Below are 72,089 nucleotides of genomic sequence, written 5' to 3' on the forward strand. Positions count from 1 at the left end.
ACAACAGTAATGTTTTTTTTTTTTTTTTTACAATGACATTTGAGTTCATGATTTTAATGTTGTTGTTTCTTGTGGCAGACTAAAGAGTAATGACAGACAGTTGGTCTTTGAATAAAAATGTGTTTAGTTAAGGTTTAAAATTCATTATCTTTTATTATAGGCTATGAAGTCTAATATCATAAGCCCCCCATCCTGTCACCCAAGACCACATACACCCCCCTTACCCAAGACCCTAAGCCTAAGCCAATCTCATCTGGTCACCCTATTCTAAGGGTATTTTTTCAAAATTCTTTTGCACATTTTATTTATATTCAGTAGCTCTTTCTAGCTCAAGCAAATCCACAAACTAATAAAAGGATTTATTATTTTTTATAAGGTCGTCTGTTGACTGCTGTATATAAAACCCCTTCAATATAGTTATTGTTACCTCAGGCAGAGACGGATTATCCATAAGGGCAATTGGGCCAGTGCCAACCATTCACAACAACTAGGGGGGCACCCCATGACACAAGCTTTGAAAATATTTTTCGTAAATTGTTTTATTATTAACTTGAATTTCTTAAAAGACCATACATAACTCGTTTATGAACACTAACTTAACAACAATAATAGTAATAATAATAATAATACATTTTAAATAAATAAAGATTACATGACCTCTAGTCCCCCCCCCTTCCGTCCCCAATCTGTCAGAGTTGAGTTGGTCCACTAGCCTAGAAATCTAGACGCACCCTAGCGGCAGCAAAATGTATTTCGCAGCCTAGAGTACAGTCTAGCAACTCTCAATACACCTTCTAGCAGCAAAAACCCAGATTGGGTCAGGCCAATCATGTCGTGTATAGAGCAGGCGGGGCGGGCTTAACATATGACGACAGAGAGTTGCGACGGCTGCCACTTGAAAACAAAGAATGGCGGCGGCAGCTGTCGAACAACGATCTTTTGAATCGGCTTTGGCCGCAACTCTGGAGGACTTGGAGTTAAGTTTCTCTTTAAGAAAAGAGCAAAGAACGGCACTTAAGTCACTTTTAAAAAAGGAAGATGTGTTTGGAGTTTATTCGTTGCTCTTATTGGTTGTAGCGCTATCCTATTGCGTGCAGAGGGATTTTGAGAGACAGCCGTTTATCCCACCCCTCGGAGTAAGCCTCGTTTATGGAGAGTTTCCAGAATAAACATCTTGATGTAAGTCTGGCTGGCCAGGCTATTGGTCCACAACAAGTACGCGCAAATGCGTAATTTTTTTAACGGTTACAGAAAATGAATCAAAATGGACAGACATCAATTGACTGGTTTTGCAAAAAGAAAGACAAGGACGCTAGACGTTTAGCTACAATTCAAAATGTTCCAGGGTTTGAAAGTTTGTTTTAAAACGAGTGAAGAATGTGCTCAGGATGAAAATGACACAGAAGCGATTGACTGCACTCTCCCTGTTTACCATTGAAGTTAAAGTTAAAACATTACCGTCTACAGCCGCGAGAGGGCGCTTTATGCTGCTCAGTGCTCCTGTAGTCTACCACTGAAAACATAGCGCCCTCTCGTGGCTTTAAACAGTAATTTTTTCTCTTGGTTCTTGGTTCTAAATAAATGCGACTTATAGCCAAGTGCATATACGTTTTTTTCCTTGACATGACGTATTTTTGGACTGATGCGGCTTATACCTGGGTGCGACTTATAGTCCGAAAAATACAGTAGGTGGACAAGTTAGTAAATTACATTTGAGAAATCACCTTAATTATGTCTGAAATGGAGGGGGGGGGGCTTTTGAAGTATAGCCTCACCACACTGTCTTAATACGGCCCTGACCTCAGGGGATGAGGGGAGTCATCAAAAAAAAAAAAAAAACTATATATACAGTACAGACCAAAAGTTTGGACACGCCTTCTCATTCAAAGAGTTTTCTTTATTTTCATGACTATGAAAATTGTAGAGTCACACTGAAGGCATCAAGGGCTATTTGACCAAGAAGGAGAGTGATGGGGTGCTGCACCAGATGACCTGGCCTCCACAGTCACCGGACCTGAACCCAATCGAGATGGTTTAGGGGTGAGCTGGAGCGCAGACAGAAGGCAAAAGGGCCAACAAGTGCTAAGCATCTCTCGGGGAACTCCTTCAAGACTGTTGGAAGACCATTTCAGGTGACTACCTCTTGAAGCTCATCAAGAGAATGCCAAGAGTGTGCAAAGCAGTAATCAAAGCAAAAGGTGGCTACTTTGAAGAACCTAGAATATGACATATTTTCAGTTGTTTCACACTTTTTTGTTATGTATATAATTCCATATATAATTCAACATGTGTTAATTCATAGTTTTGATGCCTTCAGTGTGAATCTACAATTTTCATAGTCATGAAAACAAAGAAAACTCTTTGAATGAGAAGGTGTGTCCAAACTTTTGCTCTGTACTGTATATATAGGCTATAATAGAGTACCGGCACCTCTTTTGGGCCACTTAAAGCACTGGGATGACAGTTTTGTGAACCTATGAGAGGAGGTCATTCTGACTTTGCTATGACAATCTGGCGCTTCTGAATCAATTACTGTAAGTATGTTTTGTTATTATTTTAAGTATTTTCTATTGAATGTTCAAATGTGGAGTTTTGTGCATCGCATGTGTGTGTGTGCGCGCGCATGCATGTGAGAGAGAGAGAGAGAGAGAGAGACAGTCCCACTGTGGAGTCAGGTGTCTTAACTGTCAGTGGCTTGTGTACTTCAAACACATACAAGCTTCATCACTGTGTCTTTCACACAACCCTGTTCCTCTTTCAGGCTTAAACTGATGGTAAAAATTAATAACACCATTAACTGTCTTTTCATTTATTTTGAAAGAAGAAGCTTGCAATAATGGAAAGGGGTGTTACATTTCCGATGAGTGCTTGAGGTGTTCGCCCAATCACAATGCACCGTGTCAGTTGGCCAATCAGAGCAAATTGCGCTTTTTGGAAGGAGGGATTTTGTAGAAAACTACATGTTTGAGAGAGGCGGGGCATAGAGGACCTACAATAATGTACAGTAATTGATTAATAATGTGAAATTGGAACTAGAGCTGTACTCGGGCCATAAAAGTTAGGCCTGACAGGTTTCAGCCAGAGCTCGACAAGTACCTTTTGATTGACAGCTTTTTAAAAGCCTGAACCCGTTTACAGCCCGTCATTATTCAAATGTGCGCACACAAACAGTTATTTTGCCTTTTGTCAAGAATGAGTCATTTATATATGCTTTAACATAATTTATTCATAAGTAACGTAGACTAGACCAGCAGTCCCCAACCTTTTTAGCGCCAACGACCGGTTTAATGTCAGACAATATTTTCACGGACCGGGCTTTAAGGTGTGACGGATAAATACAACAAAATAAAATGATACGACTGGCATAAAACTGTGGTATATTGTAAATATAGTAATAAATATGAATCCACTGTGTATTCTTATGCAACTTTATTAGCAGCGTCCTCATAACTTCACGCCAACAACATAACATGAATAACATCCTCTCTGCCCGTAACGCTCACTGACTCTGTGATGTTTAAACATGCCTTAAAAATATAAGATACCGCAAAAATCCACCGTGCCCGGCTCTTCTGGTCCAATCAGCACAGGGTTGTGCCAGTGTTGTTTTGTGGTCGAAAAAGTAAAAAATATATATTATGAGCGAGTACATCATGAATCTATTTTCCCAAACCGTGTTTTGTCTTTTCCTGAATCACTACGGTACCCTTATAAAAATAAGTGTTTATATTCAGACTATTTTAGTCTGGTTGGGGTCGGCAACGCTGCAGAGTAGCACAGTACCTGCGTGACTCGCCATAGATGTAAACAGAGAGAAGTAGCTCCGGCTACAATGTTCTTCCGCCAGACGCGAGTGCCAAAATTTACCGACTGCAGCTTTAATGTAAGTTATTTATATTTTTTCTTGTGCGGCCTGGTACCAAATGACGCACGGACCGGTACCGGGTTCCGGGTTGGGGACTGCTGGACGAGACGACTTGGAAGTTGGAATAAAGAAATAAATAAGTCCTCTGTAACATCGTAACATCTCAGCACTCTAAATAGGCAAAGGCTCCTATAAATAGACCAACGCACCAATAAAAACAAGACTTTTTTAACTAATTAAATTAAGATAAATTTTTAATTAAGATGGGTATTTGTTAATAACAATATCAAGATAAAGGCTCTGCCGGATTTGCTTCGCCACTAGCAGCTGACATTTAATAAAAGAATAATGCCAACATTAGCATATATATTCTCTGTCCACATTATGCATTTAGGACTCAATTAATATTTAGTTATCATTTAAAAAAACCTTTACTCACAGAGATTAGGCTAAGCCTACATGTTTTTGTGTAGAAAAATGATTGAATCCACTCAAGATGTCTTCAGCGCGTTCCTGCGCTCCGCTCACTGATGGTGCGTCATTATTCACTCATTATTCTCATTATAAACATGGTCAAACTTTTCCACACCTAAGACTTTGCTTTAGTTGCTGATGCAACCAAAACATAATCGCCAGAGGCAAGCCTCCATTACACCTACTCAGCATCCATTTTCGCATCTTTCTTGTGTGAAACGAAACACATCACATGACCTAGCAAACTGGAGCGCAAGCCCGAGCCTGGCCCGAGCCTGTGTAAGATGATAAAAATTTAGCCCAAAGATCTTCAGCTCTATTTAGAACATTAAACATGCTGTATGTAAGTTTTTGACTCTACTAAAGCATAAAAATACCATAATATATTTGCAGATATTCAAGAAACAGGCAAAGTTAACATACTTCTTTATTTGAAAAACAATGCTACAGTCAGTTATTCTCCTTTGAAAATGTGCGTTCCGGGCCGGAATGTTGTCTCTGTTTTGGTTTGTGAAACCCACCAACTGCCAGTATACCCAAATGTATTTCGGCACCCGGGTTGCCAATTGGTAGAAAACCCAGCATATTTAAAGTCATTGTGTGTGCTCGTTCATGTTTGTGTTGTCAATCTGGCAACCTGCATGTGCAGCAAGTCCTAGGAGGAGGGCCAGGTAAAAAAAAAAACCTCTCCAATGTTTGAATTAAGACTGCAATACCTAGTTCAACCACTCAAGTCAATCAAACAAACAGCATCTTTAAAGCATGGCAACATAATAAGCCGCATTTCCACCGCAGGAACTTTACCCAGGAACTAGGGACTTTGGGCCGGTACTCGGTGTGTTTCCACCGCAGGAACCAGGAACTAAAAGTTCAGGGTTAAAAAAAAGGCCCTTCAGAAAGTCCCTGCTGGCGAGGTACTACTTTTTCAAAGTTCCGTAACTTTCGGGGGCTGGATTTGGGCGCTAAACATTCTAATTGGTAGAGTTAACGCAGCATTGTGATTTCGACAACCATTTACTCAGATCATTTTCAAAATATTACTGTTATTGTGTCATGAAATGTAATTTTAAAAGCATTTCAGGCGAGAATGTAGTTGTTTAAAACTCAGATCTGTGGTTTATTTATAAAGGCAGCGCCTATTTAAAGATGTGTTTCGCCGATGTCGGAGATGTGAGCTCCACGCGATCAGCGGAAACTCAGTAATCATGTATCCGCCGAGAGCATCCTCACTTCGACTAGACCTTCTGATGTGTGCTGCTGGCTCTGATGTCTCTTTAGTGTTAAAACATAAAATATAATTCATTTTGGGTAAATCTAAAAGGTCATCTTTGGTCTGTATTCAATTTATCTGTGTGTTAAAATGAAAATAAAAAATTTATATAATATTTTGTTTCATTGTAATTGCTGTATATATGCACATATCCCTGAACTAAGTACATTTCTGCTGCTGTTATTAAGTTTAAATGAAAAACGAAAGGAGGCAGTGGTATTTGATATCATAAATCATTTTATTGTAAATATACAGTGAGGAAAATGGCAGTAGCCAAGGTGAGTTGACTGATGTTATCAGGTACGCTGCTGTTTGCAGAATTACCGGATTTGCATCGTCGCAGATATCACACTCCTGAGTCGAACTCGTAAAGTCCTAATTACTGAGGATGCAAGTCCAAAATCAGCGTACTTTGTATTAGGAAACGCCTTAATACAGACCTACGTCACCAGACTATTTGCCTAATTCTCCCATAGACAGTAAAAGAAATATACAGAGCAATTAGAAACAAGTGAAGTCAATTAGAAGCACGCACTTCTTGGGGGTCAAGCATACTGCACAGACTCAAACTGAGCTTGATGACATATAAGTCACGTGAGCAACCTGTCTGACAATTGTAAGTCTTCTAATCGCTGTGCCAAGAGAAATCTGAATCACCCACCGAATCTTGCAGACGTTGTTGAATAATTTTGTCCCGTTGCTTTATTATGGGCTTCTCCCTTGACTTCATGCCTCCACGTCCCCCTGATAGCCTCATAGACAGTTAAAGATTGCCTGTGAGCTTCTGCTCCTGTCCATATGGTAATTTCTCTACTGTGGGACAGAGAGTCGCAGTTTATGACTTAATCGTTAGCCTATTTTTACAAAAACTGCTTCTATGGGGCCACAATGTAAGTTACAAGGTAATGGGGCCTTTTATACATTTTCGTGTTTCTTTAGAAATAATAAATGAACAAATGGAGTCTTTAAAAGCCTCAGATGTAAAGTTATTCGCTGTCAAAGTGACGCCAAAATGAATGGGAGTCAATGGAATGCTAATAGCAGGTGGGGGTCCGCTAGCCAATGGCGGCGCCAAGGGATGGTTCAATAAAATATGAAACCCTGCCCCCCTGAATCTTCCCGGTACTTTAGTACTTGGTACTTCCCGGTATGCGGTGGAAATGCAGAAAGCAACAGGTCTGGGGGGAAAAAAGTTCCTGGTACAAATGTTCCGGGTAATTTCGGTGGAACCGCGGCATATTCTGTTACACCAAATACACTAATTAATGATCTTTAAAAAAAGCATCATATGAGCCCTTTAAACTTTCCAGACTTTATATATTTATTTAGAATAGTAACACTATTTTCAAGGTGTCCTTGTTATATGTTGCACGTACTTACTATTATAATAATAAAATATGAATAACTACATGCACGTAACCCTAGGCCAAACCCCAATCCTAACCCCAACCATATAGTAAGTACATGTAGTTAATTAATATTACTCAGTACTTTAATGTGTAATTGCACTGTAGGAAGGACACCTTAAAATAAATTGTAATATATATAATATTTAATACTATATTATAATAAAGTATTATATATATATATCATATATACTGAAATATATATTTATTTCAGTCTATAAAATATCAGTATTTTCATATTGTTTAGCTTGCCAGTACCAGCCCTTCCTGTGTTTTTAATGTATATAATGTATTGAAATATATTGAAATATAGCATTAATCGTGTTATAAACCTATTGTATATCTATTATTTATGTCCACTTGTTAAGCCACATTTTAATATTAATATAACATATTGATAGATGCCTATGTCTAAATATTTCAAATACAGATTGTGATATATGAAGGCAATGTTGATCAGGTTATGTGGCGTCAAGTCTCATTTATTCTTATAGACAAATACAAAGATGTTTAAAAAACATTTATATATTGACATATATAATTTGACATTTATGTTTTGTAATCTAAAAGAGACTATTCTGGGTGTTTAGGAGTTAAAGCAAGTAATTTACAGTTGGGTTAAGTATTTGTCATCTTACGTAAGTTACGCTTCCAGTTAAAGTAGTAGTGGAAGAACATGTTTCAGTTCATTGTTCACATATGATAGATCAGTTTGATTAGATTTGCAACTGTTAAAAAGATCTGATTATATAAAAGCATAATCAGAAAAAATATGAATCAACAATTATTCAAGCTAGATCAACAACAGCTGAACACTATGTAATATTTTTTTGTACATTGTGTGTTACATATGTACGAATGTATTTAATGGTGAAAAAATATATAAAGAAAATTTTCTTCCTGTGAAATGGCATTCCTCAATGGAAGAGATCTTCAACAGTGGCAGTGTTCAGCGTTTTAATTCCTTTCCATGAGGCTGATGTTATGGCTGTGTCTTCTTGAATTTTCTTAACTTCAACTCAACTCTAATTGACAGTAAACAACTGACCAGCTCTTGTTTTATCTGAAACAAAGATAAACAGACGGATCAGAGCATTTTATTTCCATTCCATTCAACTGATTATATAGCTCTATAAAACATAAAATGCTCTGGTGACTTACTTGATGCAAAACAACCTCAGTGTTATCACTCTGTGTTAGCTCTGAAAATGACTGAAGTTTTATTTGAAGTTCTATGATTCCTAAAAGGACACACTAAGGACATAATAAGACATTTTGATTCCTACCCATTCCATTGTTCACAAGAAAGGCCCAACAACCTAGAATGCCTACATTGGTTATTGTATTAAAGGGATACTCCACGCCAAAACGAAAGTTTTGTCATTAATCACTTACCCCAATGTCATTCTTAACCCGTAAAAGCTTAGTTCTGATGATGTCTTTTGTACATTTCTGGGCTAGAGTTGTCAAAAGACCTGGTACTGCAGTACCAAGTCAGTGAAAAAAAAAGAAAACGTTACAGTACTAGTTTTTTTATTTATTTTAAGTACCAGTCTTGATGCGCTCTCCGAAAGGTGCGCAGATACACTCTCTTTATAAAAGCAATGAGAGATGGTGACATCAAATGGAGGAAATGCACCAAAATAAAAAATTTTTTTTTTTAAAAACAGACACACAGATCAAATTAAAGAGTTCAAGCGGGTAACTTTCATTGTTTTCCATACATTGATTTATTTGTGTCAGCCTGCCACAATATCAAAATTGACCGCTACAAATAGATTTTCCAAAAGGCTTTGACTTCATTGAATAGACATGAGCACTGCGTGTCAAAGCCGAAATCCTGTGCGGGTGTTTTTATATCACTGTTTCTGAAGGAAACCGGCTGTCTTCAGAAAATTATGATTGTCATTTTTATTTCATCTGCAGTGTTTGTGAGCTCAGGCTCAGCACTTATTTGATTACATCCGTTACCGGAGAAACCTCTCTCATCCACCTGCGCTTATAAATAAGCGTGTTTTTGTGTTTAGCTTTGGTACAGAAACTGGTAGCGAGAACTGTGGATTTTCACTGGTATTGGTACCGAATACTGAAATTTTGGTACTGTAACAGCACTATTCTGGACTTTGACAGTGTAATTTACTTGGCAGTCTCTGGTACAGTCACAAGCCTCCCAGTTTTCAACTAAAATATTTTAAATTGTGATCCGAAGACGAACAAAGCTTTTACTTTGAAGTGAAGTGATTAATGACAAAATTTTCATCTTGTGCAGGCTAGTAGACTTATACAGAGCGACAGAGAAACCTGATCTGTAAAATACGAATAATATGATCTTTAATTCATTCAAGCTTCATATTAACTGAGCAAAACAGCCTGTAAACACAAGATATTGGATTATTCAGTGTTTGTGTTACTGCTGCTCCACAAACCTTGCACGTGGATTTGTGTGATCTGCATGTTCTATGCATGTCACTGTGGTTCGCTGACTTCATTTTGATTGCGTGTACCTGTGAAAACAGAAAGGAATGGGCAGGCTGTTATTTCAAACACTCACTGCTGAGTTAAAGGGAGTTTGGAGCAACTTCTTTAAAAAAAAGTTTTTAATGCTGGTGTTATAGCTATTAGCTTTCTCAGATGATCGCCTTCTTTTCTCAGAGAGCGCCTTCTCTATTTTTATAGAAGGTCCCGAACAAAAATCATTATTATATTTTTGATGACATATGCTAAGTAGAGCTAAACTCTCGAGACGAGACTTATGACAGATAAAATATGTTACTAAATAAATACACAATTGTGATAGAGAATAAAAAGCTGACGTCTGATTTCTCCTGGTTGCATTTACCATGTTTACTATGGTAAAATTAATGTTTAGCGTGCAAATCGTCTTTTACATCGCTTATAAATATTTCTGCCTTGTTTGGTGATTGTTTAGTGATTATAGTCCACATCATTTCAAACACTCGCTTCTGAGTAAGAGTGATTTTTTAACTCTTATGAACTCTCCCCCTTAAGACTTATTTTAAAAAGACTTTAATGCTGTTATCTTTCTGAAATGATCCGCGCTGACGCTCTCCAGACACTGAGAAAATCCGTCTTTGTTCATAACCCCTCCTCTAGCCCCCGCTGGCCCGCTTTGGCCCAAGGTTTTCGTAGGGCCAAAAAACCCTGGCCGTTGACCCCGATGAAGAACCGAGAGGCACGATCAAGCCCCGGAAGTGACAGTGGAAACGCGACTGGCCCTGGCACGCACTAGCACGCCCGGTTTAAGCTCGACTATTGGAAACATGGCTAATAAATGATGATTATCTTGGAGATGTAGGTAGTGGCAAGTGACAATGAGTGAACATTTGAGTCATTAGTTCAACCAATTAATTCAGATGGGTTATTAATTAAAGAATGAATCAAGTGCCTGTTTTTATGAATAGGTCACTAAAACATTGACTTAAAATTGACATTAAATGATGAGTTCAAAATGCAGAGTCATTTAGTAAAAATACACTTATAGGTTTTGCTCAGAGATTGGGGACTGTTTTATATATATATATATATATATATATATATATATATATATATATATATTTATATATATATATATATATATATATATATAATATTGAAGTCATTTACTACTTACTATTCATTATTGAATGAATAAAATCAATGTCAGATCTGCAATCATGCTGATATTCGGGAAACAGCACTCTACAGGTTGTCTCATGTTGCTTAACTAGGCTATATCATAAGTTATACATTTAAAATCAATTTCACAGTATGTTTGTTTTATGAGTTTCATTGCCTGTGCTCATTTGTTTTGATTTCTTTATGAGATTCCTCACACAAGGCTTAACTTGTGCGACTGTTACGGTCAATATTCATTATCAATGATCACACTGAATGTAATAAAATCAGAATCATTCTTTCTGAAATTGCTCAATAGCACTTCCCAATTTCTTTATGAAAAAAATTACATGTACCAGCCCGCCGCTGTCCAAACATGTGATGTTATGGCAAATTTGCACTGGTCAAACTGGTTCCGCATGTGTATCATCACATCAATCTAAGTATTTTGCGACAACAAACTGAAAAGTTAGTAATTATGATGGTTATATTCAAAATAAACTGGTAATATTATTTTTTTAATGCCTGTAAAAATAAGATTTTTTTAATACTATTTAACGCCTTTTGTTTTTTCTTATTTTTATAAAACTGGTCTGGTTCTAATTCATGAGTACCTGTTGTTGGTGCAGATGTTGTTAATGGAGATGTTGTTTTTGCTCTGTCTGTTAAAGAAAGGGAGAGATAAACAAACCTTACTCACTGAAATACATAAATACATTTTGTTTGAATACTGGCAGTAATTCTTAAAAATAATGAATGCATAAATAAATAATTAATAATCTTATCAGATGTAATCTAATATGAGCAATATTAACACTTCATATAGGCCCGTTTATCTTTTACTTGTTATATGTACTTACAGATGAGTTTCAAAAACTATTATGGTACATGATTCATTACCTGCACCATACTTTATGAAAATGTGTGATGACCCTTTATAATTGTAACAACACTGTAATCTTTTCTGAGGGTTTGCTTTAAATGTTACACAACCTGAGAATGTCTGAGCAGACATTCCTTGAGGGAATTTAAAAAAGCACAATAATGTGCTCTTTACAAAAGGACGCCTTGAGGAAGTAACTGGTAATTTGACCTCTTTAACCTCTTCTGACAGATGTCATCCATTTTTTGTGTTTTTCCCCATGTGGAACTGACTGCTTTCACAAGAATGTACAGAATGAGGATCACAAAGGGATAAATATCAGCTGACACATGAACAGGTGAAAAACCACAATTGTTAATTTTGTATTCAGAACACTTTAGCAATTTTTAAAGATATCCATATCTGTCGTTGCAGGATCTGACTACTGTATATATCAAATGCCATCAGTTACTAAATAGATCTAAAATTATGTATCTGTTCTGACACCCTTTTAATCCAAGCTGGTAGGCTGGTTTTAGCTGGGCTTCCGATCTGATCAGCTAAAGATTGGTTATCATTATTAACAGTGTTAGAGGTAACGCAAAACAAGGTACATAATCAGATTACTTTTTTCAAGTACAGTAAAGTAACGCATCATTTTTTAATTTATAATAAAAGTAATAATTTATAATTAATTTATAATAAAAGTACAGTAAAGTAATGCATTTTTAATTTACAATAAAATATCTGAGTTTCTTTTTCAAATAAGCAATGCAAGTTACTTTGTTTACTGATTTAATGACTGACAGCTCAGAGAAATCGGGAGTAAGTGCAGAGGCGTTGTGTGCGCTGTGTAAACATGATGGTTACTGCAGCTCTATACTAAATATGAACATGCATTTAGTCATCGCACTTGCACAAAAACAGATTCAGTATTCCTCAAAATGAATGAAAACCAGCAATTAAATGTATTTAATAACACAAATATTTTTAATTTAACCCCTTTTTATTAATAATATATATGCTGCCGACCTTCAGTGATGAAATTCAACCATATTAATAAGCAAAAATGACTTAAGTTAATTAACTTGTATTGCTTTTCTTTTCTTCTTTTTTATTGCTCAACAGTGTTGAACTTTCTTCTCCTGCATTCTATGCTTCATGCGATCCAGAATGACTGAGGCTTATTCATTTCACTTTTGGTGTGAAAGGGCCTTTACATTTGACAAAAATATAAATGATTATATTAAAAACAAACAAACAAGCAAGCCCAGGCCAGATGAGAAAAATGTAACGAAAAAAAGTAACATAACACATTCCTTTCCATAGAAAAGTAACTAAGTAACACAGTCAGTGACTTTTTTAGGGAGTAACGCAATATTGTAATGCATTACTTAAAGTGTAACTAAACCCCTGCTCAGAGCCTGACTCCACCCACTGACAATATTTGAAAAATGCTGAAAAGTGGGCAGATCACAGCGGAGATAGAGGGGACGAACCTAGGGCAGGGCTGAGCGAGTGCGGCGTGATCCTGAGACTCGCAGTGACGAATTGATTGACAGCTGCTGTCAGAGACGCTAAAATGGAGAGTGACTGTAATGACGCAAGTAGCTTTGCAACAGAGCGATCATTTGAAGTAGAGGACTTTTCTCCCCCACTTTCACCTGAAGTGGAGGGTGTCGAGGTGTCTGTTCATATCAATTCGAGCCGCTGGCTCAAACTCCGGTCTTAACTCCCGCACCGCGTCGCTTTTCAGCGCGAGCTGTGTGGAGAAGCCCATTTCCACCTCCATTGCGTTGGAGAAGCAATCCCGTGTAAAACGCAGTTTGCACACTCGAGCTCTAGGCGGGAACTTGCGGTCTTCCAGGCCAAATGCATGCAACCACTGGCGCTTAATTTTAAAGTCTGCTGGTAAACTATGCAGTCCAGCAGTGCTGTCGCAACCAGCAACACACCTCCGTACCATCCTGACCACTGTACTAAATACAGGTAAATCTACGCTAACTTGAAGATCTAAATAACTATATAATTGCTATGCTAAATAGATGCTATAATAGTCTATCCTGGTCGTTACCAATACTCGCAATTCCAGCTCCTGACTCACTACAGTGATTTTGATGGTTTTATACTGCCAAGGGCGTGGTAGCTCGTACCAAGGGGCGTGGTGAGCTGGAAACTGCTTACGTCACCTGCCACCGCTTACGTCACTTGCCACCACAACATCCAATAGAAAAAATCAACTGCAGTAGGCACCGTTCAACCTGAAGAGGGCAGCACTCAGACGTTTTTACACCATATATTGTAGAATTAAAACATTTTATACTCAAATTTCAAAAAAGTTACTCGAATCAATGAACAGCACTAATAAAGCCCCATTCTTATAGATCATTAACTAAAAAAAGTTGGTTTAGGGTTTAGTTACTCTTTAAGAATAACTTCGCTCATCACTGATTATGAATGCATCAATTCAGATGCGGAATTAAAGTATGAATTATGAGATGGAACACACTGTTAAAAGGTCATAGATCATTATCTGAAGTAATGTTTTACTTTCACAATGAACAAGTTTTCAGATTTCAACAAACGATTTAGAAAACATCACTATCAACTTTGTTATAAGAGTTGAGATTGCCAAAAATATTGCTGATTTAGTTTCATTAGCGTTTCATTCACTCAGCTGCTTCTCCCGCTTGTGGTGAGCAAAAGGAACAAGAAAACACGCTCTTCTCACAGTTAATCAGCTTATGTGGTGTCAAATCTCATTTATTGTTAAAGACAACCTTTATTACAAAGTTTTTAGAAAAAATTTTACATTTATGTGTTTTTATTTAAAAGTTCTATTCAGGGTGTTTAAATGTGAAAGGAGGTCATTCACAACTGGGTCAAGTATTAATCATATTACGTAAGTAGTGGAAGATCGTGTTGAATTTCATTGTTTGCATACTACAGATCAGTTTGATTAGACTTAAACCTCTGAGACTCTTAAAGAGATCTGATAATACAAATTGTGATGAAAAAAGAGTGGATCAATGATTTTTCAAACTAAATCAACATAGAAAAGAGTTGGAACATATTGTATATGGTTCATGTAATTCTTTTTTGTTCATCATTGTGTGTTATAGTGTGTATATAAGAAAGCTGAAGAGTGGAAAAAATACTAAGGTTCCTTCTTGTGAAGTGACATTCCTCTTTATCAATGGCAAAAACATCCTCAACAGCAGGAATGTTCGGTGTTTTAATTTGCTTCCATGAGGCTGATGTTACGGCTATGTCTTCTTGACTTTTCTGATCTTCTGCACGACGCTTCTTGACAGTCCATGTTTCTCAAGCTGTTGTTTTATCTGAAGCAAAAATGAATATACAGATCAAAATATATGATATTTCTGTTCCATGAAACATAAAATGCTCTGGTGACTTACTTGCTGCAAAACAGTCTCAACGTCTTCCTTCTTTGTTAGGTCTGAAAATGACTGAAGTCTCACTTGAAGTCTTACAACATTTTCTAAAGCAATACACAAAAATATGAGACAGTACTACATAACATCAACAAAAAGACTTAATTGATGAAACTCCTACCTGATCCACCCATGAAGGCCCAACGACCAGGAACATTTACATTACTCGTGTACTTCAGGTTTGGGATGGAGTAGCCATCAGTTGAACCAGGAATTACAAAGTGGTTTATGGAGTTTATTGTGTCGTATCCAGCCTATTAAAACACAAGAAACAAATGTTATTTATGCATACAGAGATGGTACTGAATATATGATATTATTTAAACCTTGTCATGATTGCTTTACCTCCACTTGATCAGAAATTATAGCGCAGTCACCATAATTTATCAGAAAGAAAGAAAGATTGCCACCTGAAACTAAAACCGCTTGAAACGTGATTGCCTGAAAAGAAAACACATGAAACAGTTTTTTTTTACCTTGAGCCAGGATCTTAATTATTTTTTTTTCTTATTTTTATTTTTTACCTGGGCTGAGTGATGAATAAATGAATTCATATCTGACATTGCAAAAAAAAGTCCCAAGTGGCAACAAAGACCCAAGAAGCACTGAAGTCCATCTGAGGGAAATACTGGTTGATATCCTGAGTGTCGCGAGTGAGAACACTTCCACTGGTGTACTGCTGAATCCAGTACTTGCCCATCCAACCCATGTCATCAAGGTCACTCCAGAGTGGAGCAATGAAATCTTCGGCTCCTCTCGTGACATAGTAGTATGGTCCAGATGCTGGTTGTGGTTGGTTGAATGTAATGAGTCCGTTATAATGAACCTGTAACGCGAGAAATCAGTTCAAATCCAGCAGAAAATGATTGCAACATTTGCATTTATATTAACTGTAGACTGGCAATAGAACTGAATTCTCACATATAAGCTGTTGTAAGTGTGGCCAAAGAATTTATATGAAATTGAGAAGGGAATGAATATATGGTCTTCATCAGAAATAAGAGAATATTCAGTGTGTCCTGCTGCTAAGCCGAATAGATAGAATATCTCTGGTGCTGCCAGGAGAATGAAAACAAAAAAACACAAATGAAGATGTGAGCAGTTTTACAATTCAGAACACAGCATTTATTCAAAAATAGGCTACCTGTCCATGGCTGTGCAGTTGTTTTTGTTGTTGTACTGACTGTTAAAAAACAACACTTAATTAAACACTTTTATGATGCACATAAAACTATTGTACACAACATCATTCACAACATTATTACCTGATAGATCTGTGGTGGTTGTCGATGAAGGGTTAATCTTCTCTCTCTCTCTCTCTCTCTCTCTCTCTCTCTCTTGTTTTACTTGCCTATATTTATCCACTCCATGTCGGGGCTTTTGTGTTCATGTTTTATTGTTTTAAACTTTGACATTTTCTTTTCTTTCAGGGTATAGGCACCTGTATGATTTGACAGTGTAAATTAAATTTCATTTACTTACTGATAATACTGCATTCTGCTTGCATCCTCCCTCACTGTTGTAGACAACAATGACATCAGTTCAAATATGATTCTCTACAGATTTTCATACAGTAACTTTACCTGTCAAAAGTTTGGAAACATTGTGATTTTTAAATGTTTTTAATGAAGTATCATTAAAACAGAAATCTTATCAAAGATAAAAGAAAATAAGCCAATAGCCATTTCAAGCATGCGTGCAGACTTGCCATTTAGCAAGTCAGATGCAGGACCTATTAGTGAAGGGACATTCTCATTTTAAAAAGTGAGTTGGTCCCGCCACTGTGACCGTAGAGCAAGAAGACGACGACGTGAACGCACTCAGGACAGTTCAGACATTGCGGTGAAAATCAGAGGAGAAAACGATATAAATACGGATCAGTTTCTTGCACAGAACGATCGTTGTGTGTCTTTACACATCAGTGTATCTTCACAAGCCGCAGGGTTTAATTTAGTTTTGTTTGTGTATGTTTTATAACTCTCAAAGCCCTTATTCCCATCCACTGACATTATAGGACTAACAGACTTCAATGGTTTGAGTTAAAAATCTTAGTTTGTGTTCTACTGAAGAAACAAAGTCACCTACATCTTGGATGCCCTGGGGGTTAGCAGATAAATGAACAGGAAAATTGACACAAAAAAAAACACAAATGAAGATGTGAGCAGTTTTCAGAATCTTGTAATTACAGTTACTCTGGCGCTCATTAATTCAAAAATAGGCTACCTGTCCATGGCTGTGAAGTTGTTGTTGTTGTTGTTGATGATGATGTACTAAATGTTGAAAAAACAACATTAAATAAAACACTTCTGTGAAGTACATAAAACATCAGTACACACACAGCATCATTCACAACATTATTACCTGATGGATCTGTGGTGGTTGTAGATGAGGGGTTTGCTGAATGAATGAACAAACACAAAAATGACTGAATAGCTACATCAGAAACTCATTTAACACGTGTTCACATATAAATAAAAATTAATATTTCTCATGAAAACAGAAAGTTGGTATGGGACATATCAAAGATATTGTCCTTTTAAAAATAAATAGAGTCATCAATATTTTGTTGCTTTTTATGAGGGTTAATCTTCTCTCTCTTGTTTTACTTGCCTATATTTATCCACCCTATGTCGGGGCTTTTGTGTTCCTTACATACATTGGAAACAATTACTCATTTTTCATTGTCAATATTTTAAACACTTTAATAATTATTGCAAAGTCATCAAAACTGACTCGTGGCATCCAGACTAATTATTTTGTGACAAAAATAAGTCATAACCGCCGTGAATGGCATTCTATGTCACGTATATACAACCCGGTCACATGTGGAACTCATTCGCAAGATCACTACCAGGTGGTACACAGTTTTGGTCATTGCTCAGAAAGGCTGGAGTTGACATTTTCACTTTTTTATATTACACAGGTCTTTTAAAATCCCTTTGAAGTTACTGACTGCTCCTTTATTAGGCCCACTGCTTTCTGAGATATTATAAAATATGTTTTTCTGTCTTCCTGCTAAATCTGATGAACTAACCCTTTAAGTCTTACCTTTTTTTTTTTCACTGTCCTCATCTGTAAGTCGCTTTGGATAAAAGTGTCTGCTAAATGAATAAATATAAATGCAAGACAGATGATAAACAAAGCCTTACTGAGTGACAGGACAGATAAGAGCAGATGAAGATGTTGTGAAGCCGGAGACAGTCTCATGATGATGAAGTCAAAGATAAAACCACATGTAGGGGGTCCTTTTTCTGTGATCAGAGAAATAACTGAATTTATTATTTTAAAATGCAGTTAAACCAATCCTAATCTGTAAAACCAAACATTCAAAGTATTTAAAGTTTTTTAAGTTCTACTAACTTAGATATTTTGAGTTCCTGTAAAAGAATGCAGAGTGGTATTAAATGGGAATACTTAAAACATAAATTGAGAGAGTATTCAGTTACATTTAGCAAAAATCTGATAAAAAAGAAACGAGTAGAAAGATTTCAGTTGATTCAAGAGATTAATAAATGTTGTTGTAAACCTAATATGTCCAAAGAGGAGAGACAAAAACGTATTAAGATACATTTCGTTTTAGATTAATTATATATTAAAAAGTCAAAAGGGTGAATGTGAGGAGTTGAAAAATAGTTTATATTTTATTCATTTGGAAAAAAAAGAGGTCAGTAAAGAAATTTGTTTAATTGTGAATCAAGTAGAACATTTAGATCAAAATGCAATAGCTAATGGGGTTTATAAATTCTACTCTAAATTGTATTCTTCATTGTTTTCCCCTAGTAATTCTAATAATCTTTTCAGATAATATGATATAAACATGATATCCCATCAATTAATAGTCTATTTTAAGGAATTTGTGAATCAGACATAACCTTGCAAGAACTTGATGCAGCTACAACTCATAGGCACCGTAAATATTTGAGCAAACTTAATGAAAACATTTGAATTAAACAAACTGTATTCAAAAAACATGTTGCATTTAATACAAATATTGAACTTTTGAAAACTAAAATGTATTATTAACTCAAAAATTGGTTGCCTTAATTTTGAGTTCTGTTAACTTTCTGTTAATCAGGGTTTACAGTAATTCAAGAGAACTTAAGAGAAAGTAATCAGACATTTCTGCCTCTGAAGCCGGGTCCCACTTTGTTTTGGGAATCTTTAACTATTATGTGTTGTAAACAGTACCTGTGATTACATGCTACAGTACTGTACTTTGGAAACAAGGAAAAAAATGCAGCTAAAAATAGAGGTTCACGATATATCATCAGCATGGCTATTTTTAATTTAAATATACTGATCAACGTTGGATATTTATCAGCTCAATTATGTACTTTCTTTCGTCTATTTTTAGCTTTAGATTACAAAGTACATGATTTAATAGTTACAGATAATTATAGCATGTGCAGTATAAGCATTATTTACCAGTGAATAAATTAAAACTGCATATTTGTCCAACTCTTCTCAGAAATAAATTTGACCCATAGTTCTTTCACTTTCAGTATCATCCTGACATGCAGATTAAAAATACATTATACTTTCTCTATTCACCAACACAAAATTTACAAACATTTAAAATTATACATAGAATATAATTATATAAATTTAATTTAATTAATAATCACACATATAATTAAAATCCAACATTTATAACTATGTGCTCTATTGTCTAAGTGGAGTTTTTCAGTGTATTTACAAAATATGAATGTGACTTTGAGTGTTTACCCTGCCATTATATTGTTGAAGGTCAAGTTAATTTTATTAAATTTTATTTTCTATATAGCACCAGATCACAACAGTCAGTTGAGGTTACATTTCCTATAGAACAAGTCTATATTCTTTTATTAAAAAAACGAAATAGCCTTATGTTATTTATCTTATTTACACGACAGCATATCATTTCTGTCTCTAACATTCATGCACGTTTACAATTCTCTGCTCTCTGTATCACGCGCACACACACACTTAAACATCTAAACTTAGTAATCTAACATACTTATCGTCTAATTATTTCTTCAATTTATTATGGAAAAACACCAATGCAGTCTCATATTGTCATGGTGCTGCTGTGAGACGGTGAGGAATGTGGAGACAACAATAGGAAAAAAAGTAACAGTCTTTATTATGACACAGGTAGCACATTAATATGTTTAACAAAGCAAAGCAATCAAAGGGCAGACAACACTATAAATACAGGGCTTAATGAGGTCTAATGAACGTGACACAGGAGATTCAAATGAGACAATCAACAAGAGGGAGAAATTAGGTCACGGGAGCACATGGAGAAGAAAAACACACGCAGACAGTTCATGGGCGTGACATATCGCATATCGAGGCGGAGTCCTGGACTCTGAGGCTGGAGGCGTAGACAGGGGATCCTTTAGCCATGATGCAGATGGAGACTGGCAGACCCTCTCTGATCCCATCGAAAAAATGGTGGGCTGAGGGTGAGTGAATGGGCTGCCAGATGACAGCTGGACTTGGGGAGACAAGCCCTCTCGGGATATCAAAAGTCCCTTTACAGTTTCACATCGGTCATGTTTTGAAATTATCCTGGTAAAGTAAAAAAAAAATGGAGTAAAAACAAGATGCTGATTTCAAAGCATTTTGAAAAGACACACTTCCTGCTGCCAGTTGGTGGCGCTATATCTTTGACTCCTAATAGTCACATCTATGTGATCGACCTCACACAGTGAACAAACCACTGACGTTTCATCAAAATCAAACAATGTGTGCAAGAGTTATTAGACATGCCGTTTCTCATTTCTCACCATAATTTCATCCACTCACCATGGCCAAACCATTCGAGATAACAAATATTCTCAATTTAACATCCCTAATGTCTTGAGATCATGTTCATCGAGTTTGGTGGCAATCAGTTTGAAATCCTCAGAGGAATATATCAAATTCCAGAGCATGCTATAACACAGCCAACTTCCTGTTGAGCGGAGCCTATGACATGCAGTGCCACAGTTGTTCGGCCCAATGAGATCTATGTGTGTACTGAGTTTCATATAAATATGTGCAAGTATGTGTGAGATATACATCAAGTTTTCTGACTATGTTTCAGGGGATGCCATAGAGACCATGTGCCATGCCCAGGTCCCAGCCTCTGTGCAGATTCCAAAATGTATAAGTACGCAAAATAAAAGCAAAATACGCATTTGCATCTTAAGATTGCTTCCATAAATCAACATTCAAAGCAAAATAGCTGAGTTCCTGTTGGTCGTAGCTGATGAGTGTAAATTATAAAGTTGTCTCGCTTGATGAGACAAATATATGTACCGAGAATGGTATCTGTAGATAAAACTAACTCCCCAACTTTTGTCAAAAGGTGGCGCTATAATAACCTTCCTTCACACCCGACTATGAGCTTTTGCAAGTGTCTAACTATCATTAATTATAATGTGCGTGTCAGTTTTAAGCATGTTATCTGCCTTTGTGAGTCAGAGGGACTGAATAACGTCATTGTATGATGATTATCTATATCAGATGTCACAAAATGTTAAACACAATAATGTCTGTGACAGAGTTTACTAGGGTTTCCAGAAAAAATGTTGAGTTTATCATGGTCAACTAAAACATTTTGTGAGGAATGAAGACAACTTTAAACTATGAGCTGAAAAAGCATTAAAATCACTTTATTTTGCACGTTCTTAGGCTACATATTAATGGAAAATTATGACAACAACAATATCAGTTGTGTTTGTTGAACTGACCAAACTGTTTGGTAAGCTCTGTCCAAAATTACTCAATTTATTCCTGTAAATTGCACTAATTCAAAGGACAGAATTTGTAGAGGTTATTAAAGTGGATTTTATGGGTAGCACTCATTCAATTCCAAGATACACCACAATAACGACTGCACAAGCTCTCTCAGCAGCTAGAATATACCCATGATGCACTGGGCTCCACAGAGTAAATTCCCCCATCTCTGCAAAAGATGACGTCCACAGCGAAATCATACAGATGTACTGTAAGTGACTTTTAATTGTTTGATTAGGGTTTGGACTCTAGATTCTATGATAGATTTAAATAAAAAGTTATTAGAACTGGAGCTTGCCCGTTAGCTTAGCATCAAATGATTATTACACAGCAAGTTCAAACAACACAAAAGTTGTGATTTTGGATCCAGACACTGATTTAAATTAAAAGGTTCATCTGTATCATCTGTTACATTCTGCAGTCCCAAAACATAAGTTTGTGTGATTAAGTGTGCCTTCAGAATGATTTTGAAACTGATATTTCAGGGTAAAAACATATGCACAATTGTTACAGCAAAGTATCTCACTCAACCACCATTAAGCTGCCGTCTCCCTCTCGTGGTGAACAAGGAAAAAGACAATTTCTCATCCACCGTAGGCAACAATAAACTAAAATGCACTGTATATGTCAGAATTTAAATATTTTTGAGTACTCCTTTTTATATCATTTATTTTTGCCAATCAAAACGAAACAAGCTTGTTTTTTTACTCGCTAAAGTGTGAAATTAACAGACTAAAACAGAAACCACTGACACCAATCAAACTATAAAAGGCAAAACACATATTTTAAAACTTGGTTGTGTATTTGTCTTCTTATAGAAGATATATTTTAGTAAATAAACTTCTCGACTTTAATTTCTTAAGGGATTAAAAAGATGTGACAATGAAGCATGATGTGACGGAAAAACACAGAAAGACAGTTTTTTTGTATATAATCAAATATGTTTGTATGTATGTAGGCTATATGTATGAGAGAAACAGAAAGTAAGCGGAAAAAGTGAAGCATCAAACAAGATTCTCTGTCCTGTGCAGTGACATTCCTCTCTTGATCAGTTTCTACATCTTTAAAATGGCAATCATCATCAGAGATTTAGGGTTAGGCCCAATCCCAGTTCTACCCCTTAGCCCTTCCCCTTTCCCCTACCCCTCCATTTCGCGCGTTCATGTGAAGGGGTAGGGTTGTCTCGATTCTCTTTTGGTTGGAGGGGTAGGGGAAAGGGGAAGGGCCAGATAGCCCTTCAAACGAAGATTTTTCAGGACCACACTTCAAATTAGTGATGGGAAGTTCGGATCATTTTACTGACTCAGACTTTTGAGTATCATACAGCAAATTGAATGAATTTTTTTCGAGTCATTTCGTTTATTTCGTTCATTTTTAGAAATTGTAATTAAAATGTTACGTGTTACTTCCCCAACACATCTAGTACTTACGCGAACATTGATCATACTACAAACAATACAAAACTAAAATGCTATAAGATACCGAAAAGATTAATTCATTCTTTACTTGGGTCTTCAGTCTGTGATTAGCTCATCTCACTTCTTGTCTGAAAAGTCTTCGGGTTCAAGTCATTCCTTAATCACGTGACAGACCCATACACTAAACTAATGGAGTCCGAGCCGGAACGAGAATTGATTAGTTCATCTCATGAGTCTTTGGGTCGAGTCGTGACAGACCCATACGGTATTTCTGACACTTCTGTCACTGTGTTTTTGTTACTGTTTCTTCAGGATCTGTAGTGTGTTATTATTTTATTAATAAATAATAATAAATAAATAAAAACCCTGTTATAAATAAAATATTGATTAATTTGTCTTTTTGACGGTCTATCAGTAAATAAACACTAGGCTATATAATAAAATAATAATCCAAGCATACAATACAAAGTATTTATGGAGTTTTCTGGTATAATAATAGCTTTTCCTAGGCAAACTGTACAAGAAGATTGCTCAAAAAGAACATAATGACATAAATTAAAAGCAAATAACATTTTGAATTCTAAACAAGTAACACTACAGTTCTATAGTCTAATCTGAAGGGTGAACTCAAAAGACATAAATCATACAACAAAGTCATTTTTGAAGATTAGAATCCACTGTAAAAATAAAAAAACAAACAGAAAAAATCGAATCTCTTCTTTATCAAAGTGATTTCGCCATCATATGGACAAAATTTTAAGCATAACCAATAATTATATATATATATATATATATATATATATATATATATAAATAGTACTATGCAATAGTACTATATTTGTAAGGAAGGTTGTAAATTAACTAATTACTCCAATGTTGTCACGTCACGTGACAAAAGAACGAACAACCCGAAGACCCGAAAGATGAACTAATCAATTCTCTTTCCAGCATTGGTTTAACATATGGGACTGTCACGTGATTGTGGAACGAGTCAAAAACCCGATAGACCCGAACTATGAATTAATCAATTCTCTTTCCGGCTCGGACTTAGCGTATTGGGCTGTCACGTGATTAAGGAACGACTCGACGCGAAGACTCATGAGATGAACTAATCAATTCTCTTTCCGGCACAGATTGCATTTGGTTTAGCGTATGGGTCTGTCACATGATTAAGGAACGAGTCAAAAACCCGATTGACCCGAACTATGAATTAATCAATTCTCTTTCCGGCTCAGACTGCATAGGTTTAGCGTATGGATCTGTCAAGTGATTAAGGAACGAGTCAAAAACACGATAGACCCATAGACAGTAAAAGAAATGGACACAGCGACCCCATTGGATTCAACGGAGACAAGTGAAGTCAATTAGAAGCAAGCACTTCCTGGGGGTCGAGAGTATTGTGCAGACTCAAACTGAGCTTGATGACGTAGATGTCACGTGAGCAACCTGTAAGTCTTCTAATCGCTCTGCCAAGAGAAATCTGAATCACCCACCGAATCTTGCAGAGAAGGCGAGCGTGAACAGGAGCACATTTTGGTAAGTATTCTGATTGATTATCTCCCTTGACTTCATGCCTCCACGTCCCCCCGATAGCCTCATAGACAGTAAAAGATTGCCTGCGAGCTTCTCCTCCTGTCCATACGATAATTTCTCTAGTGTGCGACAGAGAGTCGCTGGTTATGACGCAATCGTTAGCCTATTTTTTACAAAAACTGCTTCTACGGGACCATAACGTAAGATACAAGGTAATGGAGCCTTTTATACATTTTCGTGTTTCTTTAGAAATAATTAATGGACAAATGGAGTCTTTAAACACCTCAGATGTAAAGTTATTCACTGTCAAAATGACGCCAAAATGAATGCGAGTCAATACAATGCTTACAGCAGGTGGGGGTCCGCTAGCCAATGGCGGCGCCCAGGGGTGTTTCAAAAAAATAGGAAACCCTGCCCCCCTGATTACTACTAGCAGAGCAGAACCTATAGAATATTGCGCATGCGCGACTGAACGAATCACTCCCCGAGACGACTCGTTCTTCCTGAGTCACATTAAAGATTCGTTCAAAATGAACCAATCGTTCAAGAACGACAAATCACTACTTCAAACGAAGGGGTATGAATTCTCTCAGCAACATGGCTGCTATAGCGAACAAAAAGACACATAAATGTAAGCTTTTTTGGCATAAATAAAGATTTTAATGAAAAGTAATCATTTGTTTTATGTTACATTCAATTTTGAGTTCATATTAACGGTCATGTTACTCAAAGAAATGTTTGCAAAAAATCGCTAATATTTGCTAACGTCATATCATTACAGACTGCATGATAGCGCCACAGCATATGTCTGATCAGTGCAATAACTGCCGTAGACATTAATGGGGGCTAATCCCCCAATAATTAGAAATCGCTAAACCATTTTCTCAAATATTGCCTATTCGAGAGAGAGAGAGAGAGAGAGAGAGAGAGAGAAAGAAAGAGAAATGGAAGTTGCGTGTATTCGTGTCTGTGCGTTTCGGCCCAGAACCGGCCCATATCTGGATTTCATGCGGGCCAAATGTGGGCCAGATCTGGGCAAAAACTGCTTGCTGTCTGGGTTTAGAGTGAGCTTACTTAAAACAAAAATTTTATCCTCTCGCTGCTGAAAAATATAATGTAGCGATTCAGTATTTAAACTGTATTTAATAAAAGTCGTGGGGCAGCGTTGACAAGTGTTCTTTCTCCTGGATGTGTGAGCTGCGCGATTTCCGATATGTGTGTGTGTGTCAGTAAGAAGCGCATTAATACAGAACGATAATTAAAGGCTCTAATGCACACCAGCAGACCAGCATATGTGTGTATTTTCAAAGCTAGACGATGAATGTTGACGTGTGACGGCATAGTAGTGGTGTCCATATCCTGAGGGGAATATTTTCTCCCCTCCCCCTTGAAACAGAGTGTCAAGGGGGAGGGGAGAAAAAATAGAGGGGTATAAAATAGAATTGGGATTGGGGCTTAGTCTCTGCTTTATAGACAATTGGCCGAGCTTTTGGGGCAGACCTGACCTGTTTAAAAGAGATGGTCTTCATCCCTCCTGGGGTGGCGCCACTCTTCTCTCTAGAAATATGGCAAATAGTCTTAGTGTTTATACTTGACTAACTGGGGCCCAGGTCAGGAAGCAGACAGACTGGCTAAACCGACCGTTTGCTAGCTGCCTCCCGTCACAGAGGTCAGTTAATTCTCAGCACATAGAGACTTTTTCACCTAGATATCACACTATAGAGACTGTGTCTGTTCCCCGAACTAGAAAAAACAAAAAACGTCCAAACCAGGTTAAGATTAACAATTTAATTGAGGTTCAACAAATAAAAAACAGAAGCAATATGGATAAACAAATGATAAAGCTTGGTTTATTGAATATCAGATCCCTTTCTACGAAAACACTTTTTGTAAATAATATGATCACTGATCATAATATAGATGTACTCTGTTTGACAGAAACCTGGCTAAAACCTGATGATTACATTATTTTAAATGAGTCCACCCCCCAAGATTACTGTTATAAACATGAGCCGCGTCTAAAAGGCAAATGTAACCCAGATGTTTTTCCTTATTCTCTTTATTTGCGGTTCCACCTTATGTTCGCGTTGTCGCGAGACTTCGTGAAGCATCGCGGGACTTGACAGAGTGTTGCGTCACTTCTTTTAAATACGGCCGCGCGCTGTTGTTTGGTATGTGTGTGCGCGAGCCGGTGTGTTGAACTGCTGCAGATTGCCTCTACCTTTTCAAATGACTGCTGTTGAGTGACTTAATGATAAAGGAACTGGCCAGGTTCTGTGTATTGATGGCGAGCCACTAGGCCCAACCTGATGCTTCGGAGTGCATGCATCTACCGGTGTGGTAGGAGGCACTGCAGCTGCGTACACACACACTCAGCTGCTAATTGACATTTACACACACTCTGAGACATTTACACACACTCTGAGACATTTGCACACACTCTGAGACATTTGCACAAACCTTGGACATTTTTCCCATCCACACATTGGTACTGATCTTATGAACTTGTGCTATCATGGACTCCTTGGACTCTGCCTGTCTCGAGGGTTGTGTTTTGTGAATCACTGCTGCTTCAAGCATCCTTTTATGGTTGAGAGAATTCTGAGATCGTTGTATGCTCATAAATAACTTTGAACTGAGTACTACCTATGTGCACATGTAAATATTGTAAATACTTGTTGTCCTATATGTAATACAACTCACAATTGCAATGCAACCTTGACTCTGTGTGTCATTGAACTGCACCTTTTCCTCCTTGAGCCAAACTAGACTCTTCTGATACTGATGTACTATTTTATCTATAATTGTAGCAAGTTATATATGCTACACAAAGGTGGAGGTGTTGCTTCAATTTATAACAACGTTTTCAGGATTTCTCAGAGGGCAGGCTTCAAGTATAACTCGTTTGAAGTAATGGTGCTTCATATAACATTATCCAGAGAAACAAATGTTAATGATAAATCCCCTGTTATGTTTGTACTGGCTACTGTATACAGGCCACCAGGGCACCATACAGACTTTATTAAAGAGTGGTGATTTTACACCCGAGTTAGTTCTGGCTGCAGATAAAGTTTTAATAGTTGGTGATTTTAATATCCATGTTGATAATGAAAAAGATGCATTGGGATCAGCATTGTCGAAATCAAACTCATTGTCGAAATCATTGTCTAAATCATACTCTAGATTTAATACTGTCACATGGAATTGATGTTGATGGTGTTGAAATTATTCAGCCAAGTGATGATATCTCAGATCATTATTTAGTTCTGTGCAAACTTCATATAGCCAAAATTGTAAATTCTACTTCTTGTTACAAGTATGGAAGAACCATCACTTCTAACACAAAAGACTGCTTTTTAAGTTATCTTCCTGATGTAACCAAATTCCTTAGCATATCCAAAAGCTCAGAACAAATTGATGATGTAGCAGAAACTATGGACTCTCTCTTTTCTAGCACTTTAAATAAAGTTGCTCCTTTACGCTTAAGGAAGGTTAAGGAAAACAGTTTGACACCATGGTATAATGAGCATACTCGCACCCTAAAGAGAGCAGCCCGAAAAATGGAGCGCAGCTGGAGGGAAACAAAACTAGAGGTATTTCGTATTGCTTGGCGGAAGAGTAACATATCCTACAGAAAAGCATTAAAAACTGCTAGATCCGATTACTTTTCTTGTCTTTTAGAAGAAAACAAACATAACCCCAGGTATTTATTCAATACATTTGCTAAATTAACGAAAAATAAAGCCTCAACAAGTGTTGACATTTTCCAACACCACAGCAGTAATGACTTTATGAACTACTTTACTTCTAAAATCGATACTATTAGAGAAAAAATTGCAACCATTCAGCCGTCAGCTACAGTATCACATCAGATAGTGCACTATAGACCCCCTGAGGAACAGTTCCACTCATTCTCTACCATAGGAGAGGAAGAATTGTATAAACTTGTTAAATCATCTAAACCAACAACATGTATGTTAGACCCTATACCATCTAAGCTCCTAAAAGAGGTGCTTCCAGAAGTCATAGATCCTCTTCTGACTATTATTAATTCCTCATTGTCATTAGGATATGTCCCGAAAACCTTCAAACTGGATGTTATTAAGCCTCTCATCAAAAAAACCACAACTTGATCCCAAAGAACTAGTTAATTATAGACCAATCTCGAATCTCCCTTTTCTGTCCAAGATACTAGAAAAGGTGGTATCCTCACAATTATATTCCTTCTTAGAGAAAAATGGTATATGTGAGGATTTCCAGTCAGGATTTAGACCGTATCATAGTACTGAGACTGCTCTCCTTAGAGTTACAAATGATCTGCTCTTATCATCTGATCGTGGGTGTATCTCTCTATTAGTTTTATTGGATCTTAGTGCTGCGTTTGACACAATTGACCACAACATTCTTTTGCATAGACTTGAACACTTTGTTGGCATCAGTGGAAGTGCATTAGCATGGTTTAAATCGTACTTATATGACCGCCATCAGTTCGTAGCAGTGAATGAAGATGTATCCTATTGATCACAAGTGCAGTATGGAGTACCTCAAGGCTCAGTACTAGGGCCGCTACTCTTCACGCTTTATATGTTACCCTTGGGAGATATCATCAGGAAACATGGTGTTAGCTTTCACTGTTATGCTGATGATACTCAGCTCTATATTTCTTCGCAGCCCGGTGAAACACACCAATTTGAAAAACTAATGGATTGCATAGTCGATATAAAAAACTGGATGACGAGTAATTTCTTAATTCTGAAAAAACAGAGGTGTTAATTATAGGACCTAAAAACTCTGCTTGTAAAAACAAGGTGTGCTATTTGATCGCAATCTTTCCTTACAAAGCCACGTTTCTAGCATTTGTAAAAGTGCATTTTTCCATCTCAAAAATATATCTAAATTACGGCCTATGCTCTCAATGTCAAATGCAGAAATGTTAATCCATGCATTTATGACCTCAAGGTTAGATTATTGTAATGCTTTATTGGGTGGTTGTTCTGCACGCTTAGTAAACAAAGTACAGCTAGTCCAAAATGCAGCAGCAAGAGTTCTTACTAGAACAAGGAATTATGACCATATTAGCCCGGTCCTGTCAACACTGCACTGGCTCCCTATCAAGCATCGTATAGATTTTAAAATATTGCTTATTACTTATAAAGCCCTGAATGGTTTAGCACCTCAGTATTTGAATGAGCTCCTTTTACATTATAATCCTCTACGTACGCTACGTTCTCAAAACTCAGGCAATTTGATAATACCTAGAATATCAAAATCAACTGCAGGCGGCAGATCCTTTTCATATTTGGCGCCTAAACTCTGGAATAACCTACCTAACATTGTTCGGGAGGCAGACACACTCTTGCAGTTTAAATCTAGATTAAAGACCCATCTCTTTAACGTGGCATACACATAACATACTAATATGCTTTTATTATCCAAATCCGTTAAAGGATTTTTAGGCTGCATTAATTAGGTAAACCGGAACCGGAAACACTTCCCATAACACCCTATGTACTTGCTACATCATTAGAAGAATGGCATCTACGCTAATATTTGTCTATTTCTCTCTTGTTCCGAGGTCACCGTGGCCACCAGATCCAGTCTGTGTCCAGATAAGAGGGTCACTGCAGTCACCCGGATCCAGTACGTATCCAGACCAGATGCTGGATCAGCACCTAGAAAGGACCTCTACATCCCTGAAAGACAACGGAGACCAGGACAACTAGAGCCCCAGATACAGATCCCCTGTAAAGACCTTGTCTCAGAGGAGCAGCAGGACAAGACCACAGGAAACAGATGATTCTTCTGCACAATCTGACTTTGCTGCAGCCTGGAATTGAACTACTGGTTTCGTCTGGTCAGTGGAGAACTGGCCCCCCAACTGAGCCTGGTTTCTCCCAAGGTTTTTTTCTCCATTCTGTCACCGATGGAGTTTCGGTTCCTTGCCGCTGTCGCCTCTGGCTTGGTTAGTTGGGGACACTTCATCTACAGCGATATCGTTGACTTGATTGCAAATAAATGCACAGACACTATTTAACTGAACAGAGATGACATAACTGAATCCAATGATGAACTGCCTTTAACTATCATTTTTGCATTATTGACACTGTTTTCCTAATGAATGTTGTTCAGTTGCTTTGACGCAATGTATTTTGTTTAAAGCGCTATATAAATAAAGGTGACTTTGACTTTGACTTTAATGTAGGCTGATATTACAGCTGTGCCTTTTTAACTTCCTTAACTTCACCTCGACGCTACTTGACAGTCCACAACTGAAAAGCTCTTGTTTTATCTGAAACAAAGATGGATAGACTGATCAAAATTTGTGCTGTTGATCAATAAAAAAATTTTTTTTCAGAAATTAATCATGATTAATTCCAACCTAACATTAAAGTTTTTCAATATATTTTTATATTTCAATATTTATACATTCAATCTTCAAATGAATGTACAAACAACAAAGGCAGTATATTTTTCAGATTTGTTTAATGGCATCTTTTTTATGACTGAAGATCAGTTTCAGTGATACCAATACAGATTTTCCCCTCTAATATTAATAAATATAAGTTGTTGTTGTAGGTGTTGTTGATGGTGAAGATGTTGCTGTTGTGGGTGTTGTTGATGGTGCAGATGATGTTGTTGTTGCAGGTGTTGCTGTCAGTGAAGATGTTGTTGTTGCAGGTGTTGTTGATGGTGGAGATGATGGTGTTGCAGGTGTTTCTGTCAGTGAAGATGTTGTTGCGGGTGTTGTTGATGGTGCAGATGATGTTGTTGTTGCAGGTGTTGCTGTCAGTGAAGATGTTGTTGTTGCAGGTGTTGTTGATGGTGGAGATGATGGTGTTGCAGGTGTTTCTGTCAGTGAAGATGTTGTTGCGGGTGTTGTTGATGGTGCAGATGATGTTGTTGTTGCAGGTGTTGCTGTCAGTGAAGATGTTGTTGTTGCAGGTGTTGTTGATGGTGGAGATGATGGTGTTGCAGGTGTTTCTGTCAGTGAAGATGTTGTTGCGGGTGTTGTTGATGGTGCAGATGATGTTGTTGTTGCAGGTGTTGCTGTCAGTGAAGATGTTGTTGTTGCAGGTGTTGTTGATGGTGGAGATGATGGTGTTGCAGGTGTTTCTGTCAGTGAAGATGTTGTTGCGGGTGTTGTTGATGGTGCAGATGATGTTGTTGTTGCAGGTGTTGCTGTCAGTGAAGATGTTGTTGTTGCAGGTGTTGTTGATGGTGGAGATGATGGTGTTGCAGGTGTTTCTGTCAGTGAAGATGTTGTTGCGGGTGTTGTTGATGGTGCAGATGATGTTGTTGTTGCAGGTGTTGCTGTCAGTGAAGATGTTGTTGTTGCAGGTGTTGTTGATGGTGGAGATGATGGTGTTGCAGGTGTTTCTGTCAGTGAAGATGTTGTTGCGGGTGTTGTTGATGGTGCAGATGATGTTGTTGTTGCAGGTGTTGCTGTCAGTGAAGATGTTGTTGTTGCAGGTGTTGTTGATGGTGGAGATGATGGTGTTGCAGGTGTTTCTGTCAGTGAAGATGTTGTTGTGGGTGTTGTTGATGGTGCAGATGATGTTGTTGTTGCAGGTGTTGCTGTCAGTGAAGATGTTGTAGCAGGTGTTGTTGATGGTGCAGATGATGTTGTTGTTGCAGGTGTTGCTGTCTGTGATGAGTGGGGCGGGGCCGAGGGATGTGGGAACACGAGTGAGGCCGGTGGAGTGATTGGGAAATCCGCTACACCTGCGACCAACCACCGGTCTTGAGTCCCACAGAGGAGATGGAAGGATATAAAACTGGAGCGACGACAGTGAAGGACGAGAGAGGACCAGGCCTGGGCTTTTAGTTGTGTTTTGGTTTTTATTTTATGCGCATCAGTCGTCCGTGAGGGGCTGATGCGCTGTTTTGTGTTTATTTTTATTATTAAAGTTTCATTTGATTGTCCGCCGGTTCCCGCCTCCTTCTTCCGGATGAATATGAAAGGTTTTATCATTACACTGTCAGTGAAGATGTTGTTGTTGCAGGTGTTGTTGATAGTGCAGATGTTGTTTTTGTTGCAGGTGTTGTTGATGGTGCAGATGATGTTGTTGTTGCAGGTGTTGCTGTCAGTGTGGATGTTGTTGATGCAGGTGTTGTTGATGGTGCAGATGTTGTTGTTGCAGGTGTTGTTGATGGTGCAGATGATGTTGTTGTTGCAGGTGTTGCTGTCAGTGAAGATGTTGTTGTTGCAGATGTTGTTGTTGCAGGTGGCTGTCAGTGAAGATGTTGCTGTTGTGGGTGTTGTTGATGGTGCAGATGATGTTGTTGTTGCAGGTGTTGCTTTCAGTGAAGATGTTGTTGTTGAAGTTGTTGTTGATGGTGCAGATGATGTTGTTGCAGGTGTTGCTGTCAGTGAAGATGTTGTTGTTGCAGGTGTAGTTGATGGTGCAGATGATGATGTTTTTGTTGTTCCAGGTGTTGCTGTCAGTGAAGATCTTGTTGTTGCAAGTGTTGTTGATGGTGCAGAATTTGTTTTTGGTGTTGCAGGTGTTGCTGTCAGTAAAGACGTTGTTGTTGCAGGTGTTGTTGATGGTGCAGAATTAGTTTTTGGTGTTGCAGGTGTTGTTGATGGTGCAGATGTTGTTGTTGTTGTTGCAGGTGTTGTTAATGGTGCAGATGTTGTTGTTGTTGCAGGTGTTGTTGATGGTGCAGATGTTGTTGTTGCAGGTGTTGTTGATGGTGCAGATGTTGTTGTTGTTGTTGCAGGTGTTGTTGATGGTGCAGATGTTGTTGTTGTTGCAGGTGTTGTTGATGGTGCAGATGTTGTTGTTGCAGGTGTTGTTGATGGTGCAGATGCTGTTGTTGTTGCAGGTGTTGTTGATGGTGCAGATGTTGTTGTTGCAGGTGTTGTTGATGGTGCAGATGTTGTTGTTGTTGCAGGTGTTGTTGATGGTGCAGATGTTGTTGTTGTTGCAGGTGTTGTTGATGGTGCAGATGTTGTTGTTGCAGGTGTTGTTGATGGTGCAGATGTTGTTGTTGTTGCAGGTGTTGTTGATGGTGCAGATGTTGTTGTTGTTGCAGGTGTTCTTGATGGTGCAGATGTTGTTGTTGTTGTTGCAGGTGTTGTTGATGGTGCAGATGTTGTTGTTGTTGCAGGTGTTGTTGATTGTTGTTGCAGGTGTTGTTGATGGTGCAGATGTTGTTGTTGTTGTTGTTGCAGGTGTTGTTGATGGTGCAGATGTTGTTGTTGTTGCAGGTGTTGTTGATGGTGCAGATATTGTTGTTGTTGTTGCAGGTGTTGTTGATGGTGCAGATGTTGTTGTTGTTGTTGTTGCAGGTGTCGTTGATGGTGCAGATGTTGTTGTTGTTGCAGGTGTTGTTGATGGTGCAGATGTTGTTGTTGTTGCAGGTGTTGTTGATGGTGCAGATGTTGTTGTTGTTGCAGATGTTGTTGTTGTTGCAGGTGTTGATGTTGTTGCAGGTGTTGATGTTGTTGCAGGTGTTGTTGATGGTGCAGATGTTGTTGTTGCAGGTGTTGTTGATGGTGCAGATGTTGTTGTTGTTGCAGGTGTTGTTGATGGTGCAGATATTGTTGTTGTTATTGCAGGTATTATTGTCAGTGAAGATGTCGCTGACTCTGTTTTCTCCCAACATATCTTTCAGCATTTTTTGTCACCTGATAGAGTTTGTTTTCGCGTCTGAGTTCTGTGGAACTGCTTATATATGAATTAGCTTCATTATTGACAAACTTTACAGTTTTAAACTGTATTAAACCACAAATTAAGATGCCCATATTAAAAATATTTTACAGACAGAAAGAAGCAAGAAGAATCATTGACAGAAAGAATATGACATTGAGACATTTGGCAGATACTTTTATTTAAAGGGTTGTACACTCCATTCAAAGTATACTGTACATTATACTAATACATTATACATTTTTGTATCCTTATAATATATTTTTCTAAATAAGGTGTTTACATCATCATTCATCAGGGATATTAGCTATCAGATGGTAAACAAACCGGTTTTACTTTTTCTGAAGGAAACTGTAATTATGGCTTTATCTTTTGCAGTTTTCTTAACTTCAGCCCACAGTTGTTTGGCAGACCGTATTTGACCAGCTCCTGTTTCATCTGAAACACAGATGGACAAACAGATCAAACGTTCCCCATGTTGTCTATTTGCACTGGATTTTGTATAACTTTCATAGTAAGCGTGACTTACCTTCTGTAAAAGCATTTGAATGTTGCCACTCTGTGTTAGGTCTGAAAATGAGGAAAGTCTCACTCGAAAACTAACAACATTGTCTGAACAGAAAAACACACAAACACATAAAATACTCATTTATATTTGTTGACCCTAATCATACAAAATATTATACGGGGTAATGTTAATTTCTTCAAAATATCATCTATAGATAATGCTTTTACTTTTCAAGAGGCTGTTTCTTGGTCCGCTGTCCACTCTGAAGGCCCATCGGCCGGGAACATCAACATTACTGGAGTTCCTGAGGTTTGAGATGAAGCTGCCGCTGTTTGATCCAGGAACCACAAAGTAGTGTGTGGAGTTTACTGTGTCATAACCAGCCTGAAAGTGTGCAAAAATTATTCATATAAACAGTATTTACATACACTTTTGTACAGTAGTAAATAGTAAAATTTTGTTTTTAATACAGAAAACTAGTTTATTTTACCTGCACTGAATGTTCTGTCACAGCAATGTCACCATAATTCATCAGAATAAATGAAGAATTGCTGCTTGAAATTAAAACTACTTGAAATGATGCTTCCTGAAAGAATGAAAAAAGATCATCACTAAACTTTGTGTTCATTGTTCATGTACAGTGTATTTTATAAAATTAGTTACATGATAGACAGTCAGTCAGTCATATTTATTAATAGAGCACATTTAAAAACAACAGCTGTTGGCCAAAGTGCAGTACAGAATTTAAGCATATAACAAAATACAAAAGTCAACATAAAACACTGCGACAGATATTACACTACAGTTTTGCCATTGTGTTTACTTATGACCATAAGCAACAGTAAATACATAAGTTTGAAGAAGAGACTTAAAATCAGCGTATGTTGGTGCAGTTCTAATATAGGGTGGCAACTTGTTCCATAACTGTGGAGCAGCCATTGAAAAGGCACAATCTCCTTTTGATTTCAAGCGTGTCCTTGGAACAGTCAAATGAAGACTACTAAGCTGGATATACGGTTACTGTGAAGTTTTTTTGGTAACATTGGTTACTGTGACACTTACAGTACTCTTAACACTACAGGAATTTTGACTGAAACTATGGTATTCTACTGTAACCTAGTATACAGTAATTTTCTGTACATAAACAGTACATTTCTGTTGATTTCACATGTGTTTTACAGTGTACTGTGTAGTCCAGAAGAATTTCAATCTTACTGTGCTGCTTAAGTTGAAGTAAGTGACCTTATTCCATGTTGCAACAAAGACCCAAGAAGCAGTGAAAGTCAGATTTGGGAAATGTGTGTTTATGTCGTGTGTGGCCCGAGTGAGAACATTTCCACTGCTGTACTGCTGATAAGATACAAAGCCCCTCACACTGATGTTGAGGTTTGTCCAGAGACCAGCAATTATATCCTGGCTTTCATAACCAGGAAATGAATATGGAACATATTCCGCTGAAGCCTGGTTGAATGTAAGGTATCCATTATTATTTACCTGGAACATGAGAAATATTGATCGCTGATAAGTCACTGATCACAGATGAGTTTATAAAGCATTCACAACTCACATGTAAATTTAGAATGAAGAGTCAAATACAAATATGTACATAAATCTGCTGGTATGTGCGGCCAAAGAACAGAAATGGACTCGACAGCTGAATAACAGAGGAGTTTCCATCATCAGGATTGTTTGTGTCTCTTACTGCCCAGCCAAATGAGTAAAATATTCCTCGTCCTGCCAAGAGATTGAACAAAAGACGTCTTTTGTTTACATTTCACATTTATGTGGTGAATGTTTGTGGTAAAATCTAATTCAATACAATAATAACCTCTGGTGGTGGACACATGTGACAGTAAAATACTTATATGGTCTGGAGAAGCTTATGTGCATGAAATAAAACCACACATAATCACACACATAGAATAATAATTTGTGTTTTATGAATTACATATTTAAATATATTCATAAACTAGTCATACAAACACATTAAATGGGCTCACATAAAATGTATTAAAACACTGGTCTGGAAAACAAAACGTATCGATAGATAGATCACCTTTTTTGTCAACAATATTGCTTGTTGACACAAACAAAGTTAGCGTTTAATGAAGTTGGTGTCTTCTCATTTAATATAAAAAAAGTTTTTCGAAAAACATTGTTCATCAGAGTTTTTATTAACAATATTAACACTACTGTGCAAAACACGCAACATAATGACACAAATTCTCATGATACATCACATTGTAACTGCATCAGTCAGTACAGGGTATAGCAGACTACATTAACAGCCAAGGTTGGCTCTGAAAGGACAATAGGATTGTTGGTGCATAAAAAACATAATATTATTAATAAACAGATACAAAAAAACTAATTACATAAGTACAAATCATAATAAGTATCAAATCAAATAAGTACTCAATCCGAGCAGTTGAGTCCTTAGCCATCTTTAAGAATCGGCTTAAAACACATCACTTCCATCTTTATTTGAGCCTCTAACTTCAGCACTCGCTATTCTACACTATTCTATTCTATTCTATTCTATTCTATTCTTTAAAAGAATATAACTACCTTTCTAATCTTTTTTTATTCAATTTTCTTTTTATTTATTATGCAATTGTGTGTGTGTGTGTGTGTGTGTGTGTATATATATGTATATATATATATATATATATATATATATATATATATATATATATATATATAAACCTCTTACACTGAATTGCTCTATTCTTTTTCTATTCTATCTGTTTTTTTATTTTATTTATTATATTATTATAGTCCTTGCTACGTGTACAGTACTGTGCTAACCTAACTGAGACTTGTTGTAGCACTTATATATCATTGCTCTATTTGTTGTTTTTGATTGCAAAGGACATGCTACCGTTTACACAAAAGGCATGCTATTCTATTTACCTCCACAGTAAGCAAAAGAACCATTTGTAATACAACACACAAAGAAATACATGAGTAAATGCTAAACATTCTTACCTGCACAGTATGTAAAATAGCAGCCAATTGGCCTCACAAACTCGTAGACATAATAACCTCCTGGACAGGCTTTGACATTAATGGGATTGGAATGGGCTTGGCAGCAGATATTCCTCCAGGAAATGCAGACGCCTCGAGTGACCACTCCATCCTCAACTGTTGGATGTGCTCCATTAAGCCACATTGGGGCATCAGTGCCACAGCTATTCTCATCGACACATGTGTCTGGCATCTGAGCGCTCTGTCCATGAATGAAGAGACGGTACCAGCCGTTCCAGCTGACATAATAATCACACATATACTGGGGGGGATATCGATTGTCTGGGGATCTCCAGGGATCATCCAGTGCAGTGTAGTTATAGCAGGGATCTGTAAAAACATTAAATAAATCAATTTATAAAATAAATAAATAAGTGAAATTACAAACAATATATATCATGCACTTGTAATATAAGATCTACGTATCTAGGAGTGGATTTTTTTCTTCTCCAGAATCCCTTACATAATTTTAGGATATACACAGCAAATTGTAGAGAATATCTTCATTTCTTATAGGGGGAAAATAGCTGGGAGTATATACTAATGAAGGCTGGTTGAATGTGAAGTGTCTATTATTATTAACCTGAAACATGAAAAATATTGTTAAAATCACTGATCACAGATGAGTTTATAAAGCATTTACCGCTCACATTTAGACCTAGAATGAAAAAAAAAATCTGCTGGTATGTGTGGTGAAAAAACAAAACAAAATAAACAAACAAACGAAAAACAAAACAGAAATGGACTCAACAGCTGAATAACAGAAGAGATTTTATCATCAGCAGCAGGATTTTTTATTTTTTCTCCTGCTGCTGAGCTGAATGGGTAGAATATTGCTGGTGGTTACAAGAGAGAAAATACAAAATATCTGATATTTACATTTCACACTGATTTTTGTGTATTGCTGCTGATTTATCACGCTTCTACCATGGCTATATACATATATATATATATATATATATATATATGATTTTTATTTTATTTACCTTTCATTATTAATAATTTTAAGAAAATATGAGCAAAAAATATTTTTTTGTACATTATTTCAAAACGCTTTTTCAGTCCATTTCTATCAAATATCTACAGTGTGTCTCTGATACCATCTGGTGAGGGAAAATTATATTAAATTGCGTTTTATGGTTACTGCCACTAGAGGGGCCTGTAGGATCCTACGGAGAGCAAAACAAGTGAAAAATGAAAAATGAGATAATCTGAAGGCTTCATTTTGGTTGTATATAATTTATACTGCGACATAAAAAAAGAATGTAACTGAATTATATCCTGAACATATGTAAATGTGTATATTCTTACAAAAAAAAAAAAAAAAACAACCCAAGCAAAAACATCTTTCATGTTATAAGGTGTTTTTATGGGAGTGTGTGTGTGTGTGTGTGTGTGTGTGTGTGTGTGTGTGTGTGTGTGTGTGTGTGTGTGTGTGTGTTTTCTGCTTTAGGGAAATTCTGTAGTTCCATCCGTTCATTTGAGTATACATCGTTACTGGATTGTCCCAGATTTTTTATATAATAAAAATTTTTTTTTTTTTCTTTCTTCTGTAAATTCCATTTATTTCTATGGGCATCAAAAACGACCCGTGAGTTACCATTCATTTTCTTTTTCTTCAAATAAATTATAATATCACTTTTATTATGTCATTCTTATACTTGAGGGAAAGGAGTACATATGGATGTTATGTTATCTTGGATGTTGGATGTTATCTTTGTAAAGGTTACTTATTTAACTGACATGCATAAGTGCATTTAGGCTTAACAAGGACACTGTAAAATATATATTTATTTTAATTGGAAGGAGATGACATCTTAAGGATTTTAAAAGTAACAGTGTAATTTTGTGTAAAAACTATTATTCAAAGCTCTGGGTTTATGTAAAAACTGGAAGGAGTCTTTAATACACATTTAAGAAGTTGTAATTCTGTATGAGCAAGTGGAAGTATATATATATTATTAATTTAGCGAACAAGACTAGTGCCAGCCTGACTGTGACACGGTGTCGGTTCAGTTTCAGTACCCAGCACCATGCCAGTGCCAGCTAAGTGTTTTGGTTGGTGTGATTGTGGCCAAATTCTGGTTGTGTTGGCCCAGTTTCAGTCTCCAGACTAGGGCCAGTACCAGCTAAGTGTTTCAATTTTTGCCAGCAGTTTTGGGAGCCAGTGTTTTTGGGCCGATTCTGGGGCGTCATTCATTTCATGTCCATGCCAAGTCTGACAACCGCAGCCGGGCCAAGTTATTTCTTCCGGCCTGCCAGATCTGGGCCATTATCGGGCCAAACCATTTGGCTACCTGGGAATCGTGTCCATATTCAGTTCTCGAAGATCAATAGATATATAGGCTAATAATCATATTCAGTCTTTAGGAAGATATTTACTTTCCATCAATGAAGGGTCATACGCTGACAAAGTAAGCCTTCTTTCCTACCTGCCGAGCAGCCTCCACTTTCGGTCACAGTTGTTTACGCATTGCTTCGGGCGTTGTTAACTCCTCTCCAAATCACAGTTCTTTTGATCTCAAATAGGAGCCGGATTTTGTCACTTTCTATAGCATATCTTTTAAGGATCTGGACAGAAACTGGATGATGACGGTTCACCCAGCCTTCCCTTTAAGTTTTTTTTTTCAAGCTTGTGTACTACAGGTCCTTCTCAAAAAATTAGCATATTGTGATAAAGTTCATTATTTTCCATAATGTAATGATAAAAACTAAACTTTCATATATTTTAGATTCATCGCACACCAACTGAAATATTTCAGTTCTTTTATTGTTTTAAAACTGATGATTTTGGCATACAGCTTATGAAAACCCAAAATGCCTGTCTCAAAAAATTAGCATATTTCATCCGACCAATAAAAGAAAAGTGTTTTTAATACAAAGAAAGTCAACCTTCAAATAATTATGTTCAGTTATGCACTCAATACATGGTCGGGAATCCTTTTGCAGAAATGACTGCTTCAATGCGGCGTGGCATGGAGGCAATCAGCCTGTGGCACTGCTGAGGTGTTATGGAGGCCCAGGATGCTTCGATAACGGCCTTAAGCTCATCCAGAGTGTTGGGTCTTGTGTCTCTCAACTTTCTCTTCACAATATCCCACAGATTCTCTATGGGGTTCAGGTCAGGAGAGTTGGCAGGCCAATTGAGCACAGTAATACCATGGTCAGTAAACCATTTACCAGTGGTTTTGGCACTGTGAGCAGGTGCCAGGTCGTGCTGAAAAACGAAATCTTCATCTCCATAAAGCTTTTCAGCAGATGGAAGCATGAAGTGCTCCAAAATCTCCTGATAACTAGCTGCATTGACCCTGCCCTTGATAAAACACAGTGGACCAACACCAGCAGCTGACATGGCACCCCAGACCATCACTGACTGTGGGTACTTGACACTGGACTTCAGGCATTTTGGCATTTCCTTCTCCCCAGTCTTCCTCCAGACTCTGGCACCTTGATTTCCGAATGACATGCAAAATTTGCTTTCATCCGAAAAAAGTACTTTGGACCACTGAGCAACAGTCCGGTGCTGCTTCTCTGTAGCCCATTTCCTGCACACGCCTGTGCACGGTGGCTCTGGATGTTTCTACTCCAGACTCAGTCCACTGCTTCCGCAGGTCCCCCAAGGTCTGGAATTGGTCCTTCTCCACAATCTTCCTCAGGGTCCGGTCACCTCTTCTCATTGTGCAGCGTTTTTTCCACACTTTTTCCTTCCCACAGACTTCCCACTGAGGTGCCTTGATACAGCACTCTGGGAACAGTCTGTTCGTTCAGAAATTTCTTTCTGTGTCTTACCCTCTTGCTTGAGGGTGTCAATGATGGCCTTCTGGACAGCAGTCTGGTCAGCAGTCTTACCCATGATTGCTCGTTTAGAGAACCTTTTCATGATATGCAAATTTTTGAGATAGGAATTTTGGGTTTTCATGAGCTGTATGCCAAAATCATCAGTATTAAAACAATAAAAGACCTGAAATATTTCAGTTGGTGTGCAATGAATCTAAAATATATGAAAGTTAAATTTTTATCATTACATTATGGAAAATAATGAACACAATATGCAAATTTTTTGAGAAGGACCTGTACATCTATATCTTCATGTGTTTTGCTGGTAAGCTCTGGAAGAACTGCACAACATATGTCCATATCTGCCTGACTCTGACTGTACAATCTCAGATTCCATCTTCTTTTGTACTGTTCTTTCTCATTAAGCCTGACATTGAGTCTCTGACATTTTCTCACCCTGTGCGTCACTGATCTCATGAATCATCGCCATGTCCTCTTTTTCACATCTTTGACATTTTTTACTTTGTAATTCTGTAGTTTTCTTCAGTGCTCTCCGAATTTTCCCTAATCTATTGACTCTATAATTTATGCATCATCTTACAATGTTTTCTTGAATTTCAGAGACGACTCTCTTTTACTTTTCTATGGAGCAGGAGTGGGAGATCAGTGGGAGACCTACAGGTCATAAAGTCTCTAAAACTACAACGAGATGCCATCTAGCCTACATAACCACAAATTTGATAAAGATGCTCACTCCTTTATAGGTTTGTTAAATTCACACCAAAGCAGCATTTACAGGTTGTGAGAAAAACAGAACTGGTTCGGTTTAAAAAAATGTGTATTACCTGCTGTTGCTGTTGTGTGTACTCTGGCTACTAAAGAGAAAGAGCAATTATTAAATTCAGAAACACTCACATTTGTGTATTTTTATTGGCTTTGCCACATTAAGACTGATAATCAAACAGGAAACAAAACCTTACTGAATGACTGGACTGATATGAACACTAGCAGATGTTTGAAAACTGGACACAATCTCATGATGATGCTGGCGTCAGAGATAAAACCAGGAGTCCTTCTTTTGTTATCAGACAAGATTATTAAAGCATCATGCATTATCATAAACACAGTTTAAACCAATGTGTCTGGAATGTCTCTTGCAAAAGAAAACATTAGAACACAGTATTTGCTATATTGCAAATATGCATGTTAATGTGCATTTCAGTGTATAGAAACATATACCATTATAATTAGGGATACATGATATACCAGCACTGTTTTAAATTTACTGTTGAATTCAAGCTTAAATTACTCACCCCTTTAAAAATGAGTTTACAAACAATGAAGTCATGAACATTCTCAATATTGTTCCATTTATAATAATCAATAGTAAAATTCAGCACTACTAATGTTTTTGCCACTTACTCAAATTACACTATTTTTTTAAGGCAAATATGGCCACTTTGTTTATTCAAATATTACCATAAATGGATTAGTCCAATTTGTGAATTAATCATTCAACAGGATCCCCTTAGGGTAGGTCCCTAAATTCATCATTTTGAAATATACTGTTGTGTTTTTATAGAATTGGAAATAAAAGATACCCCATTATTATGTAATGCCTTTAGCCCATGGAGCATTACATTAAAGATAAAGATTGTATTTACCTCAGACAGCTGCTTCGACGATGCTCTTGATCCTGCTGTGGGATAGCAGGAAGTTTGCTGTGGTTTTTAATCTCTCCCTGCCTTATTTGTTCAAGAGCAGAACACCCCCTTGACCAAAAGAAAACATCTTTCATTGGAACAGTGCCAGTAACTTACAAAATAGAAACGTTTTTCCCTTCAGATATGATCTTACAGGTAGATTTTAGACTAGGTGACAGGTCAAGTGTCTGTCACAAACCCAGAATCATCTGTTCTCGCATTCCTTCAGTGGGCTCAGAAAGAACAGCAATGGCAGGGCAGTACGGTCACATGTTCATTAATCAAACAATATTAGTTCAGTATTTAATGCACATGGATTTATTGCCCTGGCTTCTGTAACTCTTCCTATTGCACCAATTTATATCAGATGCTAAGTGACTGCAACACATTTCGCCTAATTATAACATTATGTCTCTCTATGTGGAGATTCCCAAAAATGGAGTTCCCCTTCCAGTTTATTGACATACATCAGTATACAGTACACTTACTTCCAAAGAAACAACAATCTTTTTTCCCCCCGAAAAAGATACAAGTATGTAAATGGTAAATGGACTGCATTTATATAGCGCTTTCAACAGACCACATGGCCATCCAAAGCGCTTTACAATCTGCCTCACATTCACCCATTCACACACACATTCACACACCGACTGCGGTGTCTGCCATTCAAGGCGCCATCCAGCTCGTCGGGAGCAGGTGGGGTTAGGTGTCTTGCTCAAGGACACCTCGACACTTGGTCAGGTGGAGCCGGGGATCAAACCACCAACCTTCCGGTTTGTAGACAACCTACATGAACCACTGAGCCACTGCCGCCCCATGTCAACATAAAGTATGTCAACATAAGATACATTTCTTAACCTGACAGCAAAACATTAAAATAATAGGTCACTGTCATTATTTACACAACTCAACCACAGTACAAATCACAAATTGTGATGTCCTTTATTCCATGTGCATAAAAGAGACGACCTGAACAATTGCCTTTAAAAGTATTATAAAATAGAAGTAATTATGCATTACTCCAGTTTTCAGTGTCACATGATCATTTAAAAAGCATTGGTGTAGCAAATCAACAGAGTTTTGGTTAAGGAGAATGAGGGTATTCATTCACAGTGTTTTATTATTGTTTCACTGTGCGTACAATTTTGTCAATGCTGAGAATATAAAGTACTGTGTAAAAGTCTTAGGCCTACATTTCCAGACATTATTTTTTCCATTAATTGTAATAATCCAGTGATATTTTTGTCTGAGAGCAGCCAGTGCTCCACAGAGAGATCTGATCTGATCGTCATCAGTCTGTCTGGAATAACATGAAGAAACAGAACAAGCTGAGACCGACTCAATCCAGAAAAAAATTCAATCCAGTTGCTAAACAAACCAGTTTTACTTCTGTTCCAGAATGAGACTGAAATTATGGCTTTATCTTTTGCAGTTTTCTTAACTTCAGCTCAACGTTGTTTGGCAGACCGTATTTGACCAGCTCCTGTTTCATCTGAAACACAGATGGACAAACAGATCAAACTTTCCATCACTCATCTTTTAGTGTTGACTTTTGTATCAACATTCATAGTGAGCGTGACATACGTGCTGTAAAAGCCTTTCAGTGTTTCCACTCTGTGTTAGGTCTGAAAATGAGGAAAGTCTCACTCGAAAACTAACGACATTGTCTGAACAGAAAAACACACAAACACATAAAATACTCATTTGGATTTGTTGACGCTAATCATACAAACATATTATATGGGGTTATATGAAATGTATCACTATACATAGAAAAGAGTTTTACTTTTCAAGAGGCTGTTTCTTGGTCCGCTGTCCACTCTGAAGACTCATCGGCCGGGAACATCAACATTACTGGAGCTCCTGAGGTTTGAGATGAAGCTGCCGCTGTTTGATCCAGGAACCACAAAGTAGTGTGTGGAGTTTATTGTGTCATAACCAGCCTGAAAGTGTGCAAATGATTATTCATATAAACAGTATTTAAACAAACAAAATATTTATGTACGGTGGTATATAGTAACATTTTGTTCCCAGTACAGAACACAAGTTTGTTTTACCTGCACCGGAAGTCCTGTTTCAGCAATCTCACCATAATTCATCAGAATAAATGAAGAATTACTGCTTGAAATTAAAACCACTTGAAACGATGTTTCCTGTGAGATTGGAAAAAAATAAGTACTTTCATTGTTTATGTATTTTGTGAAATTATTTACATTACGGAAAACTGTGGTCATAACTGACTGACTACAAAGTTAATTATTAATAATCTATTATTTGTGTTATTTTCTGTCACTTTCTTTGTGTGTTAATACATTCATGCCAATAAAGATTTCCAAAACTGAATTGAATCATGATTAAAGTAAAAACGGTTATATTTCAGAAGAATTTCAATCTTACTGTGATGGTTGAGTTGGAGTAAGCGTCTTTATTCCACGTTGCAACAAAGACCCAAGAAGCAGTGAAAGTCAGATTTGGGAAATGTGTGTTTATGTCGTGTGTGGCCCGAGTGAGAACATTTCCACTGCTGTACTGCTGATAAGATACAAAACCTCTCACACTGTTGTCGAGGTTTGTCCAGAGACCAGCAATTATATCCTGGCTTTTAAAACCAGGAAATGAATATGGAACATATTCCGCTGAAGCCTGGTTGAATGTGAGGTGTCCATTATTATTCACCTGAAACATGAGAAATATTGTCAAAATGACTGATCACAGATGAGTTTATAAAGCATTCACCACTCACATTTAGACCTACAATGAAGATGGAGTCAAATCCGTACATAAATCTGTTGTATGTGCGGCCAAAGAACAGAAATGGACTCGACAGCTGAATAACAGAGGAGCTTTCATCATCAACAACGGGATTTATTGTGTCTCCTACTGCCCAGCCGAATGGGTAGAATATTCCTCGTCCTGTCAAGAGAATGAACAAAAAATGATTTATTCTCACTTTTTTGTCAACAATATTGCATGTTAATATACAGAGAAACAGTTAGCATTTAATGACATTGGTATTGTCTCATCTAATATAAACAAGCTCATCGACAAATAGTTTTTATTAAGGAAATTAGCACTACTGTGCAAAACATTAAATGACCCCAGTTTTCATCAGCATATCATTAACAGTCAGTAGAAGATATAGCAGACTACAAACAACTGCTACGTTTGGCTCTGGAGTGAGAGTAGGATTGTTTTGCACAAAGAAACAAAACACAAATACAAAAGGCATATTAATGTATTTTCCTCCACAGTAAGCCAAAAACTTATAGATCATATATATTTATGAATATAGATCATATATTCACACAAATATTATAAAGTATTGCACAAACACATACATGGGTGAATGCAAAATATGCTTACCTGCACAGTATGCCAAATGGCAGGTAACTGGCACCACAAACTCATAGACATAATAACCTCCTGGACAGGCTTTGACTTTAATGGAATTGGATCGAGTATGGCAGCAGTTATTGAACCAGTGACCACAGACGCCTCGAGTGACCACTCCATCCGCAACATTTGGATGTCCTCCGTTCAGCCACAACGGGACATTAGTGCCACAACTATACTTATCAACACATGTGTCTGGCATCTGAGTGCTCTGACCATGAATGAAGAGACGGTACCAGCCGTTTCAGCTGACATCTGTGTCACACATTAATTCGTAGGAATATCGATTGTCTGTGGATCTCCAAGGATTGTCCAGCACAGTGTAGGTATAGCAGGGATCTGTAAAAACATAAACTAAATCAATTAGAAAAATAAATAATTTTAATTACTGTACATATTATACACTTGTAGCATGAGATCTACCAAGAAGTGGAGTTTTTATACACAGCCAATTTTACAGCATCTCTTCATCTCTTTTATTGTAGAGCCCTAACACAAAACTGACAATGTAGAGAGGCAATGCACTGCCACAGATATTTAACCCTAAACACACTTTGCCTCTTTCTGTCTTTTGATAATTCATTTAAATATCAATAACATAAATATAAATTGCTTCCATCAGCAGCAGTAGCATTTATTGTGTATCCTGCTGTTGAGCTGAATATTGCTGGTGGTGACTAGTAGAGAGCAAACAAAAAATACAAAATATTTGACATTCGCATATCACACTGATTTCCAGTCATGTTTATGTCCTGTGAGAAATCTGGATGTTATCTTTTGATGGATGCTGATGACCTCTGGTGGTGGACTTTAAGTGTAAATGCAGCACCCTTGACAAATCCGTTTATCATCTTTCAAATAAGTTATTCGCCTCCACATCCTGCTTTAAAACTGCTTAATGCATACATAGACGTTGACTTATCCCGCTTATACCATGATCTGTCTGAATACTCGATTCTGACTGGCTGCCAGGTGTGCATTAAAACCACTGATCTATAATAGAGAACATCATTATACATAGATCAGTGATTAAAACCCTTTAATGCACATGTAGTTCCAAATCAGTTTAATCACCTTTCTATATTAACTATATTTCTTTTACTGATGCACACATACCCACAGATATCACTCGTACACAAACACACACACACACACACACACACACACACACACATAGAGAAAGAGAGATCGCAGATTGCATTGTGCACACACACACAAACTTGTCAACGTATCCCTGCAACTTTTATTAATAAAATAGCCTAGATATTAATCACTACATTATATGACTCAAGGTGTAAAATCGCTGTTTACATCTGATTTGAAGTTGGCAGAACGCTATCAAAAGCTTAATCTGACTAAAATAACCTTCATTTTTACCCTTGCGGTCAAATATTGTGCTGCGAACATCATTAACATCTTTAAATTGTCAATGCTGGCAAATGCCCATGGTATAAGCAGGATGGCTAGCTGTGCATTAAATGATTTTAATGCACAACGTGGAGGCCAAGAAGCACTCGACGTGAAGCCTCCAAAAAGTGCATTTAAAATAATTTAAATGCACAGATAGCCAAACATTATCGCACTTATAACATACAAATAACACACAAATACATGGCAAATACGCTTACTTCCTGTACACATACACAATAGGAAAGACCTGTGAATAATATGTGATAAAAGGTAATTGAGCTGCACAAATCAGGAAATGGCTAGAAGAAAATAACTCAATTGTTAAAATGGTGATTTCTTCTATCAGACCAATAACATTTATCGAGGTGGTAACAATCATACAGTGAGGAGGATGTTTCTGAGAAGACAAATAGTCTACATGGATCAGTTGGAGACTGTAAGTCTCCGAAACTACAAATCAGATTCCATTTACATAAACACAACTTTGAGTGAGATGCTAACTCCTTTCTTCAGTTTGTTATATCAAAGTCACACCAAAGCAGCGTTTATAGGTTGTGAGGAACAACAGATCTGGTTCTAATTCAAAATTCTGTATTACCTGATGTTGCTATTATTTGTGTCCTGGCTGTTAAAAGACAGAGAGAGAGATGATTAGATGCAGCTAGCACACATTTGTTTATCTTTATTGCCTTTGCCACATTAAAAGTGATGATACATTTCTTGGGCAGTTTCCCTTTGAGAATGGGCTACGGATTTCTCTCTGGAAACTTTAGATCAGTTGTGGGCCCTGTGTCTCACCTGGCTATTTGACACATTGCTCAAAAGAGTTGCTACATGTATCATCACCTTAAGGTGAGACACTGCAGGCAAAAACACTGTTTTTTCAAGCACCTGTCAATTTTGAGATTTTGGGCTTTTTGGTTTTTCATAAAGTGCTTTTTCAAACTAGTGGAAGGAAAACATCCAAAAGACACTGTTAAGTGTTTCTTTTATAGCACTTTATCTGTTTGTGTCAATAGATTTCAATTACAATACATATTTTTAAAGGCTGTTTTCTCAAAATGAGTTTTTTCTTCAACACTGAGCCATAAATCTCCACTTCAGTAGCACTTACACACACCAAACTTGACATTTTTATTCCTGTCTATATTCTGAAGATTTTTACAGAGGGATTTGTTCATATATATTTTCCTTGATTATATACAACATTTTATTCCCCCCAAAATTGTGAAAATATATTGTTTTCTGGCTGTTCAAAGTATTTTATGAATTATGGAGTGACAAAAAAAGATAACCAGAATTCTCTCTGTAAAAACATTTGACTCTAATATGTCAAAAAAACATTAAACAAAAAATTTGAAACTGACAGATTTTTGTACTAGACATTTATGCAAATTAGCACATATTTCATTAAATAATGCCTCATTTGCATATTTAAACATAACATTTTTGAAAACTTGTAATACAAAAAATGTTTGCCATAATCAATGTAATCAATCAACTGGGTAAGTAAGGTGATAACTATTAGTTATTTTTTTTGCCCTATTCACCTGCAGTGTCTCGCCTTAAGTCTGGAAATCAATCAAACAAAACTTTACCGAGTATTAGAACTGATATGAACAACCGTAGATGTTGGAAAACTGGAGACAATCTCATGATGACACTGATGTCAGAGATAAAACCAAAAGCCCTTCTTCTGCAATCAGACAGCATTATTAAAGCAGCATGCAATATCAAAAATGCATTAAACCAAAATCTCTCATTGGAACTCAGGGAAACTCAATCAAATCTTACTGGAGTCATTCAAAGCCACTATACTTTATGTTTGAATACAATAAGTATGTTGCATGAATACATTTTTACACTGTACGCTATATTACAAATATGTAATGCATGTTAGTTTGCTTTTCAATCTATATAGTTAACACATACCAATATAATTAGGGACACGATATACCCGCATGGTTTACTCATAAATGTACACATTTTCCTTAAAGTACTCAACCTTTAAGAATTATTTAATGTAGTGAAGCACATTCTCAGCTTTCTTTTCTTTTATAATAATTAACAGTAATATTTGGCACTATAAACTATTTTGTCACTCACTTGAATTACACAAATCATTTGACCTTTATCAAATATCACTTTGGTTAAAAACTCAAAAATCAGCTGCAAATGGATCAGTCCCATGTGTGAATGAATCAACAGGATTTGTGAATCAAATTTGAAAGCCATCGCCTTAAAAAAAATATATATATATGTATTTATTTTTTTATTTTTTTTATTATTTTTTTTATGTATATAATTCCATATATAACTCCACATGTGTTAATTCATAGTTTTGATGCCTTCAGTGTGAATCTACAATTTTCATAGTCATGAAAATAAAGAAAACTCTTTGAAAGAGAAGGTGTGTCCAAACTTTTGGTCTGTACTGTATATAAAAAATTAAAATTTAATACAATTCAGTGGAGTAAAAACTAAGATATCTGGCTTTGGAAATAAAAGATGCTACATTACATTTTTTGTCTTGGAACACCGCCATTAACTTATAGATAGAAAAGTGCTTCACTTCAGATTTTGACAGATCAACATCATAAATAATGTTACGTATGAAAAAAAGTTAAAAAACTACAAACATCAATGCTCAAAAATAATTTCCTACAGACTTATCAAATCAAATATTATATATTTTAGTACAAAGTAAAGTTAATTTACAACTACTTATGATAGGGTTATGATTTGGTTTAGGGGTAGTTCCATATAATTATGCTCAATTTAATGTTAATACTAAATGTAACGTGTAACAAAGACCCTGTAAAATAAATTGTTACCAGGAGATTTTACTAGTTTAATTTGTGATGTGATAACTCATTTTTTGTATTTCTAAAAAAAAAAATTAAGATATAGGTTTTTAAGAAATATGACCAAAATCATGTATACACATTATGGAATTGGCAGTGATACACACCATGCAAATAGTAGGCTTGTCACAACTTCACATATTTATCATTTTTGAAACATCATTTGTCTTTTTTGTTGTTGTTGTACTTTTTATTATTTTAATTTGTATTTTTTTTACTGTACAGTCTTTTGACCTGCATCTATTTGTATGCAAAACAGAAAGAGAGTTAAAAACAAAGGCAAATATGCACTGCGTGCCAACATAACATGCACTAATTTAACCTGACAGCAGAACATTGAAGGAATAAGTCATCCAGAAACATCATTTACACAACTCACCTACAGTACAAAACATTTGTGATGTTCTTGTGCGTAATAGACAAAATGTAAAGAATTGCTTTTTTTTTATTTTATTTTTTTTAAAGAAGCTGTAGCACCATAAATGTTCTCCTGAATACTACACTTGGGCATTATGTGAGGAAAATAGAGAAATCTAAGTTTCTTCTGTCTGTTAAGTCTTAAGATGAGAAATGGCTCATAGGGCGCAGTGGTAGAGCATTGCATAAGCAGCGCAAAAGGTTGTGGGTTTGATTCCCAGGTACACGTTAGTTAAAAAATGTTAGCCTGAATGCACTATAAGTTGCTTTGGATAAAAACATCTGCTAAATGCATAAATATAAATATGTCTAAAGTGAAACAAAAAATGTGACACCGGACCACAAAACCATAGAGTCATAAGTCAATTTTTTGAAATTATGATTTATACATCATCCGAAAGCTAAATAAATAAGATTTCCATTGATGCATTTTTTTTTAGAATTGGACAATATTTAGCTGAGATACAACTATTTGAAAATCTGGAATCTGAGAGTGCATAAAAATCGAAATATTAAGAAAATCGTTTTTAAAGTTGTCCAAATGAAGTTCTTAGTAATGCATATTACTAATCAAAAATTAAGTTTTAATTTAGTTACAGTGAGAAATTAAAATATCTTCATGGAACATGATCTTTACTTAATATCAAAGAAATTTCTATTATTTTGACCTATACAATGTATTGTTGGCTATTGCTACAAATATACCCCAGACTTAAGACTGCTTTTGTGCTCCAGGGTCACAGATGTTTTTGAAAGAAGTCTCTAATGCTCACCAAGGCAGCAATATTGTGAAATATTACTAGAATTTAACATAACATTACAGTTTTCCACTGTATATAAAGGAAACTTATCATTAATTAATGAACAGGTTTACTGCAGCATTTGCAGTTAAATTACAATACTTTTTTTACAGTTCTAGTTGGTCAGTGAGGCCTTGCTATAAACAGCACAAATGAGCACTTAAGAATAATACAGGAATTAATTAATACAGGAAATGCTTGGAAATTTGGACTTATTTGGATTCCCTCAACAGTCTCTTTATCTGGAGAATGATAAAACATTTAACCTTTGTGTCATCATTCAGTAGAAGTACCATCATTCAGCAGGTGGATGTTTATTTCTGTTGTATCCTCATTCTGTGCATGCTTGGAGGTTTCACCTGCTGATTCACATTCAGTATCTTCAGCTGAAATGTTGCTTTAACAACCAGTTATCTCTGTCTGCTTATCTCTCTGCTCACAAGAAAAACAGACGCACCTTTTTTGGGGGCTAGTCATCTAAAGTACTTTATCTGTGTGATTGTTTTACTTCATACACACATGCCAGAGAATATATGTTTGAAATGAAACATTTTAAGAATCATCATTACCACCATCCTATATAATATCAAAGCAAATGAAATCTGCAGTATAACATGTTCCTTCAGAAGTCATTTTAATTATGCTCACAACAGAATTGTGAGAAATAAAGACTCAATTGCCTAGTTTATTTTATATTCCAGATGGAAACTTGCTTACTACACAATATTTTGATTCTCTCTGTTTCTCTCTCTTTCTGTGTGTGTGTGTGTGTGTGTGTGTGTATTCATTGGCTTTTACATTACTAGACAACTAGTTTGCTGATTCTGTTTATAGATATACATACGTTCGTCCCAGGCCCTGTGATTTAAGGGTCCCCACAGAAACCAGACCGAAGGGGAAACCCCCGACCCCCTGAACACGATCACGAACATCAGGTAAGGATGGCGCTGTATACATAAAGCATCAAATATTAAATAGCTTATATTTTTTAGTGTTCTTACTGTGCACATTTAGTTACGTGAAAAGTTATGGACGCACGTACAGCAAGATTAGATGTACTTCTGAAAAACACTGTGCTTTTGACCATTTATCATAATTGTAACACAAATTGGCTAATATATATAGTATCCCTACAGATAAGTTGTTGAGAAGATGTAACTGTGTTTATGGCCTATTCATCATTTTTATGACTAATTATCTAGACAAGTGTGCTTTAAATAAATTCAAGAAAAGCATGCTAACTCTTCTGACTTTGGGTGCACAAACAAGCACAGAACATTATTTAGAGACCCATCCTCAGAGAAGACAAGAGAGTAATGGATTTATTGATTTATTTATTGTATATCAAGTTGCTGCCACATAGATCTAATATAAATGTGCGATTTCTTTCCCAGCTGTTTACCTTCACAGACATAACTGACTGTGTCTGTAACTCATGTTTTTTGTGTGTATTTGACCGTTTCAGTGCAATAAGACTTGAAAGAGAATTTAGTTTAGTGCTTGCATGCCGTGTGACAGCCGCACGATAGACATGATAATCTAAACCAAACAGATGTTTTTTGCAGAGTATCTGAGGAATGAGCTGTGCAAGCACAGCCCTATTCTGTAAATGGGGTTTCTGGTTCTACTCAAAATATGCATATTCAAAATGATATAATAAATAATCTGTGGGGTACTTTGAGCTGGAACTTCACAGACACATTCTAGGGACACATAGTGCATGTGTCATAATAGGTCTCCTTGAAGCATAGCTAGAGGTAACTGCTTTTGTTAAATGTACCTGCAGTGATCCACCTGATGGGGTCAGTGGTACTCCTCCTCCAGTGCGCTGGTGTTTTGTAGGCCACTTCTGCAGGCAAAGACGAGAGAAACACATCAAAGGATGATTCATGATTTCCTTTAACATTTATCCAGGGCTTCACCGCTTCCCTGCTTTAAGCTCAGATGAGTGGAAGTCTGACTATCAGCAAATGCCCCGTGATCACAGAGGAAAAATGACTGATGAGAGTTATTGATGATACTTACCCTCCTGAAGGGCGAAGACATGAAACAGAAAAACACTTCAGGACCACTGGGGACCTTCATTACTTTAAAATACAGCTAGTAAAAGTTTAATTAATTGGGAACAATATTCAGAGAGACACTTCAACACATTTTAGTGGAACGTGTCATCAGCGCGATGGGAAATGTTGCATTATCTGTAATTGTCTCTAATAAGCGAGCCACTGTCAAGAGCTTTTATCTCTCATCCTTTTTCATGCCAAGAATAAGAATAAGAATATTCTCATTATTGTTCAACTTTGGCCCTTAATTAACGTTAGATTAACAAATGCATCAGTCTGTCGGATGTGTGGCAGGAAATGTATTCTCCTCTTCAAAGGTCAATCAGATGCTGCGGAGTTCAGATTGGTATAATGTCACATGTCCAAACGCTTGTGTCAGGAGAGTCCTTATGTTCTCTCACACGCCAAACAAATAGTCTCTGATGCACTTGGAAGGTGCACAAGACGCTCTGAATAGTGCATCATCTACATTTGTGAAATAGGAAGAGTGCAATCTGATAAGCATTTGTGTATGTGTGTGTGTGTGTGTGTCAAGTACACTACCAGTCAAAGGTTTTGAATAACTAAGATTGTTACAGAAGTCTGTTTTGTTCACCAAGGTTGCATTAATAAGATTTTTTTAATCTAAAATCTTTAAAAAAAATGTGAAATATTATTAAAATTGAAAAGCATTGTTGTCTTTTTGAATATATGTAAAAACGTAATTTATCCCTGTGATGCGGAGCTGAATTTTCAGCATCATTGCTCCAGTTTTCAGTGTCACATGATCTTCAGAAATCATTTCAATATGCTAATTTGCTGCTCAAGAACATTTCTGATTATTATCAGTGTTGAAAACAGTTGTGCTGCTTCATATTTTTGTGGCAAGCCTTATATACTATACAGTGCATGTTAGGGTTCTTTGTTCCTAATAAGCCTGCTTGATCAATTACCCAAGAAGAAATCCAATATTATTTAGCAAAATAAGATTTTCTTATCAAAGTGATAACATTTTGTGTTGCAAAAATGAGCACATCCTCCTGAAAGTTACTAAACTGAAAAAAGTGTACAAGTTTCAGGCTATTTTTTGATCAACAGGTAAGTATATTGAACCAAAACTTTTAAAGACAAGTAATTTATTGACAATTAAAAGTGTTATATAGCCCACTGAATCATACTCTTAATAATGGCTTATTTCTTAGCATAAAAGAGGACAATGTTACAAGTGTGAAAATATAGCAGAAGTTGCACCATCATTCAAAAAGAATGGACTTGTGATAAGGCTCCTGAAAGGTCTTCCCTTTAAGTTTTCATTTAGTGATGAGTGAATTTTTGCTAGAAAAAGAGCAGGTGAAATAACATGCAAGTGTCTCAGAGCAGGCAAAAGCTACAAAAAGAGTGACACTTTATCTCACAGAGTATGACGCAGCCTGCAGAGGTGACATGCATGCTTGTTGTCACAACTAGAATTACTTACTGTAGCTAATTTAACCTCTTCCGAGGCTCATATTTACAAAACAGAGACTTCTGGGAATCCATACTCTGGTTTCAAGAGACCAAGTCAATCATTTCAGATCCAAAAGCTTCCAGAATGTTCATGTGTTGCTAGAGGAGTGGTACAGTGAAAGGTGCTTGATACCCACAGTGAATGTTCAGTGCTAGTAAAGTTTTTCTATAGGGATGAATGATTGCTGAAGGTGTGCTTTATCAACGCTGGCATGAATTCACACACTACTGTGTGATGTAATACCCTCATTCCCTGCACTATTGGGCATTTTTTCAGCATGATAATGAATATATTATGGGGAAGTCGTGGCCTAATGGTTAGAGAGTCGGACTCCCAATCGAAAGGTTGTGGGTTCGAGTCCCGGGCCGGCAGGAATTGTGGGTGGGGGGAGTGCATGTACAGTTCTCTCTCCACCCTCAATACCATGACTTAGGTGCCCTTGAGCAAGGCATTGAACCCCCAACTGCTCCCCGGGCGCCGCAGCATAAATGGCTGCCCACTGCTCCGGGTGTGTGCTCACAGTGTGTGTGTGTGTGTGTGTGTTCACTGCTCTGTGTGTGTGCACTTTGGATGGGTTAAATGCAGAGCACAAATTCCGAGTATGGGTCACCATACTTGGCTGAATGTCACGTCACTTTCACTTTCACTTTCACTTTTTTTTCACTTTCACTTTTTCACTTTCATATATTCATTCTCCCAAGGTGAAAATCCTTCAGTATTTCACTCAATCTTGATGTTCCTGAGCAACTGTGGGGATTCTGTAGAGACGAGCTGAGCAACTGAAGACATTTAAGATTTTTCTATTTCAAATAAATGCTGCTGAACTTTCTATTCATCAAATAATCCTGAAAAAATAATAATAATAATTATTCCAAAACTTTAAACAGTACTGTATAATTTCTATAGGATGGGGAACAAAAATGTCAAAGCAAATTTGTCCAAGTCTAAAAATATATAATGCACATTTGAAGCTTTGTACACAAAATAGTAGCCAGCGCAAGTGTTGCATCCAAATGCATGTAATATAGAGCAAATGCTAAAAAATGGCTTGTTCATGACAATATTAATGATCTGCAGCTAATTAAACTGTGGAGAGGGTTTGTGCATTAGTCTGCTTATGTTTATTTGAAAAGTAAATCATACATATGTTACTCAGTTTAACTTAAAAATGAACACACTTTGAAACACTTTTTTCATTGCCCAGATGATGCAAATGTTTTCATTAGATTTGATAGCAGACATAATGAAATGCATTAAGGGAGCAGGATTTTTATGTTAGCATTAGTTTTAGTCTCATTTCTCAATCGGCAGTCGATTTACCCCACTCTCCTCCCGTTTGTTAATGTTAGGATGTTAATGAGCTGTGTCAGCTGTGAATGAAACAAAACTCAACATTTTAACTAAGCTCTCTAACTATTGGGGAGAACAGGGAGAGAGAGTCATCTTGAGCTGCAGTTGCCACTGTATCTCAGCTCTCATCTTTACATCTTGTGTCTATGGTCGGTCGCCTAGCAATGCTCCACGGCGTGTTAATTGCTCTGGAAACACCTGTGGTTTCTAATTATGCAGGCACTGATGCAAATGTGGAATTCCTTTAATCAGAGCGTGAAGGAATAAGCATCTCTGTATCTGCGCATCTGCAGTCAGAGACAGACTGTGAGTGAGACTAACACAGCGCTGCAGAGACAGATGTTACAAGCACACCAAATACTTGAAAAAAAAATGCTTTGAAGATGAATTCAAACTTGACTCTATTAACTTTAATACATGTTTCTGGCCTTATAATGGATGATTCATCAAGTTACTCCAAAGAAAATATTTGATTTTATCAAAATGTATAAATGTATCATTTCTTAATCAACATCTAAAATGACTTTTTTTTCAACCACCTGACACAGTCTTGTATAAAAGACCCACTTTTCAACATCAATCAGTCAACTTTAGGTGCATGCATTGCTGATTTCTGGTTGAATACCCAGTTTCACTCATAAATACAGATGAATGTTATTGTCAGACTAGAGCTGTGTTTTCCAGATGGACCAACCAGCTGAGATTTGAGCTAAATTAAATTGCATTTATATATTTTTAATTAATCCAAAAAATACTGTAAAATATAAATTGACATTGCAAAATTCTGTAAATTCTAAATTAAATGTTGATTAAAAAAAATCATGTTTTTATATTTTAATCTAACTTAACTAATACACAACCACAAACAAAAGATACTTTACATTATTTCTTTCTGAAATATGAGTAATAAGAAGTGTTTCAAACTCTTCCTTAAAAATTCCTCTTAAAAGATGCAAATAAAAATATCAAACCATGACTTTACAAATACAGAAACATTAAGAATTAATGCTTCATTTGATGGTTTCTTCATATCAGTGAGCCGTCGAGCATGAGGTGTAAAATGAGAAAACTTTCATCTTCAAAATTCCTTTAATATCATGTGCAGCCTACTCAAAATCATCTCATTTTGCAGATGCTTTGAGCAGAGAAGCACTGAAGCGCTTGAAAGCACGGGTCGCTGTGGCAGAAAGTCTCTTGCTCAAGGACACAATGGTATTTCGGCAGAAACACAACCTCGGCACTCGCCTCCAGCTGAATCCCAGAGGGGCGAGTGATCTTGAACAGACTCGTTCATTCACACAGCAGCAGTGAACACCAGCCTTTCAGCCGTATGAGTGCATTTCAACCCCAGTGAATTACCAGTGACTCCACAGACCTGCACTGTCCACTAAATACACTCCCATTCTGATCTGCATCCTTCATCACAAACCCGAAAGGGTCGGATGTTCTGATGGTTGCTTTGGTAACCTCTGGCAGAAAGGAAGTGGAAGAGGAGAGATTATCAGGGGCCGTCCTCCGTCCTCCATCCCCAACGTCCCTCAAGTGGCTTTTGTTTGTTTGCTTGTTCTTTAAGAACCTCTTCAGAGCTGCTCAAGGACTGGAAATGACTTCGCCTTCTTCCTTATGTTACAGCAGTCGCTGGATACTGAGAGAGAGAGAGAAACGAACAAACATGAAACGTGTGATAAAGTCACATAATAAAAAAGCTTCCAGATCAGGAGTGATACAAGAAGCCAAATACATTTAAAGATCCAAACACAAACAGAGGAAATTACAGTACAAGCAAAAACTGTGCTGAGAGATTTGTAAAGCCTTGATGATATTCTTAATTGTGTCGAAATTTGAAAGAATTAAGTGTTGTTTTATAATAGCTGTATTACAAATATTTACACAAAAAAAGTGTAGAAATAATTTTCTTTTAGAAACTGCTAGTAAATTTCACAAACAACACTGAATTAAATGTGATTTTTGGAAGTAGAAAGACTGAAATAAAATGTACTCCAATAATCTTTATATGACTTTGAAAAATATTTTTTCTGCATAGATTAAACGTGAAGAGTGTCATTTCCACTGCATTATTAGCATCACAGCTGCAAATGATCATCTTGAAAATGTAGTCGCATAACGTAAATTAAGATGAATATTTGGTGCTGCATCGTGATGTACTGTACATAGTAGCTGGTCTTAACCAATTAGCATCCAGAACTACGTTTAATAGTAATGACATTGTCACATATCCTTATTCCTTTGATTAGCCAATTAAACATCAGGAAAAATAGGGTTTTTATTTAGATTTAAAATTAGATTTTTGATTGGAACAAAAATGTGCATGAAAAATATTAACTATCATAATCCTGAGAAAGCAAATGAATGAACGATTTTTTTTTATGTTGTTTGGATCTGATTTGTTAATATAAGATATTTTATTTATTTAGGCAATGTACATATTTATTGCTGTTTTATACGATTTTATGTGTTTTTTGCTGTTTAGAGTGCAAACAACCAGTGATTTCAGTCAGATACAGCAAAATATATAAATAAATGAATTGTATCTTACTGCCTATCTGACCGAGCCAAAAAGTTTCACATTCTTGTACGTACAAACAGGCTTTTTCCATGAAACATCCAGTATCACTGAATTATGTACGAAAGATCTTTAGTAAATTTTTCAACTGTGACATATCTGAAGAAAGCCTGTGCAGCGAGAGTGAATCTGAATGTCTGGCAAATAATTCATGTCAGTCAGTGTGTGTGCTTACGTAAAGAGAGGCATTAAAAGATGAAACCCTGTTCATTTCACACAGTCACACAAGCCAAAATACATCGATAGTCAACACACACACAAACACAGGGACTAATGCACAGCCTGCATGATAAATGAAAGTGGTGTATCACGTGCTGTAAACACATTTCAATGCTCAAACCAGAGCGACACAACGGCTCCGCTCCAAAACCCAGTGAGTAGCCCACATATGCTGCATTTGAAAGAAATAGTTCACCAAAAATGAACATTTCCTGAAAACACACTCACCCTCAGGCCATCCTGAGAAATGTGAGAAATGTAGCATTGCATCACTTGATCATCAATGGATCCTCTGCAGTGAATGGGTGCCGTCAGTACCAGAGTCCAACAGCTGATAAAAACATCACAATAATCACTCCTGTCAAGATTACATCTACAGCAGAGATAACATTTCCAGAATGAATTGCTTATTCAGAAAAAGAAAGAAACACTCAATTAAACGTCTAATTAAAGAAGGACTTTTTTTTACCCAAAATGCACCTGTATAGTGCATTTGAACGCTTTTTTCACAACTTGCCCATGCTAAACTCAGTTGAAATCAGTTGTGAAGTGTCTGCTGTGAGATATGAACAGAATATCAATGTGCCTCTGAGTTACAGAAACTCTTTGGTTTTAATAAAGTGAAGTATTTCTGTGCATGCTAAAATGGGATGAGAGAGAACAAGTAGAAAGACAAGAGAACAAAACATGAGCAAAAGTATTTTCAGGCAGTTCAATATTTGACGGGTCTAACATGAGCTTATTTCACCTAATCGCTTCCTAGATTGACTGAAATAGATGTTTTACTATTACCATAATGTCTGGCCCATGCACTTTACAGCTTATTCAGGCTAAAATATGACACTTTTAACAGGAACATTGACATCGGTTTTATGTTTTTATGTTAAATACTTTTTTTTTGTAGACAAACACATTTACAATATTCATTATGAATATTTAATCACATATTTTATACAATATATTCAATATTTTATCCGTTCAAAATTTTGGTGTCTGTTTCTTTCTATGATTTCCAAAGAAATATATTTATTAAAATTAAAAAATTAAAATATAAAAAATATTGATTTATTATGAATTATTGAAATATTATTACAATTTAAATGACTGTTTTCTAAGTGAAAATATTGTAAAATGAAATTCATTCTTGTGATGCGCAGCTGAATCTTCAGCATCATTAGAAATCATACTAATATGCTGATTTGGTGCTTATGATCAATGTTGAAAACAGTTATGCTAACAAATATTCTTGTGGAAACTGTGATATATTTCTTTCCAGGATTCTTTGATGAATGTAACGCTCAAAAGAACAGCATTTAATTTAACAATATTAAAGTCTGTATTGTCATTTTATTCAATGTAATGCACTTTTGTAATAAATAAATACATTTTGCCATCTCATTAAATAATAAACACCAGACTGACTACCAACGAGAAGCAAATCATGATTCATGGCTGTCATAAAGGCTACTGGCCATTTTTAAATTGCTCCAACTTCTGTACCTGTTTAGGAAATAAATCAAGAACGCCAGAGCTGAAGGAACTGACTAATGTTGAAGAGCCGGTGAAAAGAGACAGAAAGCCAGCTCATGTTTGTTCACCGTGTCGCTTGAGTGGCCTGATCGGTGTGTTCGAGTCTGACCATAGATTAGTGATTATATGAGCCAGGATCAATAGGACAAGGACGATTATCCTCTGCATATTTGTCTCACTGGCAGGTCTGCCCACCGCATTTCCATAAAATCCATCAGAAACACACACCTAGTTTGGAATGTTAATTGGACGACTCTATAATGCAGCAAATCGATTCAAATCGATCTGTTCCCACATATACAACGTATTCAGACTTAGCAGCAGCAGAATCTATAATGGAGAATTGTAGGAGAGATAATACAGTGTTATTAAATTATGGACAGTAAATGTGCGGAAATGATAGTGTTGTGAAAAACGTAAATCAGTTGTATGAAAAGGCTTCTCTTTTATCAGTATATGTGAGCAAACTGATAGTGGAGCTTCATTAGAACACCACTGACTGATAAGGGTGATATAATTTCATATATTAATACATTGCTAAAACAAATGCCTAAATTAGCCTAAGATGGTTTGCTAGTTTTTGCCGGTTTAAGTCTCATTTTTCCAAGCTGAAAAGTGTACGAAACCCCTCTAAAACTGATGATACCAGCAAATTAAAAAAAAGAAAAAAAAGACCAGTTGTTTTTCTGATCATACTGTGCAGGACAACTGGTCCTTGTTTTTAATAGCCGCAACACAAGCCAGGCAGCAGCAGACAGTTTTATGATGTCATTCTGGCTTTGGGCCTCCAGACACACAATAAAAAGCACTCAGATGGATCCATAGCAAACTCAAAGGTCCGCAGACATCCGAGCCTCGAGCAGAAGACTTTCCCGAGTTAAACCTGAGAAGCATGTGTGTTTATTAAACTGCCTTGAAGTACAAGAGCGTGAAGATCTGCTCCAGTGCAGAAGAAATATTTACTGCATCTATTAAACATTAAGTTTCTCCTTGAATTTTGTGGGATGAGTGTTTGCTTTAAGCTATTAATCACTGCAACAGATCCAGAACATTTTTCTAAATAAACACAATCCCTTTAAATGCCACAAAAATAAAAGCAACATAAATAATGCTGAAAACAGAATCACACTATAAATAAACCTCTATGTCAAACAAAACACCTAAAATTATTGCTCTGCTCCAAAACCTAGTTAGCTGCCTTTTAGGATGTGAATGCAGGCATCTTAATCATTGATTCTTCCCATTTTGTCACCTATACTGATGCCAATGTTAATGCTGCCAATACAGAGCATAACAAATCACTCATGTATGAGGTTACATTCCAGTTACACCAACGGTTCAGCCAAAAATGAAAATTTGCTGAAACTGTAAGCATACCCTCATGCCATCCAAGATCCAAGAGAAGTTTGTTTCTTCATCAGATTTAGAGAAATGTGGCATTATATCATTAGCTCACCAATAGATCCTCTGCAGTGAATGGGTGCATAAGAATAAATCAATCAATCAATGTTAAATTTTAGTGAGAACAGAGTTGTACAGATTTTTCGAGACTTGTATTGAAGTATAAAAAGTGAATTTGGGTCTTTAAGTCATTTATTGAGTCAGATGGCAAAAATCAGCCCAGTTCACCTAAATTCACCCCAGAATTACATAATTTAGCCTTTTTTGGTAAATCTGTATTTGTACACAGACGTGGTTTATGGGAACGCTGCGGATGAGGTTCAATGGAGGATGTTCCCCTCCAATCAGAGCCGGCTGTGATAGACCGCACCACAGAGACCAAACACAATCCCAGTGAAATATGGATTCAATTTAGCCTTCGCCCCTCCTGTATGAATATATATATATCAGTTATATTAAAATCAGAACAACACAAAGTGATTCACAGAAAACAGCAAAATAATTTCAATAAAGGAGAATCAAGCAATCTGTTGGTAACACAACGTTTATACGAGTCGTCATCTGAGACCGTTAGCGTCCAGCTTTGGACTAAGCTCTGCTTTTGCTTTCTTGTCGATCAAAAGTGAAGGCAATACATTACTCGCTGGCATCCCCAATCTGCCGTGGCAGGACATCTGTTATTGATTTCCTGACCAGAGATGTTATTTCAGCACATAAATGACACTGGGTTTGTTCTCCATGTTTATTTCACCGCTGGCTTTGTAAATTGCTTAAGCAAATGCAATCATCTTTTCTCGCAAGGTGACGTTTTCATCACCTGTGATGCGACACATATACCGAACACACTTAAAATGAGGCACAAAAGATTGCTTAGGATGAACAGAAATGGATGTCAGGCACAAGATTCGGTCAACATTTGAGCCTGTAGGATCTTAAAAGAGTTACATAAGAGTTGTCTATAAATGATATGAGCGGTTTAATTCCTCTGAAAGAGCATCAAATAAAATAATCCAAACAAAATAAATACTGTGCAATCACCGTAATCGGAACAAGAAAACGGGATTGCTCTGACTGACTGAAATCAAAGCTGCCCTGTGTTATTTTAGTATGACTAGTATCATATTTATAATGTATTTATTTTTCACTTTTTTTTCATTTAGTTGAAGGTTTAGTAATTTAAAATGTTTAGTCATTTTTGTAATTTATTTTTAAACATATAATACATCTTTAAGTTTTTTTTTTATTTTTGTACATCAATTTAAACTAAATGAAAATGATAAATGTTGCTGAAATAAAATATGTTTTTAAGTTTTTGAATTTTATATAATTTATATTTTCCCTTTTTAGTTGAAGTTTTAGTAATCTAGTTGTTTATTAATTGTTTTTTCATTATTATTGATTATCTTATTTTTAAACATGCAGTGTTATTTCAGTTTTAGTTATTTTACATCAAGTTAAGTTAAATGAAAAGGAAAAATGTTGCCTTGTTTTTTTGTGTGTGTAATATTTCAATATATTGTTTCATGTAATAAACTGAAAGCTTAAAACTGTTAGCTTTTTTTTTTCAATAACCATAATAAAAATAACTCAACATTTGTTTACATTATAAAATTGCAGTATTACATTGAAAGTTACATTATAGTATATTTAATTGCTTCATTCAATTAAACAAACCATATTCTTTGTTTATAATTTCCTTTTATCCAGAATTAAATAAAAAAAAAAAATTCTAGATTCTATACTCCCTATTTCTATTGTTAACTTCTTAAAAACAAGACATGCAGTTTGTTTCACTGGACTATCCAAGGAGCAAAACACATTAGTTCTCACTCAGATGCATTGGACACATTTGGGATTTACAGTTAAGTCATTTTCTGCTTCTGGTTTAAATAGAATTGAATTTGCTGCCGCTGTTGTATTAGGCCTCAATAATTCTGTAATTAACATGAAGGAAAAACTACTGACAGTCCAGCAGAATATTTTCCAATGCAGCATCCTCTAATAAACAACAAAGTCATTTGTCTCATGGAAACATATTCTGTTAAATGAATGCAGCCTCACTGCTCAATGAAGTTTAAAATATAACTTTGTGTCTATTTCAGTTCTGACAGCAGTGTGACTAAAGTGATACTAAGTTAAAAAAAGGAAAAAGAACATATATTTTGAAGAAAAACTAAGCTACTTAACTGAAGCTCAGCCTGGAGACTGACTGAATTTGATCATGAAATGCCTGAATATGACCTTTCCTTTCAAAGGGAATCTTCAGCTGGATTAATCAGGTTAGATGCTGATAGCGTACCGTGGGAAACTGACTCAGTCGGGTATTAATGTCATGACATGTCTGATGCCGTGGGACATTTCTGGGACTGTTTATCTATTTCTCTATGGTTTCACGTTCTTCAGTTCCCAGTGGCCATCTCAAACACACATTTACATAAACGCACACGGATCGTTCCTGCAAACACAACTTACCACACAAACAAGTTAGATTGCAACAATTTTAAAGAAAAGGAATGGTTTACCCAAAAATGAAAATGCACTCACTCTCAGGCCAACCAAGATTTAGATAAGTTTGTTTCTTCATCAGATTTGGGTGAATTCAGCATTACATCACTTGCTCACCAATGGATCCCACTCCACTCCAGTCCATCAGTTGATGTCTTGTGAAGCCAAAAAATGAGTGTTTTTAAGAAACAAACCCATAATTAAGAATGTTTTTGGCCAAAATATGTGTCTATAATAATCCATTAAAAAAAGTTCATCCTCTAGTGTCCTCTTACATCAAAATCCACCAACATATTAGTTTAGATGTGTTCGGGATTGTTTTCACTTACAAAAGGGGCTTGATCTGTGCACATTTTATTTCTGATTGAGACCAAACGACTTCACTGGAGAAACCAATATTACAGATAGAGGACCCGCATTTTAGCTGGAAGCAGTGAAGTTAAAACACCTTTTAATGATAAATTTGTTTCTTACAAAAGTAGATTTTGGTCTTCTCAAGACATTAACTGATGGACTGGAGTGCTGTGGATTACTTGTCGATTATTGTGATGTTTGTATCACCTGTTTGGACTCTTTTTCTGATGGCACCCATTCACTGCAGAGCATCCATTGGTTAACAAATGATATAATGCCACATTTCTCCAAATCTGACAAAGAATCAAACTCATATACATCTCGGATGCCTTGAGAGCGGGGAAAATTTCATTACATTTTCATTTTGGTGTGATTCATTAAAAAGAAATGTAAAAGTATTTTAAAGAAAAGTTCCTTTGAAATGAAAATCAAAAACACATTCTTTGCAGAATCCAAAATGTTCTGGATGAATTGACATGAAGGATTCACTTAAACACCAAACCCCGATCCAGTGTGATTTTCACAATCTGCCATTTTTAGATGATGAATGCTGCATGTTTAAGACCAATGACTTCATGCCAAACATCAGAATTACACAATAAACCAGTTCACTGAGACTAGAGCAGTAATTCTGACTGGATGTGCTGTGAAAGTGACCTTGAACATACTAACATGCTCTCCAGCATATCTCCTCCCTCAGCTCATAGAAGATGCTCTATTGATAATGCATGCATGATAATGCATAAAAACCTTTTTAGTAAAGTGAAAGCTGGCAGGCTTTATGATGCAAACAAGCCCGCCAGTTTTCACAATCACTGTCGTTGAGATTCAGCTCAACGTTGTACTAAAAAGCTGAATGGAAGACGTAGCTTTTCAACAAGCAATGAGTTAATGACCTCACCTAAGACTCCACTTTCTCCCTTTCCAAACTTGTTTTGCAGTGGTTGACCTGCGTTAACATCACACGAACAGAGCGGAGGGCCTTACTGGATGACGTTATCCTGACAAAACAAACTTGAAATCTGCGAGATGTCAACGATGCACTGGATTAATTAGCACCAAACAAGAGGCACTTTACAAATACACTGAGTTTATTCAGAAGTCAGTAGTGGATTTAGAGCAGTCCATGTTATCAGTATGCATGTATGTATGTGGTTTATATGCTTGATTGGTACAATGACTTTTAGTTGTTTGCACTCCAGTTGACTTGAGAACGAACAACTAGACAAATAAAAAATAAAATTAAAAAAGATACATGTAACAATACCTTTACACTCCCTCTTATTAGAAAACCAAGCCCTTTTTGGATAAAAATGCCAATTTTTATAAACTTCAAATACAAAAAAGGATAAAAAAATAGAAAAAATAATAAAATAAAACAATAAAATAAAATCATATATACAAATACCTCTGTACATAAATGTGTATACAGAGGATAAAAATATCATGCAAAAATTAGAGAAAGAGGAAACTTTGATTGTGGTTTGAATTGGTCACGCGTCTCAATGATAATGTGCATACAAAGCGAGAAAAAACCTAAAGAGAGAAAACCCTCGATTCATCTCAAGTGGAGTCATGCACCATCTGCCAAAAACTCCCAGAATTTTCCTGACTCCAGCTACACTGCATCTATACTTGCTGTCGTCTGACGCCTGGAGTGATGTGGAATAGAGCTTGTATTGTCACTGGGGTGCATGCTTCGAGCGCTGATCCAGCAGTGGACGATCATCAGCCGTTATGAGCGGAGTGAGGTGAGGTATTCATCATGTCATACTGTCAGGGATGTCGACGGAAAATCGTTGGAAGAGGACCAATGCGGATGTCTCCGTTTTGACGATCCCTCTGCTGGCTTACTGGACGATTCCCGAGTCGATGGAGGTCTGCTTGCGAGTGGTCTTTGGAGGGGGAGGAGGAGGGGTCTTCATGGGTAGTGGAGGCGGAAGGTGCTGGAAAAATGAGGAGAAGAGAGATGGAGTTTTTAAAACACTTGCGTGAAGCATTAATTCGAGTCACTGGAGAGATCAGATGGTGTAGCTTGTCCTTTTTTTGTTATATTTGTAAAACAAATATTGTACTAACAGAGTTATAGAGACGGAGTAAATAAAACAAAATAAAGTCTCTGTGATATATGAAAGCAACAAGAAACAAATGAATGACAAATAAATAATCAGTCAAATCTCTAAGCTTAAATAACTATGAGCAATTATAGTAAAGTGATCGTAATTGAATCAATAAAGTAAATAAAATACTAATAAAAAGAAGAAAAAAACTTTTCAGAAGTTTGGGTTCAGGATATTTTTTTTTTTTTTTTATTAATATTTTAATTCAGCCAGGATGCACTGAATTGATCAACAGTAAAAACATATATAGTGGTATAAATGCTGTTCATGGTTCACCACAAAAAAAAATACTAAAGAAATGACTTTTGCACCAAATCAACTTATTAAAATAATTTCTGAATGATTCCTGAAAATTCAACTTTGTATCAAAGGAATAAACTATATTTTAAAGAATATTCAATTATTTAAAGTTGAACTAATATTCACAATATTACAGAATTTACAGTATTTTTTATCAAGTAAATGCAGACTTGAGCATAAGAGGCTTCTTTCGACCCCAACCCTTTGAAGATTAAGTGCATCATAAAATAATATTTTATATCCTGCCGTCATACAGCAAAGAACTTCAAGCCGTTTCAACCTTTAACACTGTAATGTGCCCTAACTTCCAGCAGCTGCAGAGAAGTTCAGGTTATGGGTTAATTAAACAGTGTCTGAGATTATTTAAAGTAAAATCCTGCAGAGAGAACGAGACACAAGGGCACAGTCACACTTCTGCTGTGTGTAAATCACGGCGCTCGGTGTGCAGCGATGAGAAGAGTCTACACTGACATCACTGAATATAACCATACACTGATCATCCTCAGAGCTGAACAACAGGAAGAGACTGCTTCATGGATTTGTAACCACTAATGATCATGTAAAAATAATGGAAATGAAGATCACTGATAGAGCGTTTTACCCGCTGGTGTGGCAGTGGAGGAGGGGGCGTGGTCGGACTGGCCAGGTCTGAGTTGTCCATCAAGTTTCCATAGTCGCCCATGCTGCTCTTGACAGGAAGTGGGGGCGGAGTCTCACCCTTATCTCCATAACCCGTCCCATTCAGCTCTAGATCTGCATTGAAACAAGACAAGAGATCAACATGATGATGCATTCCATTTTCACCTGTGCGTAAAACTCAATGTAAATCAGTTGTTTTAGGAGGCCTGTGCAGTGATTCCAGCACAGATGACGACATCATCAGCAAACGGCTCATTATTTGAGGATGCGGTTTAAGGTGGGAGAACGTTTGGTTTTATTTAGATTCACCGGCTGTTACAGGAGAGACACAAATGATACATTCAAAAACATGATCATGAATACAAGATCATCAAAACAAACATAAAAGGCGAGATGGAGGACAATTCTACAAAGATTCTTTAAACTGTACATTTTTCCGGATAAATAAATCCTTAAAAGTCTGTCCTGATAAAAATCGATTACAGATTAGTTGATATAGTGGGGGAAAGAAATTACCACAACTCGTTCATTTCAATGAGAAATTAAGAAAAAATGGTTATTTATAGAAAGAAAAACACTGTATAGGGTTTGAATGCTTTTAACCCCTCAGATAAAGCCAGAAACGAATATTCTTTTAAAAGCTAATATTAAAATAATTAGTATGCAAATGACTCTACTACTACTGCATGCTCTATCGTTCAAATGTTTTGGGGTTGGAAAGATGTTTTCTAAAGAAATTAATACTTTTATTCAGCAAGGACGCATTAAACTGATTAAAAGTGACAACAAACATATTTACAGTATAATGTTACAAATTGTTTATATATATATATATATATATATATATAAATACTGTTTGAGTTTTCTATACACAAAGGACAAATTCAGCATTGGATCACAGGAATAAACTACATTTTAAAATGTATACAAATAGAAAACAGCTCTTTTGAACTGCAACATTTCACAATATTCCTGTTTTCACTTTGTTTTTAATTAATTTAGTTGATGAACTTAATATATATATATATATATATATATAAATATATATATATATATATATATATATATATATATATATATATATATATATATATATATATATATATATATATATATATATATATATTTGACCCCAAACTTTTAAACGATCATATAAATCAGACTGAAGGATTGGGATAATTATCAACAGCTCTATTTGTTCCAACAGCTAAAATATGATGAATTATGTTGATAAAGCAACACCAGAGGACAATATGTGATGCCAAATCAAGTTCTGCTGCATTTCAGCAGATCAAAGCGAGTTTTCTTTTATTTAATATTATTTAAAATATGCAGACTGCTGTAGGCACGCAGGTGTTCAGATGTGTGATTAGATATCTCCATGCTGAATTTCTCCAATTTACAGCCGCCTTTTAGCTTCATTCATTCAAATGATGCCAGAAGTGGTTAAAATAGCCTTTATGTGAATTGATGTAACTATTATAAAGTCTTCTCCTGCAGGTGGGCGGTGCTTCCTCTTAGTTTGCTTTAGTAAAACTGGCTAAATTTCATTATGTTTTGAAATAAAACTGCAGGACAATCTGTCAGATCAGGGTGAAGTATGACATACTGGATCCAGACAGTAAGCTGAAGTGCAGTTTGGCCCGGGGCGTGATGGGAGGTGGGACGCCGGGCACAGACGGGTTGGCAGGAGCTGCTGGAGACACCGAGAGCCTTTTCTCACACAGTAAGTTGATCACCTGACTCTTGGGCCTCTGGGGCCTCAACGGACTGATCTGGAGAGAGGAAAACATGACAGATTTACACTTTCATGGTAAAGGTTTCCATTAATGAAGACTAAACAGGACGACGTTAAAAATGTGGCCATGAAAATGCATGGATATAATGGTAACGGGGAGAAAAATAAGTAAGAGTAAAGAACAGCCATTCAAAGAGTTCAAGTCCACTTCCATGAGCATACAGGTTTATCTAATGCATAATTCAGCATGCTTATGAAATTTTAATTTTAGATTTGCAAATCATTTGAGTGAAGTAACATTTAGGCTACTGTTATAAATGCTGAATCGTGCATTAAAATGTTTTTAAAAATGTGAAACTTTTATGAACACTTCTGCAGTGTAAACTGCAACTCAGAATCATCACATAAATTGTGATAAATATTTAAAAATATATATTTTTAACAGGAAGATATTTTGGCATCAGATTAAAAAAACAACAACAACAACTACTGAAACGCAATAATAAAACGAATAAATCATAGTAAATTAAAATATATAAAATGAATAAAAATAATTGATTAAGAACATAACGATATTAGAATTTTTACTATGTCAGAAATATACGTTGTATATATTTTTTGCTAAACATTTCTATTTTGTTTTCTCAAACAGATTGTATTGTTAATGCTTTTTTTTCATTTGCAGTAAAAAATAAAATAAATACAAATATTATAAAATCATACACACACACTTTTATATAAACATTTATATTCTTTGGACATTAACAATAAAAAAGAGAAATCATTAAAGATGTAAAAACTGACCCAGACGGTCAGCGTGACAGATTAATCGAGCAGTAAATCAGATTGTTAGCTCTTGCTTTAGTGTCTGACTCTGAATCGCAGAAGTCAGCGGCCTATAGAAAGGTTAAAGGCAATTATGATGATTTATAAAAGACAAACTATGCAGAAGGTCCAGGGCTGAGTAATTATGTGCGCTAGTTTTTCTTGATTCAGAAATGCGAGGTTGTCACATTAGTCGTTGAAGTCAGAGAGGCTCTGAATGGGTCAGTTTAGTCTTATTATGTGCTGATTGTTCTAGAGCTGCTCGAGCGCATTTGGGATTCATATTCAACGAGCTTGAAGAGACTCGCAAGAGCAGATTCAGAAACGTGCCTCATTTCACACACAGCCCAAAAACAGAAACAAAAAGATGAAAAGAACGGCTCCAGGAACCATTCTTTAAAATGTAAGTAAACAAATGAAAGTCTTTCGGTTAACACTGTCTCCAAATGAACTAGTGATTATCACAAACCTGTCAAGAACACAGGCCAAATTACAGCAATCAGTGCCATTTTAGCATTATTTTACTATTATATTACATTTACTATTACTATTATAATATTTTGAAAAAGCTTTTGTTTTAAACGTTTAGTAAATATTCTTTTATATTCAATACTTTCTGCTTTTTTAAATATTTCTTGAAGTTTTATTTTTTAACTTTGGCACCTCAACTTGCTTTATTTTAGTTAATTGGCAATGCATTATATCTTTTTTTAGATTACTTTTTTAATTACTTTTTTTATTGTTTTTGTTCCAGTCA

The 72,089-nt window shown here is 36.4% G+C and overlaps 2 protein-coding genes and 1 pseudogene across 2 annotated transcripts in view; all 3 read right to left on the reverse strand.

Annotated features, from left to right (window-relative positions):
* Positions 1-14,308: 14,308 nt before the first annotated feature.
* On the reverse strand, positions 14,309-16,001 carry LOC132122485 (sushi, nidogen and EGF-like domain-containing protein 1). The gene is made up of 6 exons (XM_059532819.1): positions 15,869-16,001; positions 15,509-15,773; positions 15,293-15,423; positions 15,069-15,201; positions 14,912-14,994; positions 14,309-14,833 (listed from the first exon to the last, which is right to left on the reverse strand). Exons 2-6 carry the CDS (start codon positions 15,654-15,656, stop codon positions 14,759-14,761), a joined length of 570 nt encoding a protein of 189 aa, XP_059388802.1. The 5' UTR covers positions 15,657-15,773; positions 15,869-16,001; the 3' UTR covers positions 14,309-14,758.
* Positions 16,002-34,602: 18,601 nt separating this feature from the next.
* LOC132121894 (uncharacterized) lies at positions 34,603-47,063 on the reverse strand (annotated as a pseudogene).
* Positions 47,064-67,287: 20,224 nt separating this feature from the next.
* The window catches only part of dock1 (dedicator of cytokinesis 1), a 251,029-nt gene continuing 246,227 nt past the window's right edge, over positions 67,288-72,089 (reverse strand). The window contains exons 50-52 of the mRNA XM_059532816.1: positions 70,379-70,544; positions 68,732-68,883; positions 67,288-67,656 (exon numbers count right to left, since the gene is read on the reverse strand). Coding sequence (XP_059388799.1) covers positions 67,561-67,656; positions 68,732-68,883; positions 70,379-70,544 — 414 coding nt within the window. The 3' untranslated portion in view covers positions 67,288-67,560. The remainder of the gene's footprint in view (positions 67,657-68,731; positions 68,884-70,378; positions 70,545-72,089) is intronic.

Source organism: Carassius carassius, chromosome 40 (assembly GCF_963082965.1).
Source record: "Carassius carassius chromosome 40, fCarCar2.1, whole genome shotgun sequence".
Taxonomy (NCBI): Eukaryota; Metazoa; Chordata; class Actinopteri; order Cypriniformes; family Cyprinidae; genus Carassius; species Carassius carassius.

Excerpts from the sequence above, each read along its gene's own strand:
- LOC132122485 (XM_059532819.1), bottom strand. The coding sequence starts at position 15,656 with ATGGGTTGGATGGGCAAGTACTGGATTCAGCAGTACACCAGTGGAAGT. Across the intron at positions 15,424-15,508 it reads TTGGGACTTTTTTTTGCAAT|GTAAAAAAAAACTGTTTCAT; the intron begins GTCAGATATGAA and ends TCCTGGCTCAAG. Across the intron at positions 15,202-15,292 it reads TAATTTCTGATCAAGTGGAG|GCTGGATACGACACAATAAA; the intron begins GTAAAGCAATCA and ends GTGTTTTAATAG.